The 72,089-nt window shown below is 42.0% G+C and overlaps 1 protein-coding gene and 1 non-coding gene across 2 annotated transcripts; both read right to left on the bottom strand.

The window, feature by feature from the left end:
• Window positions 1-31,082: 31,082 nt before the first annotated feature.
• Window positions 31,083-31,154, bottom strand: TRNAE-UUC (transfer RNA glutamic acid (anticodon UUC)). Its single transcript has one exon. It is a non-coding gene; the product is annotated as a tRNA-Glu (tRNA).
• A 19,979-nt stretch (window positions 31,155-51,133) lies between these two features.
• Window positions 51,134-62,880, bottom strand: LOC142142552 (vomeronasal type-2 receptor 26-like). Its single transcript, XM_075200431.1, has 3 exons — window positions 62,872-62,880; window positions 60,148-60,271; window positions 51,134-52,032 (listed from the first exon to the last, which is right to left on the bottom strand). The coding sequence occupies exons 1-3, from the start codon at window positions 62,878-62,880 to the stop codon at window positions 51,134-51,136; spliced, it is 1,032 nt and encodes a 343-aa protein (XP_075056532.1).
• Between the last annotated feature and the right edge of the window lie 9,209 nt (window positions 62,881-72,089).

The following is a 72,089-nucleotide window of genomic DNA, read 5'->3' as shown; positions in this document are numbered from 1 at the left end:
CCGTTGCCTAGCAACGGGAACGCTTCCAGGTCTGTAGCTGGCCGGGCGGAAGGGGAAGTGACGCGTCTGGTTGCTAGGCAACCAGACGCTCTGTGTGGACGAGCGGGCGCCGAGCGGCGCCTGACAGTATACCCTCCTCCTCCCCTTGTTTGGAGGAATCTCTTGAGTAACTGAGGAGCGTGAAGGTCCGGTTTATCCACCCAAGATCTTTCTTCCGGACCAAATCCCTTCCAGTGCACAAGGAACTGTTGTTGCCCGTAGCGAATGCGGACATCCAGAATCCGGCTGATCTCAAACTCTGTTCCAGAGGAGGTTTGAACAGGAGGAGGTCGAGATGGAGGTACAAAGAACCTGTTAAGCACCAATGGCCGGAGTAGGGACACATGAAAAGTATTATGACATCGTAAAGAAGCCGGTAGCTTTAGTTTAACACACACAGGATTAATAACTTGTGAGATGATGTAAGAACCAATAAAACGTGGAGCCATTTTCATAGATGGTACTTTGAGTTTTAAATCTTTAGTGGAAAGCCATACTTGATCCCCTACCTTCAATAGGGGAGTAGCTCTTCGGTGGCGATCTGCAAAGGTCTTATGGTGCTGTGATGCTTTTTGCAGAGCTGCTTTGGTTGTGGCCCAAATGATAGAGAATTCTCGATAAAGTGAGTCCACCGCTGGAACAGAGGAGGAAGAATTGGGAAATGGATCTGGGATAATAGGATGCATCCCGGTCACAATAAAGAATGGAGAAAACCCGGTAGATTCATGGACATGGTGATTGTGTGAGAATTCTGCCCAGGGAAGGAATTGTGACCATCTGCTTTGATTATCAGCGGTAAAGCAACGGAGAAAAGTCTCTAAATCCTGGTTGATCCACTCGGTCTGACCATTGGTCTGGGGGTGATATCCCGATGAGAATTTTAACTCCGTACCCAGTTTTTTACAGAAAGCCCTCCAGAACCGGGAGATGAATTGCACTTCCCTGTCAGAGATAATTTCCTTAGGGCAGCCATGAAGTCTGAAGATCTCCTTGATAAATGTGTCGGCTAAGTGACTGGCCGAAGGTAGACCTGAAAGAGGAATGAAATGCACCATTTTAGAAAATCGGTCAATGACAACCCAGATGGTATTAAATCCAGAACTGCAGGGAAGGTCAGTAATAAAATCCATGGCTATACTCTCCCAAGGAGCATCAGGCGTGGGTAGGGGTTGGAGCAACCCAGCAGGAACCTTCCTGGAAGTTTTGTGTTGGGCACAAATGGTACATGCTGCAATAAAGTCCCGTATATCAGCACGTATGGTAGGCCACCAGAAACGACAACAGAGAAGGAATGTGGTCTTCTTTATGCCAGCGTGACCCGCGATACAGGACGAATGGGCCCAACGCAATACCTTGAGTCGTAATTGTGGTTCCACAAATGATCGTCCTGTGGGCGGAGCATCCTTCACAGTATTGGTAATAGCAATGATGTTCGAAGGGTCAATAATGCAATGAGGAATCGATGGATTCAGGCGGTCTGTATCATCAAAAGAACGAGATAGAGCGTCTGCCCGCCCATTCTTAGCACCTGGACAGAAGGTAAGAATCATGTTGAAGCGAGCAAAGAATGATGCCCAGCGGGCCTGCCGAGGATTCAGACAGCGAGCTTCCCGAATGAATGTCAAATTTCGGTGATCTGTAAAGATGGTAACCGGAAATAGGGCTCCCTCTAATAAGTGTCGCCATTCCTCCAAAGCTGCTTTAATAGCGAGAAGCTCCTTGTCTCCGATTCCATAATTAATCTCGTTGGGAAGAAATCGTCTGGAGAAGAACCCGCATGGAGAATGGGTACCTGAAGGTGTCTTTTGGAATAACACGGCTCCAATGCCTATTGAAGAGGCGTCTACCTCCACAAAGAAAGGTCGCTGTTGATCCGGCTGAGAGAGAACAGAGGCCGAGGAAAAGGCTTTCTTCAGAGTAGTAAAGGCAGAAACAGCTTCTGGAGACCATATCTTTGGATTGGCAGATCTCCTAGTTAATGCTGTAATTGGAGCAATAATGGAAGAGAAATCTTGAATCAACTGTCGATAATAATTGGCGAATCCAATGAATCTTTGGATACTTTTAAGACCCTGCGGTTGAGGCCAATTCAAGATGGATGACACCTTGGTGGGATCCATCTGTAACCCAGAGCCGGACACAATAAACCCAAGGAAGGACACTTGGAGAACTTCAAAAACACATTTTTCCAATTTGCAATAGAGATGATATTTGCGCAGTCTTCGTAAGACCTCCCTCACTTGTTCTTGATGAGAACGCAAGTCTTTAGAAAACACTAGAATGTCGTCTAGATAAACGACTACGGAGGTGTACAACAGATCTTGAAAGATGTCATTAACGAAATTCTGGAAGATGGTAGGGGCATTGCAAAGACCGAAGGGCATTACCAGGTATTCAAAATGACCATCCCTCGTATTGAAGGTGGTCTTCCACTCGTCACCCTTCTTTATACAAATGAGGTTGTAGGCCCCTCGTAGGTCTAATTTAGTAAACACTTGAGCCCCGCTGATTCTGTCAAATAGATCGGAGATAAGAGGTAACGGGTACCGATTCTTGATGGTAATACGATTCAGGGGTCTATAGTCAATGCATGGGCGCAGAGACCCATCTATTTTCTTGACAAAGAAGAATCCAGCCCCAGCAGGAGAGGTAGACTTGCGAATAAAACCACGTTCCAGATTCTCCTTGATATATTGGGACATTGCCAAGGACTCTGGGCAAGAAAGGGGATAAGTTCGCCCCTTGGGTATAGGTTGATCGGGAAGCAAGGTGATGGAACAATCCCAGGGCCGATGGGGAGGTAATAACTCGGCCTCAGTTTTACTGAATACATCTTGGAAGTCAGTGTATGCAGCTGGAAGGCTAACTTCCGTAATCGTGGACTGAGCAACAACTTGGGAACCAGGAGGCAGACTACTAGGTAGACATCTATGATGACATTCTGTACCCCAACGAGTAACCTGAGCTCGATCCCAATCCATCTGCGGAGAGTGTCTTCGTAGCCATGGAAGCCCCAAGATAATGGGATTGATGGATTTTGGCAACACCAACAACTGAATCATCTCGCTATGGAGGGCTCCTACCATTAACCGAATAGGTGAGGTGATGAAGGAGATGGAGCCACTGCTGACACGGTTCCCATCCACTGCCGTTAATGATAATGATTGAGGCAAGGGGAGAGTTGGAATTTGAAGCCCAGCAATGAGAGTGGCAGAAATGAAGTTCCCGGAGGAGCCGGAATCCACAAAGGCCGTGGTGGAGAAGGGACCTCTAGGGGTGCTCAGGGTGACTGCCATAAGAAGCTCAGGGTGTTTTTTGAGTAGGGAGCAACTGTGGATACTCCTAAACCGGCCTCCCTGCTACCGTTTAGGAGGACGGGTTTCCCGGTCTCTTAGGACAGACCTTGAGAACATGTCCGGAATCGCCACAGTAAAGGCAGAGACGCTGCCTGAAGCGCCTCTTTCTTCTGGGGATAAACGGGAACGTCCTACTTGCATGGGTTCATCCATAGGCAAAACTGGGTTTTGAAATTGAGGAGCCAGACGAGGAACCACCCGCTTAGAGACAGGACATTCCTGGGTGCGTTCTTGATAACGTAGGTCTACTTTAATACATAGCGCAATTAGGGTATCAAGATCAGAGGGAAGATCCCGAGAAATTAGTTCGTCCTTAATACGGTCGATTAGACCTTGCCAAAAAGTTGCGACCAGCGCCTCGTTGTTCCATTTCAGCTCTGACGCTAAGGTCCGGAACTGGATGGCATATTGCCCGACAGATAAGTTGCCTTGACGCAGGTTCAGCAAGCTGGTGGCAGCAGAGGCTACTCTCCCAGGGTCATCGAAGACTCTCCTGAAAGCTTCAATAAAGGAGCCGGTGTTATTAAGAAGAGGGTCTCCATTCTCCCACAAAGGCGAAGCCCAGGCTAGTGCTTGACCATTCAGGAGGGAGATCATAAACGCCACCTTCGTTCGCTCTGAAGGAAATGCTCCTGCATTGCACTCGAACTGGATGGAGCACTGGTTCAAGAAACCCCTGCATTTCTTGGGATCTCCATCGTATTTTTCAGGCGTGGGGATACGCATTATAGAGAAAGAAAGAGAGAAAGTTATATTGTAGGTGCACAACTAATTTCTAGTGATCGCATTTTATTATAAGATATAACTTTTATTAGTGTTGGTTAAAATAGAGCGAAATATATATTAAAAAGAATAAAAATACTCGCTATCTGTATATTCTCTGTTGATGTTTGGACTTATGCTGATCAAAATGGTAGCATAACGGTAATTAGTTTAGCAAATATGCTTATTGTTCATGGCCACTCCTTAATACCATTCCCCTGGTATTAAGCTAAACTGTAGCGCTGCTAATATATGCCAAATGTAATAATTAGCAAATAGGATTTGATAATCTTAGAGGAAATGCATAGTACGGGGAGTGGATTGCTAACTACCTATGAATACCACCGAACTAACTCTGGGTATATCGGGGTATAGTTTAAGCTGCCAGTTTGAGAGAAATCAGATGGACAGATAGCGAGGACGCCGACGCGCGTTTCGCTGTGGTCTGCTTTGTCCAAGGCAAGCTGAGGCAATGATCTGACATCTCTTTTATACACTGAGAAAAGTTCCTACCTGATCATGTGATCGGAACTTTGTCCAATCCAACTGCATTATTTTGGAGGTGTGTGTTCAGCAGATACGCTGTCTTATATTTTAGCTATTAACACTCGTTTTTTATATCTTCTTCTTGGAATGAGTCTCTATCTTTATTTATCACAAGGTATATTGAAATACTCATTTAAAAGGGAAAGAGGAGAAGTTTCACTAGTCTCATCACTTTGGCGATCTCAGTATATTTAAGGGGTCATGTTTCCCCGTGGTTTATTCATAGCTGGATCCAGTCTGGCTATATATCTTTTTAAGAGTATGTCAAGTTTATTACATGTTGTTTTTTTCTCTATTTATCCAGTCTTTCCTTTGGATTATGTTGTATAAGTACATATCTCTCTATATCTCTCTCTCTCTATCTCTCTAAAGACTTGGATACACTAATAACTTCCACACAAAAAGGGAGTAACAATTTAACCTTTGAAGAGAGAAAAACACTAAAAGAAATGAGTGAATGGAATAATGTTGTTATAAAACCCTCAGACAAGGGCGGCAACATTGTGATCTGGCCCATAACAGACTACAAAGGAGAGATATACAAACAATTAAATGATATTAAATGCTATAGAAAACTAAGCAATAATCCCACAAATGTAATTCTAAAGAACTATCAAAATCTAATAAAGGAGGCTTTGGATAATGGTTATATTACTAATAAAGATTATGAATTTTTATGGGTAGAAAACCCTAAAACATCGACATTTTATGTACTCCCCAAAATTCATAAAAATGAGAAAAAACCACCGGGTAGACCAATCATCTCGGGTATTGATAACCTGACTGAAAAAGCCAGTATATACGTGGATAAATATCTAAGAGAATTTGTATATACTCTACCCTCCTATATACGTGACACGCTAGATGTTCTAAGCAAAATTGAAAATATTACAGTAAATGAAAACACTTGGTTATGTACTTGTGATATTGAATCATTATATACTAGCATAGAACATTCCAAGGGTATAAAAGCAGTGAAACAATTCCTAGAAACCAAAGTCAAAAATGATCATAATTACTTTCTTCTATCCCTTTTGGAATTTATCCTGACAAACAACTACTTTACATTTAATAACCAATTCTTCCTACAAGTGAGAGGTACTGCCATGGGGACAACATGTGCCCCAACTTATGCCAACATATACCTGGGTTGGTGGGAACAAAAAATGGTTTTTGTCGAGGAAAATGAAATCTATACACAATATATCTCAGTTTGGCTGAGATATATCGATGATATTTTTATAATTTGGGAGGGACGAAAAGAAACCTTCATAGAATTTGTTAATCATCTCAACAAGAATGAAATCAATCTGAGACTTACCTTTGAAATTAAAATGGATAAAATAAATTTCCTAGACCTAACCATAATCATCAACGACCAAAAAGAACTAATAACAGACAATTTTAGAAAGAATACAGCTACGAACAGTATTCTTCATGCATCTAGTTCACATTTCCCACCTACAATAAAAAGCATACCCAAAGGAGAATTTTTGCGCATAAGACGAAATTGTGGTGATTCAGAAATCTTTGACAAAAGGGCAAATGAACTAAGTGAAAGACTGTTAAAAAGAGGATACAGTAACAAATTGATTGGCAAATCATACAGATCAGCCAAATCAATGAAAAGGGAAGAATTAATCTTCCAGAAAAAGACAAAAAGTGATCAACAAACAGAACAAATTAGATTTATAGGTACCTTTAATAATAAGTGGAAAGAAATAGATCTAATCATACAAAAACACAGCCACATTTTGAAATTGGATCAAGATCTCAATAAAATTCTCAGAGAGAATATAGCTATAAGTTGGAGAAGATCAAAAAACTTAAAAGATATATTAGTTCATAGCCACTTTCAGGAAAAACCCAAACAAATAGGTACTATTCACCACACCACAGGATTTTATCCCTGTGGAAAATGTAAAGCCTGTAAATATACAAAAAAAACTAAAGAATTCACTGATAAATATAATCATTGTCACAAAATAAATACCTTTATAAACTGTGACACACAAGGCGTAATTTACTGTTTGAAATGTACCTGCAACCTGATGTATATAGGCATGACAAATCGAGCTTTTAAGCAGAGACTTTTAGAACACATTGGAAATATTCGCAATGCCGAACAGGATACCAGAAAAATGAAAACAATAACAAGAGTAGCAAAACATTTTCTCAAAATACATAATAGTAATCCCAAAGATCTGACAGCCTTTGGTATGGAAAAGCTAAACCTAGGTATAAGAGGAGGTAATATAAAACAAGAACTTCTCAAAAGAGAAACCAAAATGATTTTTCAGATGGGAACGGTACACCCAGGTGGCTTAAATGATAACAATAACTATATGGTTTTTCTCTGAACAACTAGCTAGTGATACATACAGGAAAATAACTTTACTTCGATGAAATACAACCCTATATGCTTTCAATATAATGTATTAGGGAATGAATATAGAATATAAATAAAAGCTTAAAGAAACCAAAATAGCTCAAAATAAATTACAGATAATATTGATATATAAACAACCAATAAAGAATTCATAAATTTGGACTTCAGAAATTGATTGATTTTATTATAATATATTAATACTTACATTTATCGATGTAAGGTTGGTCTGGTAAGGTCCGGTGTTCCTACTGCTATCTAGAATAAGAATAATTAAATTCACATATTTACATATTTATATAATATATTATATTCACATCACTTTAAAACTTAAATATATAAAATGAAATAAAAAATTAAAAAATAAATAATAAAAGATAAAAAACAAAAACAAAAAAAGATCAATAAAATTATGACTTTCACTTGAAGTAACTGATACACGTAATAACATCCCTCACTATCAACGTATACACAGTATTTTTGACAGCCACTTATAATATGTTTATTTTTACTATAATCCTTAATCACACATTAATCACTCTCCTAACTTTTATTAATTTAGTACACACAAGTTTGTTTAAAGTTAGTCACTCACAGAACCAATTTATAGCAAAAGGACAGGACCAATAACAAATCCTATCAGTCAAAAATATAAGACTGTAATTTAAATAACCTTAAATCAACAAGAAGATCCAAATATAATAAAACGCTGGAATCATATAGCCATAAGGTACCAAACATTTTAAATCTGAAAATCTAATTGATAAAGAAACACTAAATGGGTAAATCAGAATTAACAAAAATTAAATATATCCAAATAAGTACTATGCATAATAAAGAGATATGTACTTATACAACATAATCCAAAGGAAAGACTGGATAAATAGAGAAAAAAACAACATGTAATGAACTTGACATACTCTTAAAAAGATATATAGCCAGACTGGATCCAGCTATGAATAAACCACGGGAAAACATGACCCCTTAAATATACTGAGATCGCCAAAGTGATGAGACTAGTGAAACTTCTCCTCTTTCCCTTTTAAATGAGTATTTCAATATACCTTGTGATAAATAAAGATAGAGACTCATTCCAAGAAGAAGATATAAAAAACGAGTGTTAATAGCTAAAATATAAGACAGCGTATCTGCTGAACACACACCTCCAAAATAATGCAGTTGGATTGGACAAAGTTCCGATCACGTGATCAGGTAGAAACTTTTCTCAGTGTATAAAAGAGATGTCAGATCATTGCCTCAGCTTGCCTTGGACAAAGCAGACCACAGCGAAACGCGCGTCAGCGTCCTCGCTATCTGTCCATCTGATTTCTCTCAAACTGGCAGCTTAAACTATACCCCGATATACCCAGAGTTAGTTCGGTGGTATTCATAGGTAGTTAGCAATCCACTCCCCGTACTATGCATTTCCTCTAAGATTATCAAATCCTATTTGCTAATTATCACATTTGGCATATATTAGCAGCGCTACAGTTTAGCTTAATACCAGGGGAATGGTATTAAGGAGTGGCCATGAACAATAAGCATATTTGCTAAACTAATTATCGTTATGCTACCATTTTGATCAGCATAAGTCCAAACATCAACAGAGAATATACAAACAGATAGCGAGTATTTTTATTCTTTTTAATATATATTTCGCTCTATTTTAACCAACACTAATAAAAGTTATATCTTATAATAAAATGCGATCACTAGAAATTAGTTGTGCACCTACAATATAACTTTCTCTCTTTCTTTCTCTATAATGTTAACATTTAAAGTTTAGGTGGCACACCCAGGTTGATATATAAAAATATAATAATATGACAACATACTCATTGGGGTTATATTTCTAGATGACAAACTAGTGCGATAGAACCTTTTTCTTTTTAGTGGGGATACGCATGCCAGAAGTTGCAGTGGATACAGTAACCACACTAGAGGACGCCCCTGAGGAGGTGGTAATGGCTGGAGTAGCAGGCAGAGAGCCTTGTAAAGCATCGAAGCGTGTAGCGATACCTTGAACACATTGTAGGAGATGTGCTTGGGCTGCTTCTTGCTGTTCTACTCGCTGAGCCAAATGAATGAGAAGGTCCCGGGCTGAGGGTTCACCCGTTCCTTCGGTAGTCATTGCCAGAGTTTACTGTCACGACTAGTGTAGCGTACCTGCTATCGTTGGCTCTACTCGGAGGAAGGTGCGGAGTCTAACGTGCCCCTGGTGTTCACCAGGGACCCCCGCAAGGAGGTATGGACTTAGCTGCAGGAAACACGCAGGTCGCGGTCCTTCCACGAGTCAGATAGCGAAGCACGAGAGGAATGTCAGACAGGCAGGTTCGGCAACGGTGCGGGCAATGCAGGTACACAAGGAGAATCCGAACGGGTAGTGAATCAAGCCGGGTCGATAACGTTCTGACAGCGAGGTACAAAAGGGAGATCCAAAAGGGGTAGTCAAGGCAATCCGGGTCACAATGGTCACAGGCAAACGGCAATAAACTGGAGGAAGGCAAGGGTCAGGAAACATAATCACAGGAAAACTGGAACGCTGGAGGACAGGAAAGGACCTGAACCTCTGGCACAGGAGGTGGGGTCAGAGGGACTTAAATAGTGCTGCTAGCCAATGCCCTCAGCACTAGTAGTGCTGTCATAGCTCCAGCGCCGTAGCGCTAGTCATCCTTTAGCGCCGTAGCGCTATCTTCATGCAGCGTCCCGTTGCCTAGCAACGGGAACGCTTCCAGGTCTGTAGCTGGCCGGCCGGGCGGAAGGGGAAGTGACGCGTCTGGTTGCTAGGCAACCAGACGCTCTGTGCGGACGGGCGGGCGGCCGCCGAGCGGCGCCTGACAACTATCATGGAGTCAGATTGCTGTCACTCACACAATACAGACATGGTATGTCATCATATCCTATGGTTAGCTGCAGATTCAGCACTATCATGGAGTCAGATTGCTGTCACTCACACAATACAGACATGGTATGTCATCACATCCTGTGGTTAGCTGCAGATTGAGCACTATCATGGAGTCAGATCGCTGTCCCTCACACAATACAGACATGGTATGCCATCACATCCTGTGGTTAGCTGCAGATTGAGCACTATCATGGAGTCAGATCGCTGTCCCTCACACAATACAGACATGGTATGTCATCACATCCTGTGGTTAGCTACAGATTCAGCACTATCATGGAGTCAGATCGCTGTCCCTCACACAATACAGACATGGTATGCCATCACATCCTGTGGTTAGCTGCAGATTCAGCACTATCATGGAGTCAGATCGCTGTCCCTCACACAATACAGACATGGTATGTCATCACATCCTGTGGTTAGCTGCAGATTCAGCACTATCATGGAGTCAGATTACTGTCACTCACACAATACAGACATGGTATGTCATCACATCCTGCGGTTAGCTGCAGATTCAGCACTATCATGGAGTCAGATTACTGTCACTCACACAATACAGACATGGTATGTCATCACATCCTGTGGTTAGCTGCAGATTGAGCACTATCATGGAGTCAGATTGCTGTCCCTCACACAATACAGACATGGTATGTCATCACATCCTGCGGTTAGCTGCAGATTCAGCACTATCATGGAGTCAGATCGCTGTCCCTCACACAATACAGACATGGTATGTCATCACATCCTGCGGTTAGCTGCAGATTCAGCACTATCATGGAGTCAGATCGCTGTCCCTCACACAATACAGACATGGTATGTCATCACATCCTGTGGTTAGCTGCAGATTCAGCACTATCATGGAGTCAGATCGCTGTCCCTCACACAATACAGACATGGTATGTCATCACATCCTGTGGTTAGCTGCAGATTCAGCACTATCATGTAGTGAGATCGCTGTCCCTCACACAATACAGACATGGTATGTCATCACATCCTGCGGTTAGCTGCAGATTCAGCACTATCATGGAGTCAGATCGCTGTCCCTCACACAATACAGACATGGTATGTCATCACATCCTGTGGTTAGCTGCAGATTCAGCACTATCATGGAGTCAGATTGCTGTCACTCACACAATACAGACATGGTATGTCATCACATCCTGTGGTTATCTGCAGATTCAGCACTATCATGGAGTCAGATTGCTGTCACTCACACAATACAGACATGGTATGTCATCACATCCTGTGGTTAGATGCAGATTCAGCACTATCATGGAGTCAGATTGCTGTCACTCACACAATACAGACATGGTATGTCATCACATACTGCGGTTAGATGCAGATTCAGCACTATCATGGAGTGAGATTGCTGTCACTCACACAATACAGACATGGTATGTCATCACATCCTGTGGTTAGCTGCAGATTCAGCACTGTCATGGAGTCAGATTGCTGTCACTCACACAATACAGACATGGTATGTCATCACATCCTGTGGTTAGCTGCAGATTCAGCACTATCATGTAGTCAGATTACTGTCACTCACAAAATGGTGGAGCTGCTAATTCACAGATCTGTGTGATCACAGAATACACACAAGCATACTATGCAACTTGAGGTCTGAGCATCTATGTAGCACAAGAGATACTCCCCACATCCATCCTACTCAGTCCTGATTCATGGATGGCAATTTATTTAAGTGTTTGCATATTTGGAGCTCCATGCTGGAGCCTGACTTGTGAATGTAACAGGATTTGGCAGAACAGAACCCCATATTGAGGACTTATTGTTTACATGTGCATAACGAACGTTTGAGCATCAGTACTGTTCTTCATTAACTTGGGATTTAATAAACTGGTTAATTTTAAAATAAAATCCTGTGGTGGACCTTTAACTTTTGCCAAAGTTGGACTTATTTTGGTTTCTTAATATTCTCTTAGCATCTATAACATCTGTGTCTATCTGTATATGCTGATTTGAACACTCATTGCACTAGTTTAAAATACTTTGAATTACTGTTGCCATTCATGTTGCTTGTCATTTTTCCTGTATCAATAAATTGTCTGATATGCTTCTTTTTATTAATATAGTATAGTTTTACTATCAATGTGGGAACATACTGTAATATATGTATATATCACTTGCTGCATTGTTCTTGTGCTTTCTGTGCATTTGGTGTACACTTCTGTGCATATTACTAATAAAAGGCCTCCCCAGTCGTCCTGTCATGTTGGCTTTATGTATCCTTGAATTGATGTTCAAAGTCAGCTTAGGCGTTGTAAGTGAAAGTAGTGGCAAACATTGCTCACGGAAAACCAAACTAAGCAGATACTTCACCAATTAAATGTATATTAAATATATTGTTATTTTGTAGTTTGCTAAAACATCTTTATGAAGTTACTTTGTTGTCTCTCCCTGGGACACTAAGGCCCTAAACTACGAAAAAACGAAACTAAGAAAATGTAATTGTACAAATGTGAGCAGAGAGAGGATGTACATGGGCATGAGATAAAACTCTGTATTGATGATATAATTCATTATGAAGTTGAGCTACTTTTTTGTGCATGAATGAATTAAATGTATGGTTGTCCTAAATTATTGCTAGGGTGAATGACACCAATGTCTATATTTTGTGGGGGCTGGGTGGGATGAATGTGGGGACTATCTTTTGTGCTACATAGCGGCTCAGACCTTCAGTACATATCAAAATACAAAAACAAAATCAGTGCTCATTTGTATTCTCCAGACGTGTTACTCCAACTCCCTGTTCATGTAACCTTCAAATTATACAATAATGGCAATATAAAAAGAGATATCCCAGCATCCAATCTGGCTTAGGTACACATGTTAACTGCTAAATATGAGTAAAAGATATTATGGCAAAATACGTTTATTAATATGCTAATACAGTTAGGACACAAATGATTACACCCAATGTGCTGAGGGGTCAAATCAAACACCAATAAAAAGTCCCAATTTAAAATCCCCAAAATAACTTGCGTACTGGTGCTATGTTCAAAAGTTGCAAAAAGTCAACACAGTATTAATCTTGTAAATATCAAGGATGGAGCCGGAGTTAAAGCGCAAAATACTTAGGCGGGAATTCAATTGACTGTGTTACTGCCGAAAGTAAGGCGTCCTGCAGCCTTAATACGGTAACAGTGCACATTATTCCCGTTACTACGGTAATGTTTAATGCTCAGGGAACCACGGGCAGAAATCTGGGTTGAAATTATTAACGATAATGGTGTGCTGGCCGGTTAGTTTTGACAGTAACGCTGCCAATTGAATTCCACAATTAATGTTCAGGCTCGTCTGCACCGTCTGGGTGTGAAGTCCCGAAAAGGAGAAGGTGCCTTTCTCCGCGTGGATGTGTGGTCCTAAGAGAGATGGTGCCTTCCTATATACAGGTACGCGGCCCCAAGGCGGGGTAGGAAAAACTGTGTCCACTCCATGTCAGTGATTTTGGCTCGCGTTCCACTGTGGAGCACATGTGGTTACTTCTGGTATAAGATATGCTTTCAGTACCCGACGCGTTTCATCCCGTGACTTCCTCAGGAGAGTTGTGTGTTGATTGTCCATGCTAGGTTGTGTTATACAGGCAAAGGGTCCTTCCAGGCCTCCACCTCGGCATTTTATAGTGACATCTGGGCTGCAGAAACGGCTGTATTAATAATTATAAATCCCATACGACAGTTGGCTCTTGTAATATAATAGTTACCACCATGGGATAATAAAAACAAAACATGAAGCATATTAATGGCAGATCCTCATCTAAATGTCTACAGTAACTGGTAGGTATCGGCATTCTGGGATAATGCTAACAAGACATAAGTCACGTGGCAGATCATCATCTAGTTAATATAGTGCTACAGCTGTAGTACAATGGACCATATTAGTATGCACCTGGTTGACATAAGGTAAGTGTGGATCATAAGCGGAATACAAATTATTTTCTCCACTAACTGTGAATCAATTAGACAAGATAATTGTCATCAGATTCAAAACAAAAGACGGGTACTGGACTACATGGGTGAAGGTCAGTGCCACTGATATTAATGAAATCACTGACACGTTATGGTATAATCATGTACACCCTAATCTTCTATATAGTTAGTTGTCACGGTGATCATTATATAGAGTGGTGTACGTACCTAGCTGATCATGATGATGATGATGATAGGGTGTATGAGGTATACCAAATACAGATAACAATTTCTCATCACTAATTGAGGATCAAATACATGATTCAATGGTCATCGGATTAGAAACAGAATAATTAGTGTTGGACTACCTTGATGAGGGTGGGTGACACTGATGTTAATGGGGTGTCTGGCATGTTAAAATATGTTCTTATTATGCCCTAATCTTCTATATAGTCAATTTTTGGTACGGTAACCACTGCCTCTGGCAACGCACGGACCTATTACACTTCATAACGATTGTGGTGCCAGGGCTAAAATTGCTAGTATGTGTCCCCCATAGCCCCAAAACCCCAGCCACACAGATGGAAACCTTTTAGAGAGAGGAGTCAGCCATATTTGTACTCGCAAGTGAAGCCAGTCTGAGTACACCCAGCACCCGCCTCTATCATGTCAGATGCAACGTTATAAAATTTGATAAAATCCCCTATCTTTAAAATGGGGCATATTTTACCAAATTGTAAAAAGACTATAGTTTTCTCAAAGTTGTCACCTCTCAAAGCCATGTAATGAATGAATGATTAATGGAATATAACAAACAGAGATTTGGTGGGTATTTGGGGGGGTTATCATTATAAAGCCACTGGAGATTTGGCCTCATATGATCAGCATTGTATATTGGTCAATAAGATGCTCTTTGTAATGTGTTGGTGGACAACAGTTTTCATAAATATCCTGCGTGTTATTTAGTATTATATATTATTTGAGAAAAACAAATAGTATTGTAATGTGTGTTGGTAAGCACAGTTTTTATTTTGTCAATCATTGGACAAAATTATAAGGATCACAGACAGACATCCCAACATCAAAGGTAGAAAAATCAGGATAAGAATGTGGCCACGCCCCTGAATCACCCAGCCACTCCCCACTTGGGTAAGGACACATCCCAAATACTCTAAGCCCCACCTCCTCTAGACGTGGTGAGTTGAGGTTCTTCTGTGGAAATCTGGATTATTGTGGTATATGGCCTGATCAGATAGTAAAGAAATTCTCTCACCCAGCTGCAAAAATCATTTGAAAAAGCATCTTATTTTCTAACGAAATTAAAAGCAAACTTTAATGATAGTACATAATATACAGGACACTATATGATTAATCCACATGTTTTAAGTGGTGCACATTTATCTGCTCATTGTCAGTTCAAGAGACATATTGCTTGTTTAATCCTAGTTCTCTTTCTAGATGTAACATATATATATATATATATATATATATATTATATTATAAGGGCAAGGTCGTGCCTTTATATTAAGGTTGAATCTAATAAACGGCATTCTGCCATGTTAATTTTGTGAGGGGGGGGGGTGTGGTGTTCGAGAAGCTACATTATAAAAAGTATTATAGCTATTATGCTAGAATTTGTCTTGCCAATGGAGAACCATTCATGGGTTCCGTATGCCAACTTTCAGAAGAAAATAATAATAAATGACAATTTCCTCTTCCTGTTTTGCAAAAAGTCGTTGTTTTACTGTTGTTTTGGGGAGAGCATAACTCAGTGTACAGGGCGTTCTAAGACAATGGGTTTGTTTTGTTAGAAAGCTATTATGGCTGAATGAATTGAAAGTCATATATGGGACGTTTCCCTATCAAATTGATCAGAACTCAGGAAATTGTGTTTATTATGTTGCGGTGATTTGGCAGCAATTTGAGCTGGACGTGTTCAGAGAGAGCTCTGTGGCAGCTTAGAGCAATCCTACTTACTCTGACTTCCCCTACTCATACTGACTCCTTGCAGTGGGAAGACCATTAGAGACCACTTGGGGTTACTCCTTATTTGAATCAGACCTATATTGGCTCTGGCGGAGTACCACAGCCAGTTGAGGTCTAATAACCCAATAATTGACCACGTTGCAAGTATCTGCTGGGTCTGTCCTGGAAGCGGCCCCCCACAAATACCATCTGAACCAGTACAGCCAACAGGATCATAAACCCTCCGGTGCACAACCTATTGGGTACCACACTCACCTGTGGAAGAAAATCCAAGCCTTGTCCCACTTGTAGCCAATCTTCGCACTGGGCGGACACAGCTCCTGCCATCCTAAATCTGGCTCTGTGTTACGGCAAGCCGTGTGGCACAAACTTATAGAACGAGGTCTTCACCTTTAGCAGCCGCCTTTCCCGTAGAGACTGGTTATGCTAACAGGTACTCAGATGTCCCCAGGTCTTAAACTCAAAGTAGTAAAAGTTTATACTCACACAGCTGCGTACAGGAGATGACACACAGAACAAAGGCGGACCAGCGATCTGCAGACTGGACGGAGCACCAGAGGAGGTGTCAGGTATCAGCACGGTCGGGGTCACAGGTGATGGTAGGGAATCCAGGGACAGGCAATGGATCAGGATCACGGCAATGGTTCAGAGTCCGGGTACAGGCAGTATGTCAGGTTCACAGGCAAAGGTTCAGAATCAGGAAACAGGCCAAGGTCAAGGTCACAGGCAAAGGCTCAGAATCCAGGGACAGGCAAAGGGTCATACACAGGTAGTCAAATTCAAGGGTAATACACCAACAAAGGCACATGAGCAGGCTAAGGCACAGGTGTACTGAACTATAACCGACAGGGAGGCTAAGCCAACACTGGCCAATGGGGAAAGGGGAGCAATCAGCCCTAGAGGCTGTCCTAGTGGCCCATACCTGCTGATTAGCGCGCGCGCCCGGCTGCACCTAATGCCGGGACGCGGCGCTATGTCCTACAGCGTCCCGACAGCTGGAGTCTCTTTCAAAGGGCTGTGATCCCTTCTCATCCTTCAATTCATGCACCATCATAAATAGTGACAGGTCCACTTCCTTGAATTGTGCTAAACCTGCTCTAGAAGGTCCTATATACAACTCAGAGCAACAGCATCTGGTCGAGTCCCCGGAAAGCTCGAGTCTCTGCATTCTAACTAAGATTCCAAGACCCACTCTTATCATCATCATAGCAGACCAGACACAACGAGACCTGATCGCCTGCCTGGTGATCCTCTGGATTATGACTGGGGTCAGGATTCATTACACTTCTGTTTAAACTGTTTAAACACTGAACCTGCATGGTCCCGACATTACCCTTTTAAATTAACATTGACACATGTCGCAATGACGTCAAACTGTTCTGACGGACACCTCTCCATTCGGAATAACTTGCGGTCAGCCTGGTGGTCCCATCGGGGATCTGCACTGTTGGTTTTAAGGTAAGTCTGCTTAAATTAAAATCGGGTTTTGCTACATTCGGCTTTTACTTGTAGACTTCCTCCTTGTCGGGGTTACAAGCATCGTTCAACCGTACCCACCCCTATCTACCAACACCCTCTGGGGAGTTTAACATAATCAAACACATTGATTTAAACAGCTCCTCTGAGCCATGTCACACTATTTCTAGGAAATAATTCACAAACATATTTGCAAATTTATTTGCCTAGAAATTATCCTGCAGATGACAAGGCTCTTTCGAGAACTTTATCCAGTTATTCTGATCTGGCTCAATAAGCTGATATATAATAGTCATTGAGTCTCTCTTCTTTTGTATTACATCAATTTCTACTGTATTTCATTAAAAGAGGGGTTTTTATTGAATGCACTATTTGTGATGCACTGCCCTGTGGTCAATTGAAATATAGTTCTCACCCATAATACAAAGTACAGCCTAATCCCCATTCTCTATTTCAACACCTTCAGAGATGGCAGGGAGCATTTCTCCTGAAATGTAAGATTTTGCTGCCATCTAGTGACTTTTGATGAAAGTGCAGTTACACTACCTAATTCATGTGACTCTCAAGAAGTGATAGCTGATTTTGGATGATTTCCTACTTCTACTTCTATGTTCAGTGAGGAGATCCTTATGAAACATATACACAGTTATAACCATTAGTGCTAACTCAGCAAGAGCCTATTATATACATAAATATATGTAAGTTCTCTTGATCACATATTGATCACATATTTATCATGAGATGGGATTGTTACTGGACCTGAGTAGTTTGAACACTCCCAGAAACCAAATGTTCCACCTATAAAGCCTCCATGAAATAAAAATTCTCCTCTAATGGGGGTCAGTGACTTCTGACATCTTACTGCACAATCCTAACCAGGTATGATTTCAAACTCCACTAAAGATGCTACATCAACCTGTGATATCTCAATGGGAAAAGACAAAAAGGGGTCAACTAAGAAACCGTCCTGTACAGCCAGATTTCATTCAGTTTCTTACTAGTGCAGGTACTTTGAGAGTCCCATATATTTGGGCCATACATATGTGTTTTTAAATTGAGAGCTAACTTACCAAAGAGGTACCCCAGAAGCCTCCAAATAGCAATCCAATGTCAGCACTCCCCCTCAGCTACTGACACCAACATGCATCTCAGACAAATTAAGAAATGGAAGTTGCTCAATCAATTTATAGGCTATAGCAGTTGCGTGAAAGGGCGGGGTTATCCTGCAAGGAACAAACACACAGAGATCCCCCAGCACACTGCTATAGCCAGCAACATATCTGCCATTCTTACTGTAGATAAAAATGCAAAAGTCTTAGTTGCACACATTTGTAAATGTATGTTAAAGCCCAAATATATGGGACTCTCATTGTTTAGAGTTAGGACCCTATTAGCAAAAGCACCGTGGAGAGGCGGGTGGCTTTAACATGCATTTGTATGCATGCAGCGACCTAGCACTAGTAAATTAACCCCTTCAGTGGTGGGTATTAAACCTCCCGGCGCTGGAGCCCATTTAAAGATGGCGGCCAGACACTCGGGACCTGGTCGCAACCCTCTTGGCTTTCAACATCATTTGTTATTCAATTGTTAGTGAATTGTTATTCACTGGCTCCCCTTCCCCTACAGAATCCTTTTCAAGCTCCTCACTCTGACTTACAAGGTCCTCGCCAACTCCACTGCTCCCTACATCTCTAACCTTATCTCTATTCACACTCCTTCCCGCCCACTGCGATCGTCCAACGATCGTCGCCTCTCTTCCCCTCTGATTACCTCCTCTCACGCACGTATCCAAGACTTCTCCCGAACAAGCTCCCCCGCTCCATCAGAACTTCCCCTAATCTGTCCTGTTTCAAACGAACATTAAAAACCCACCTTTTCCTTAAAGCCTTTCAGTCTCATGCCTAAACTCCCACCAGTCCGCTACCTCTCTTTCTCATCCCTTCTTCCCTTCTCCCCCTTCCTCGACTCCGTCTCTCCCGTCTCATCCATGTGTCTGTCTGGCTTCCCCTCCCTTTAGATTGTTCGCTCCTTTGAGCAGGGCTCTCCTACCTCCTGTTTCCATCACTTTTAACTGCGCTCTCCAGCTACTCAGCTCACCTCCTCTCAGTCCCTCTGCCCTCTGTCTCCTCTCGCTTCTCTCCGCTCCCCTCAGTGACTCTCAACCTGTCATCCGTGCCCACCCTCTTGGGCCATAGTTACCTGCCTGTACTCACTTTTCCCCTCCCTCCCTCTCTTTCATGCTGTGCCTGAGCCCCCAGAGTTATAGTGCTTACTGTTACTTGTACTGTGCTGTTTCACCTTGTACTGTGCCATTGTTTGTCCTTGTACGGCGCTACGGATACTTTGTGGCGCCCTATAAATAAAAATTAATAATAATAATAATTGCTATCAGGACTAGCAGGATCTCCTGTAGTTATGTATACTGTGTAAACAATAGCCAGGCTGCTGACTACACAATAGAATGTGGAGCAAGACCTGGCTGAATATTGTATTAGGGCAGTAGGCTGCAGCAAATGCAGTCTTAGAATATTATCTTAATTATAACAGTATGAATAACCTCGCTACTAATTATGCACAGTTTGCCATCTACATTATGACATTACCCAACTAATAACTATACTCCAAGTCTGCCATTTAACTTACACTATGGTCCTTGCCCATTGGCCCAGCTAACTCTAGTCCAGATTGGTTGGCTTTGCAGTCTATCCCTTCCACATATAAGCCACCTTGTCCCAGTATTTAGCTATCTAAGCTCCCAATGGAGCTTAGATTACTGGCGGCACGATGTAGCAGCAGTAATGGGCATCAGGAGCAATAACTGGATCACGAACCACGTTGGAACTGGTAAGAGACAGGACTCTAATACCAAGCTCAACAGGATATACGAACACCCCTGAAGCCTCTCCTGCAAGGCTTATTAAAAGGACAAATTTCCCCACAATGGAATGCCCACCCTGCAGGGTTATTCCCAGGTCATCAATGCTGGGATTGGCCATAATGTGTTGATGGGCTTTAAATGGGCAAGGACCAGGATCCTTTCCACATGTATTCCTCCCTGATGTGCTGGTGCCTCACTCTCTGGCAAAGTTCAGGGGAGAACAATAGTGGTGTAAACTGGTTAAGAAGCATCCTGACCCCAATTTTTTTTTTTGATGGACAGAGCGTTCATCAGTAGCCAAGAGCAGGGCTTTCCTAACCTTTTTTACTTATCTGCTCTGTGCCGCAATGCTGCCCTTCTGAATCAAACCAGGGAACTCCGATATATATTTATGGGGAGGGAGGGCTGCAAAATCATTTCCCCCCGGAGATGCTTCATCCAACCCTGGGATAAAAGGGGAGTGCCCGAGACTTGCAGTGAAAGTGGTCCCCAAGACCCATGTATATAAATTGGGAATGTATATAAATAATATTTATATGTTCTATTAGTGACATGTAAGAAACATGTAAAACAGATTATTCAGATAGGCCAATAGTTGCCCTTCCCATACATGTAAGTATGTATAATGCTCACATTGATGCAGATTTGGTTGCCCAAAACATGTCTTGACAATGCAATTGACAGGCCACATTTTGGGATATTAGGAGGACAGATTTTGGCACTGGTAAAGAATACATGTAAAGATGGAGATATGACGGCTGATGATTTACACTATGTGATATAATTAGAGAACCATATAGAAAATCAGTCCCCCAGGGGAAGTTTCGTCCAACCCCGGTGCAAAAAAGGGACTGCACGAAACTTGCAGCAGAGGTGGTCCCCAAAAAGGGTTGTATTCTCTTTGATGACAGATTTAGCACCAGTCAATCGTATGTCCCGAGCCGCTGAGCTACTCACGGCGGCTAAAGTATCCATATTGCGGCTGCATTTGGATGTAATTAAATTAGCAGGCAGAGGTTATTGGGTGGACAGTGGTATGAATGAATAGAGTTAGACATTTTTTTTAAAGTAAATAATTGAAGGTGGCCTGCACCCATACTACAAAAAATCAAAAATTAGACATACAATTCATTGCCAGAGAATTCATTGGTAGCCAAGAGCAGAGCTTTCCTACCTTGCTTTACATATATGCTCTGTGCCGTAATACTGGCCTTCTGAATCAAACCAGGGGGCTCGTAAATATTAATGGAGAGAGCTGAAAAATCATTCCATGTAGCAAGCTTTGTCCAGCCCCGGGGTAAAGGGGCAGTAATTAAACTATTGCTGCCTCCTGAGTGGACATGGGGTGTGAGCTCTTGGCCCCATTTCTCCTATCTCCGTGCTGCCAGTTCCTGCTCATAACCTTTTACTACATTGTGTTAAGTCCTGGGGGCATCCAAGTACCTGTGAGTGCGTCTAACTCTACGGGAAAGACCTTTGCTATAGGTGAAGACTTCTCCTGCTAGTTCTAAAAGCTTATGACAGTCACTAGGGAGCTGTAACATCATAAAGGATTATATTCTGGGACCAGCGGTGTAATAATCTGACCTTGTTGTTAGCTGACTCACATCGCCACTATTTTTGTTTAAGTAAAAACTGTTTATTATGTTTTGAATTGAATCAGAGAAAGTAAATGCAATGATGGCAAAGTTACACAATCCTTCATTAAGACGGGTCGCTGCTGACTTGGGCTAAAATTGGTGAAAATTAGGACAGTTGTGAACGGATCATTAGAAAATAGATTGAAAATGACTGGAAATTATGTTAATGCTATAAATAGTAATATAGGAGCAAAACAGCTCAAAAATATCATTATTTTACCTATTGTTCACAATTTATAATTAAATCCAGACCCAAAACCTTTTGCGCATTTTTGGCAAAACTGGCAGCAATGCCGATACACGAACGTGGATTAGAACCGAAACCGGTTCCAAAACAGAACCACAAGGTTCATCGCACATCTCTAATGTATATGCTAGGGTGTGGGCGCTATCTTGGTCCACAAATTTCTGGGCTTCTGTTAGGAACCCCGCTAGATGGCACAACACAACCCGGAGTCTACTCTACCAGTCAGGTATTCACCTGAGCTCCTGATGGTGGGGACAGACTGGGCTGCAGACTGGCAGAGGGTCGTGAAGTGTGCACCGGCTAGGGAGAACCCAAGCCAGCGGAGTGGAGTCCAAGCAGAGGTCAGAGGCCGGCAGCAGACAACGGTATCAAGGAATAAGCTGAGGTCAGAGGTCACAAGCAGACAGAGAGGTAAGTATTCAAGCCAAAGATCAGGGTCACGAGATTCACAAGCAGGGTCCAAATTCAAGCCAAGGGTCATACACGAGTAAGCAGTAACAGGGTCCAATAGACAGGAACAAGCAGGGAGCAGGCTAGCAGACTGGATACAGAACTATAACCGGCAGTGAGGCTGCAGACCTCACTGCCTTAAATACTACTGGCCACCAATCAGAGCCTAGCTCTGAATCACACACAGCCCCCTGCCTGATTAATGTATCAGGCGTTAATCAGCCCACAGGCTTGTTAAATCAAGCCTGTGGGCTGATGTCTAACTACAACATACTACCTTCTGTGCATGCGCGCCCGGCTTCCTCCATTGCCAGGACGCAGCGCAGGGCACAGAGCTTCCGCAACGGTCGGCCAGGATCCGGAAGTGACGCCCCGGTCGTCATGGCGACGGCCGGGACGTCAGAGGAAGGTAATGAGTGTCGGGGCAGTGCCCGCAGCCGCCGCGACTGTCTAACAGTACCCCCCCCTTGAGGAGGGGTCAAAGAACCCCGACACCCAGGTTTCTTAGGGAATTTTTTGAAAAATTCCTTTAAATGTTTAGCAGCATGAAGCCGTCTTTGTGGAATCCACGACCGCTCTTCCAACCCACGATTCCTCCATTGAACTAGAAAGTGCACCTGCCCCTGCACTCTCTTAGAATCGAGGATCTTATGAATGATGTATTTGTTCGTGTTCCGTACAGAAAAATTCGAAGACTGGAACTGATTCGGGTATAACACAGGTTTAAGCAGAGAACAATGGAAGGTGTTGGGGATCCTCAAGGAACCAGGGATTTTCAATCTGAATGCTACAGCATTAATCTTCTTGATAATGAGGAAAGGACTTAGGCCCTAATTTTTTGCAAGGCTGTCTGAGCCTGATATTGCATGTAGACAGCCACACTTTCTGCCCCACTTTGAAGGAGCAGGTCGTACGGTGGCGGTCCGAATTTTTTTTTGCAAAAAATGAGGCTTGTCTCAATGATGACTGTACTTTTCTCCAGATAACTTTGAGATCCCTGGCCGTGGAACGAATTTCCAGAATACCAGCGGACTTGAGAGAGTATAAGGAATTAGATCTGGGGTGAAAACCAAAATTGCAGTAAAATGGAGAGGTTTTGGTAGATGAGTGACATGAATTATTATACGCAAATTCTGCCCAGGGTAACAGAGAAGACCAGTTATCATGAAATTCCGAGGTGTAACATCGTAGGAACTGTTCTAAGGACTGGTTAACCCTTTCTAATTGCCCATTCGACTGAGGGTGGTAAGCAGACGAGAGGCTTATCTTGATCCCAAGAACTGTACAAAAAGATTTCCAGAATTGTGCCATGAATTGGGAACCGCGGTCGGAAACGATGTCAGTAGGAAGTCCATGAAGCCGGACTATATGCTGGATGAACAGAATGGCCAGATCTCGAGCACCAGGGAGCCTGGGTAGTGGTATAAAATGTGACATCTTGCTGAAGCGGTCAACTACCACCCAGATGGTGTTGTAACCTGCAGAGAGTGGCAGTTCAACTATAAAGTCCATAGACAAATGTGTCCAAGGTTTTGCAGGGATAGACAATGGAAGCAACTGACCTACAGGACGACTCCTGAGAACCTTACTCCTGGCACAACCCTCACAAGAGAGGGCATAACTCTTGACATCAGCGGGCAACGATGGCCACCAGACAGTACGGGAGAGGATCTCCAAAGTCTTCTGTATTCCAGGATGTCCAGCAGTCTTACTATCATGTGCCTCAGCCAGGACTGCTTTCCTTAAATGAACAGGAACGAATAAGCATCCTACCGGAGTGTTATCAGGAGCTAACCTTTGAAATCTTTGCAGGGTGCAGCTCAGGTCTTGGGTTAACCCAGCATGGATCATGGAAGTGGGAATGATGGGTTCAGGACTAGTAACTGGAACATGATGTGCCAGGAAGCTTCTGGACAGAGCATCTGCTCGGACATTCTTAGAACCTGGACGGTAGGTGATCACAAAGTTAAAACGGGTGAAGAACAGCGACCAACGAGCCTGTCTGGGGTTAAGGCGTTTGGCCGACTGTATGTATTGTAGATTCTTGTGATCATTTATAACAGAGATCTGATGTGTAGCGCCTTCTAGCCAATGTCGCCACTCCTCAAAGGCCCATTTGATTGCCAATAGCTCCCGGTTACCCACATCATAGTTGGCTTCTGCTGAGGAAAACTGACGGGAGAAGTAGGCACACGGATGTAGGCGGTGAGTATGGGAATCTTTTTGAGACAAAATGGCACCAGCACCGACGTCGGAGGCTTCAACTTCAAGAACAAACGGTAATTCAGAATCTGGATGTCTAAGGACCTGAGCTGATACAAATGCTTTCTTTAAAGTCTCAAACGCGGTTATTGCCTGGGGTGGCCAGTTCGTTAGATCCATTTCTTTGTGAGTCAAGGTGACAATAGGAGCCACAATCTCAGCAAAATCGCAAATGAATCTTCTATAGTAATTGGCGAAGCCCAGGAACCTCTGCACCGCCTTGAGATTATTCGGTTGTACCCAATCCAGGATAGCTTGGACCTTGGTTGGGTCCATGGAGAATCCCTCAGAGGAGATTACATAACCTAAGAAGGATACTTTCTACACCTCGAATTCACATTTTTCTATTTTAGCGTAGAGGTAGTGTTCTCGCAATTTCTGTAGAACTTGTTTGACATGGCCCTGATGTACAGTTAAGGATTTGGAGTATATGAGGATGTCGTCCAAATAGACGACCAAGAAATGACCCAGGAACTCCCGTAGCACCTCATTAATCAGATCTTGGAACACCGCAGGCGCGTTACTAAGACCAAACGGCATGACCAGATATTCATAGTGGCCCGAAAGTGTATTGAATGCCGTCTTCCACTCATCTCCTTCTCTGATCTGGATGAGGTTATATGCACCTCGAAGATCGATTTTGGTGAAAACCATTGCACCTCTTAATTGGTCGAATAATACGGAGATTATAGGAAGTGGGTAGGTGTTTTTGACTGTGATGAGGTTCAATCCTCTGTAGTCAATACAGGGTCTTAGTCCTCCGTCTTTTTTAGACACAAAAAAACATCCAGCTCCTACCGGAGATTTGGATGGCCTGATGAAGCCTTTCTCCAAATTCTCCTCAATATAATCCTGCATGGACTTGGTCTCGGGGCCCGAGAGAGAATACAAGCGTCCCTTGGGTAACTTGGAGCCAGGTATGAGCTCGATGGCACAGTCGAAGTCACGGTGAGGTGGCAAAGTATCCGCAGCTTTCTTGGAAAACACGTCCCAGAAGTCGTGGTATTGTGAGGGAAGTTGCTCCGGAATAGACTGGACGATTCGCAGAGGCAGGTTCAAGCAAGACTGTGAACAATACGAACTCCACTGAACGATTTCTCCTTTCTCCCAATCCACAACAGGGTTGTGACGAGAAAGCCAGGGATGGCCCAGGACCAACGGAACCGATGAGCAATCAATAAGGAGAAAGGTTATGGACTCCAAATGAAGTGCTCCAATGTTCAAGTATAAAGGCGGAGTCTCCCATTCAACCTTACCTCCAGGCAATGGATTCCCATCTAAGCCACAGACGGTAATAGCGGATTTGAGTCTTACAGGCGGAATCCCAGCGGTGCGGGCGAACCCGATATCAAGGAAATTGCCAGCAGCTCCACTATCAATGAAGGCCGATAAGGCCACGGAACTGGCACCAAAAGTGACTTGTGCGGGAATCAGGACAGCATTATTTTTGGAAACAACTTGCAGGCTTAAGTGTATCTTTCCCAGAGATGCTCCTTTCTCAGGTTTGTAAGGGCAAGAGCAAGAGAAGTGGCCTTTCTTCCCACAATAAAGGCATAGTCCTTGTGACCGTCTCCTGTTTCTTTCGTCAGGAGATAGGTGAAGCGGCCCTGAGGACATAGGCTTCTCAACATCCGTGAGAGCGGGAACAATTGCAGATGAGCAGGAAGATGCCTCCTTCTCTGTTCTCCTCTCCTTGATTCTTCTGTCAATTTTAATAGCAAGTTGCATAAGGCTCTCCAACGAGGCAGGGGAAGGATACTGCACAAGTGAATCCTTAACCTCCTCTGATAGTCCTAGGCGAAACTGACTGTGTAATGCTGGGTCGTTCCACTCACAGTCAGGCGACCATCTGCGGAATTCAGCGCAGTATTCTTCTGCAGAACGTTGAGCTTGCTTTAAAACCCGTAGATGAGCCTCAGCAGAGGCAACTCGGTCTGGATCATCATAAATGAGGCCTAGTGCATTAAAGAAGGCTTCCAACGATTGCATGATAGGGCTAGACTGTGGTAGGGTGAAAGCCCAGGACTGGGGGTCACCCTGCAGGTGGGAGACCCACTCTCTGCTGTTCTGAACCAGAAGACCGAGGTTTCAGCCAAAAGTAGAGTTTGCAGCTTTCTTTAAAATTCCGGAACAGGGCTCTATTTCCGGAGAACCGGTCCGGCAAATTCAACTTGGGTTCATCAACTGAACCAGAACTGAGCAGTGTAGTCCGGGGGACCCCGTCTGGGGAGGACAAATGCTGGGACAGTTCCCAGATCATCTGATAGAGAGTCTCAATATGACCCGCCAGGGCTTGAAGAGGAGACGATTTGATTCTGCTTTCTTCCATACCAACTTCGTCTCCGAAACGTTAGGCCGGTTATAATGTTAGGTACCCCGCTAGCCGGCACAACACAACCCGGAGTCTACTCTACCAGTCAGGTATTCACTGGAGCCCCTGATGGTGGGGACAGACTGGGCTGCAGACTGGCAGAGGGTCGTGAAGTGTGCACCGGCTAGTGAGAACCCAAGCCAGCGGAGTGGAGTCCAAGCAGAGGTCAGAGGCCGGCAGCAGACAAGTGTATCAAGGAATAAGCTGAGGTCAGAGGTCACAAGCAGACAGAGAGGTAAGTATTCAAGCCAAAGGTCAGGGTCACGAGATTCACAAGCGGGGTCCAAATTCAAGCCAAGGGTCATACACGGATAAGCAGTAACAGGGTCCAATAGACAGGAACAAGCAGGGAGCAGGCTAGCAGACTGGATACAGAACTATAACCGGCAGTGAGGCTGCAGACCTCACTGCCTTAAATACTACTGGCCACCAATCAGAGCCTAGCTCTGAATCACACACAGCCCCCTGCCTGATTAATGTATCAGGCGTTAATCAGCCCACAGGCTTGTTAAATCAAGCCCCAGGATGTCTAACTACAACATACTACCTTCTGCGCATGCGCGCCCGGCTTCCTCCGTTGCTGGGACGCAGCGCAGGGCACAGAGCTTCCGACCGTTGCCTTGGCAACGGTCGGCCAGGATCCGGAAGTGACGCCCCGGTCGTCATGGCGACGGCCGGGACGTCAGAGGAAGGTAATGAGTGTCGCATTCAAAGCACGAAGGATGCCAGGAAAAGTGCATCATTACTGGCAGATCAACATCAGTGTTCAGCTGCTGGGGACTTCGGGTGTGAGCCAGGGGTCCTTGGAGATTTTATTTAGAGATTTAATTCTAAACTGTAGTCTTAATTCCCAGGACAGTGACTGTTCCTCCAGCCTCCAGACACACAGTAACACTGGTCCTGTCATCTCTGTATAGATTTGTAGTGATGTACATGGTATAAGGCTGCAGCAAGGCAGCAAAGTGTAGTTACCTCTCTATTAGTTTATATAACTTCATATCACATGACTGCCTCATTTAGAGGCACAGTCCCAGGATTGAAGGATTTGTCCATAGAATTATTTTAGAATGTTGACTAAATGCAGAGAATAATTCCTCTTATTCTGTATAATGCAATTCTTATTATCTATGCTTCACCTCTGGGCAATTTATAAACAACATTATTTTACAAGCAGTTTAATTAATCACATTGGCCAAGATTTATTAAAGGGCAGTCTTGTCAAACCATCACTTTTCTTGTGGTTTGATGTGTAGTTTGCAAACCGTGTACAGTAAAGATAAAAGTCACACATAAGAACCATACAACCCCTTAACCCACCAAAGCTCAAACTACAGTGTTGGTTTTAAGATCTAGGAAGCATAATAAAGTATTATAAATGAGTATCATGGAGCATCATGTAAGAGGCTTCAGTAAAAAAAAAAAAACGCTTGAGAAAATGTACAAACATTCTCTGCCAAATTCGGAAGGGTTTCGAACATTTCACTCGTCCGAAATACAAATGGTCATTTAAAATAAGAGCAAATCTACATGTGCAAGAGCCTTTTACAGGTCACTGTATACGTGTGGCCACACCCACATTCAGTACTTCAACAGTCCAATGAGCGCGTTGCAGCTTGGAAGGTGGGACTGTGCAACACATGTGGTTCACAACTGAAAGGGTCACTTCTAGGCAGAGCCGGACACTTGGCTCACCCCAAACATTCATGCAAAAGTTTTTAACTTTTTCCTGCTATACTGTTCATTGGAGATGCCACACATTTCAGCTGATGGTGAACAAGTGCAATTGGATACAGTGTATGGCATTGATGCGCTAAGTTAATGTATAGAGATTGTAGGTGACTGCAGCACCCATATAATAAGATATAAGTTTTTCCCTATACCACGTGCGTAACAGTCATTCATATTGTATATGTATAGAGTGCATTTGGCAGCTGTTGTGGGAGGATGACGTTGGGTCGCAGTTGCTTTCACTACTCACCAGATCAGATAAATTGTACAATGTGCCGAGTTGCCCAATATCAGATGCAAATTTACAGAGTGAATCTAAATTTTATCAAGTGATCAGTACTGCAATTGGCTGCAATTTGCACAGAAAAAGAACCCGCAAGACAACTACGGAACTTCCACCCACTAGTTGATTCGCTCCCATAGTGGGTCTGAAAGGGATTACATGGCTGCCAAATAGCTGTCTCAAGCCGGGCTTTCTGATTTCATATCCGAAGCTCAGCGCACTTACCTGCTCCCCACTGACTGTCACTCCATCTAGGCCGCCCGCCAACTTCTTTTATTTTAAAAGGTACTTCCTCCCACAGCTCAATGCCTATTCCTTTGGTCAGATATCCCTAGGTGCTGGACCTGGCTCCTTACACCTCTGTGTATCCTCAACCATTCCATTGGTAAATCTTCCGTCCGCAGACTATTTCACCGCCTGTGTTACTCAGCATTCCTGTGTTATCTGCCGTCTGCAGACCATTACACCTCCGTGCATCCTTCACCATTCCAGTGGTAAGTCTGCCATCTGTTTCCAGAAATGTCTCCTTCATGTCCGTCCTCTAGGTACCACTTCTACTTCGTCGGATTCAAAGCTCACGACATTCCCTGACCAGTATTCCTCTTTTCACTATGTTTTCAATAAAATTTGTTCTGAACCATTGGTTAATCTTCCGTCCGCAGACTATTTCACCGCCTGTGTTACTCAGCATTCCTGTGTTATCTGCCGTCTGCAGACCATTACACCTCCGTGCATCCTTCACCATTCCAGTGGTAAGTCTGCCATCTGTTTCCAGAAATGTCTCCTTCATGTCCGTCCTCTGGGTACCACTTCTACTTCGTCGGATTCAAAGCTCACGACATTCCCTGACCAGTATTCCTCTTTTCACTATGTTTTCAATAAAATTTGTTCTGAACTTCTTCCTCCGCATTGATCGTGGGACTGTCCCCTTGACCTGCAGCCTGGTAAAACTCCTCCTTGAGGGTGAGTTTATCCGTTATCTCTACCCGAGACACTGGCCATGTCTGAGTATATCAAAGAAAATCTCCAACGTGGCTTCTGCAGACCTTCTACCTCTCTAGCTAAAGCGAGCTTCTCTAGCTTCAGAAATAGTTGGGAAAACAGCTTCCTTAGAATCTCCATCTGCAGACGCCTTTATGTAAAGATTAAAAATGCTGAAAAATTTCCAACCTCTTCTGTTTTCTCTAATTTAGCTTGAATCTATCAATTGATAATAAATCCCAGAAATTGTGGTGGCAAATTTTCACATTTTTGCCCAGTGAGACCCCAATGGATTTCTAGTCAATGGTCACTCTGCCACCACTACTTCTCACGTCACTCTCTGTTTTTACACTACATCTTCTATGGGTTCAACTCCATGGGATTTCATAAGTAATATTGTATTTCAGTTCACTTCCGTGGTCTCTTAAACCTGTCCTCTGCATGTTGACTAAGGAAAGCGGAGAAATTCAGCGCACAGAAGCAGAAATGAATGGTTTGTAAGCATTTGTGTAGTCTAGTTTCATTCAGAACATCCTGACTGCACCATTAAAAACTTGTGAACTCTCCATGGAAACCCATTCATCCACAAGCTCAAAAGTTGTTTGTTTCACATGCAGAATGTGTTACATATAAAATAGGGTTATCCCTCTCGAAATTTGGAAGATGGATGTTGAAATATGAGGTCAGACCAGTTCTGACCTAATTTTGGATGCAGAAATGTTGGGAGGTATATAAATATTCTGGATTTGACCACATCCCATTTCCATAACCAAATCACAGTTTCTCCTGGGTTTTGGTACTGAGATCAATAGAGCAGGCATTAAACAAGTGGTACTGTTGCTGCCATACAAAAATGCTTCAACTTCCCATACCGGGAGTTGAACCCAGGCCGCCTGGGTGAAAACCAGGAATCCTAACCGCTAGACCATATGGGATTTGCCGTTGCATATTTTGAGATAGCAGCTGAACAAATATATCATACCTTCCTGTAATGTTTCTTATCTCTGTATTTCATATTCAACCAAGTGGTGACATGGAGTGGGTGGAACATGGCCTATGATGACATTAATTTCATCATCACCCCCCTGACCACTCAGTGTTTAGTGACGTGGGCGATGCTTGATGTTATGATTTTCATCATCACGGCACATCCATGACCACTTGCAGATAGGTAAATGCCAATCCAGCAGGATAGGTAACAATGCAATAAATCCATCTGTGACGTCTGGAGGCCTCTTTCCAGGAAGTGCAAAAGGTTCTCATTTCCATATTAATGAGTTGCAAAGAGCTATGGAAAGTATCCCCAGCATTAGAACTTGTGTCTCTATCATCTGCCTCTGCACTGTACTTCAACAAAGCACGGAAACCATAATTGCCCTACTAGATGCTCAGCAGCATGCAGGATGATTAACAGGAAGCAGAAAGGAAAATAAGTTACAGTTTCTCTAACTAATAAAGATAAACAGCACGAGTAATGCATATTTCTGGGTATTTAGTATGTCAGAAATTGCCCTTTAAAGCGATATGAAAAACTTTCCTTTGAGCTGGAGGTGAATCAGCGACCTAAGGATTTCTGTACCAATCTCCTCTACAGTCCTCCGCTCTGCCAGCTGAGCTATCAAAGGATTGTGCCTTGGTTGTTTCCTGATGTCAAGTGCACTACATGTGCCTGAATGGAAAAACAAATAGAATTTAAATTCCCTAAAAACAGAAAAAGTGCCTGTATAGACAAAGAGATCCACATTTTTATTTCTGGTCTACTTACTCATCAAAAGTTGTGAAAATTGTCCTGGTTAATAATTGGTAAAACATCATTAAGAGTTTGATTGTTTTTTGTTCATTTGGAATTAATTAGCTTTAGAAATAGTTGGGAAAGCAGCTTCCTTAGAATTTCCATCTGCAGACGCCTTTACGTCAAGATTTAAAATGTTGGAAAATTTTCAACCTCTTCTGCTTTCTCCAATTTAGCTTGACTCTTTTAATTGATGAAAAATCCCAGAAACTGTGGTGGCAAATTTTCACATTTTTGCCCAGTGAGACCCCAATGGATTTCTAGTTAATGGTCCACTCTGTCACCACTACTTCTCACTGTACTCTCTGTTTTTACACTGCATCCTCTATGGGTTCAGCTCCATGGGATTTCATAAGTAATATTGTATTTCAGTTCATTTCCGTGGTCTCTTAAACCTGTCCTTTGTATGCTGATTGAGGAAAGCAGAGAAATACAGCGCACAGAAGCAGACATTATTGGTTTGTAAGTATTTGTGTAGTCTAGTTTCATTCAGAACATCCCGACTGCACCATTAAAAACTTGTGAACTCTCCATGGAAACCCATTCATCCACAGCTTAAGAGTTGTTTGTTTCACATGAAGGATGTGTTACATATAAAATAGGGTTGTCCCTATCGAAATTTGGAAGATGGATGTTGAAATATGGGGTCAGACCAGTTCTGTCCTAATTTTGGATGCAGAAATGTTAGGAGGTATATAAATCCTCTGAATTTGACCACATCCCATTTCCATAACCAAATCACAGTTTCTCCTGGATTTTGGTACTGAGATCAATAGAGCAGGCATTAAACAAGTGGTACTGTTGCTGCCATACAAAAATGTGTCAACTTCTCATCCCGGGCCGCTTGCGAGAAAACCAGGAATCCTAACCGCTAGACCATATGGGATTTACCATTGCATATTTTGAGATAGCAGCTGAACAAATATATCATACCTTCCTGTAATGTTTCTTAACTCTGTATTTCATATTCAACCAAGCGAGTGACATGAAGTGGGTGGGACATGGCCTATGATGACACTAATTTCATCATCACCCCCCTGACCACTCAGTGTTCAGTGAGGTGGGCGATGCTTGATGTTACGATTTTCATCATCACGGCACATCATCATCATCATCAACATTTATTTATATAGCGCCAGCAAATTCCGTAGCGCTTTACAATTGGGAACAAACATTAATAAGACAATACTGGGTTATACATACAGACAGAGAGGTAAGAGAACCCTGCTCGCAAGCTTACAATCTATAGGACAATGGGAGTTAGAAACACAAGGGCATGTGCTACATCATATCGCACAATGGACCAGTCAGACTGCAAAGGTAAAAGTATTGAGTGGGCTGTGTCAGATATGTGCGTATTCTGGAAATGTTCTTTAGGTGTTTGTAACATCACTGACCACTTGCAGATAGGTAAATGCCAATCCAGCATTATAGGTAACAATGCAAGAAATCCATGTGGGATGTCTGGAGGCCACTTTCCAAGAAGTGGAAAAGGTTCTCATTTCCATTTTATGAGTTGCAAAGAGCTATGGAAAGGCTCCCCAGTATCAGAACTCATGTCTCTATCATCTGCCTCTTCATTGTAATTCAACAAAGCACAGAATTCTGTTACTGCGTTTATGTTACTGCATTAATTGTTTTTGATTTATGATACTGCATCAATGGAACTATAGTTACTTCATTAATTGTTTTATATTTTGTTACTGCATTTTCACACTGCATTTATGTTACTGCATTTATGTTTTTTTATCTAGGTTACTGCATTGATGGATTTAAATTTAATGTACTGCATTAATCGTTTTATATTTATGTCACTGTATTAATGGTTTAATGTTTATCCTACTGCATTTTTGTCACTGCATTTATTTTACTGCTTTAATGGTTTTATATTCATGTCAGTGCATTAAAGTTTTTATATTTATGTCATGGCATTAATGATTTCATAGTTATGTCACTGCATGTTTGTCACTGTAATTATGTTACAGCATTTATAGTTTTTTGTTTATATTAATGCATATTAATTTACATTTATGTGACTACATTAATGGTTTTATAGTTATGTGCCTGCATTAATGGTTTAATGTTTATGTTACTGCATTTTTGTTACTGCAATAATGGTTTTACATTTATGATACCGCATCAATGGAACTATATGTCACTGCATTAATGGTTTTATACTTATATCATTGCATTAATGGTTTTATATTTATGTAAATGTATTAATGGTTTTATATTTATGTTACTGCTTTTCTGTCACTGCATGTTTGTTACTGCATTAACTGATTTTTATGTTACTGCATTTCTGTTACTACATTAATATTACTGCATTAGTGGTTTTATATTTATGTCAATGCATATTTGTCACTGCAATTATGTTACTGCATTTATAGCTTTATATTTAAGTTGCTGGATTAATGGTTTTATATTTATGCTACTGCATTTCTGTCACTGTATTTCTGTTACTGAATTAATTGATTTTGATTTATTTGAATACATTAATGGTTTTATAGTTATGTGACTGCATTAATGGTTTTATTTTTATGTTACTGCATTTTTCAAACTTCATTTATGTTACTGTACTTATGTCTTTTTATTTAGGTTACTGCATTGCTGGATTTATATTTAAGGTACTGTATTAATGGTTTTATGTTTATCTGACTACATTAAAGGTTTTATAGTTATGTAGCTGCATTTTACTCACTGCATTTATATCACTGTATTTATGTTACTTCATTAATGGTTTTATATTTATATCATTGCATTAATGGTTTTATATTTATGTAAATGTATTAATGGTTTTATATTTATGTTACTGCATTTCTGTCACTGCATGTTTGTTACTGCATTAACTGATTTTTATGTTACTGCATTTCTGTTACTACATTAATATTACTGCATTAGTGGTTTTATATTTATGTCAATGCATATTTGTCACTGCAATTATGTTACTGCATTTATAGCTTTACATTTAAGTTGCTGGATTAATGGTTTTATATTTATGTTACTGCATTTCTGTCACTGTATTTCTGTTACTGAATTAATTGATTTTGATACATTAATGGTTTTATAGTTATGTGACTGCATTAATGGTTTTATATTTACTTCAATGCATTTTGATCACTGCAATTATGTTGCTGCATTAGTAGTTTTATATTTATGTCACTGCATGATTAGTTTTATAGTTATTTTTGTGCATTCTGCCACTGCATTTATGTTACTGCATTAATGTTTTTTCTTATGTCACTGCATTTCTGTCACTGTATTTTTTTTTTTACTGCATTAATGGTTTTATTTTTATGTTACTGCATTTCTGTCGCTGCATTTATGTTACTGTATTTATGTTTTTTATTTAGGTTACTGCATTGATGGATTTATATTTAAGGTACTGCATTAGTGGTTTTATATTTATTTCACTTCATTAATGGTTTTATACTTATGTTACTGCATTTCTGCCACTGTATTTTTTTTACTGCATTAGTGGTTTTATGTTTCTGTTAGCGCATTTATGTCACTGCAATAATTGTTCTTTATTTATGATACAGCATCAATGGAACTATAGTCACTGCATTTATGGTTTTATATTTATGTTACTGTATTTTTCCCACTGCATTTATGTTACTGTATTTATGTTATTTATTTTGGTTACTGCATTGGTGGATTTATATTTAAGGTACTACATTAATGGTTTTATATTTATGTTACTGCATTTATGGTTTTATATTAATGTCACAGCATGAATGGTTTTACTGCATTTCTATCACTGCATTTTTGTTGCTGCATTAACGGTTTTAAATTTATATTACTGCATTTCTGTCACTACATTTATATTTCTGCATTAAATGTTTTATTTTTATTTGACTACATTAATGGTTTTATAGTTATGGGACTGCATTAATGGTTTTATATTTATTTCAATGTATTTTGATCCGTGCATTTATATTACTGCATTTATGGTTTTATATGTATGTCACTGCACATTTGTCACTGCAATTATGTTACTGCATTAATAGTTTTATATTTATGTCACTGCATGAATGGTTTTATATATATATATATATCTATCACTTCATGATTAGTTTTATATTTATGATACTGCATTCTGCCACTGCCTTTTTATTACTGCAATAATGGTTTTTCTTTATGCCACTGCATTCCTTCCACTGGATTTTTGTTACTGCATTAATGGTTTTATTTTTATGTTACTGCATTTCTGTCGCTGCATTTATGTCATACTTGCCAACTCTCCCGGAATGTCCGGGAGACTCCCGCATTTTGCGAGAGTCTCCCGGACTCCCGGGCGAGTGTGGCAATCTCCCGAATTCTGCCCACTACACTAGGAAGTGCCCCACTTCCTTGTGAAGTGGGCAGAATTAGATCCCAAACGCCGCGATTCCCGGTGAATCGCGGCAATTGGCCCCGTCCCCACTGTCAAATGACGTGTTTGCATCAATGACGAGATTTTGGCCGTCACACCCCCCTCCACTGGCTGGCTCCCGGAAGGGAGCTGAAGAAAGTCGGCAAGCATGATTTATGTTACTGTATTTATGTTTTTTATTTAGCTTACTGCATTGATGGATTTATATTTAAGATACTGCATTAATGGTTTTATATTTATTTAACTTCATTATTGGTTTTATACTTATGTTACTGCATTTCTGCCACTGTATTTTTGTTACTACATTAATGGTTTTATGTTTATGTTAGTTAATTTATGTCACTGCAATAATGTGTTATGAGCGTTTTGTCGCTATCCAATAATGATTGTCGAATCTCGATTTGTGTTTCCAACGCACAAATATTTATTCTCAAAAAGTAGCAGAATAATCAAGCGAAATAATAATAAGTACAGCCGTTACTTATCGCAGGCGCTCTGGATCCAGTGTACAGTCATTCAGGTCTGCAGTCTGTGGTCAAGGTGACTGAACACTACATGAGAGCTACCGCTTATATGCAAACAGAGATACAGTGAAACAATGCAGATGGTATAGCTTGCTTCTATTGGTCCAGGCTTCAGGAGGGTCCAGGGAGTTGCACATCATAGGCTGATTCAATCTAAGGAATCCAAAGGTGGGGGTCATCTCTCCAGGGGATGAGCTCTGTTCTTCCCGCCACACTCCAATTACAATCAGTCCATTAGCATTTGACAGTTAATATCATATTAAAGGTTTATTCCCTAACATCAATAACTAGAGTATGCAATGTGCGATCTCTTCGCCGAATGCACCGAACAGCTGCTGATGTAAAGGGGATTAATATGATATTAGACATGACACATTTCTTTTAACCTGAACCATATGTATCACTAATATGCATATAACTTATAATATTACACATAAACACTACTATATTTGGACATAAATAACTATGTGTTGCAACTACGATTAATGTGTACTATTTTACAAATGTGCGTGTTTGTGCGAATGTATGTAAAAGCGTAAATGCTGTTGTTGCGGCTGCGTATGCCCTTTCACGCCGTAGCGTGCTCTACGCATCTTTTCAGACAAAGACAACCAAGTTTGCTCGATTTTAATTGAAATGACTTTATCCAATTTGCTGACTTCAACAAATGGTTCTATATTTATGATACGGCATCAATGGAACTATAGTCACTTCATTAATGGTTTTATATTTATGTTACTGCATTTTTCACACTGCATTTATGTTACTGTATTTATGTTTTTTTATTTAGGTTACTGCATTGATGTATTTATATTTAAGGTACTGCATTAATGGTTGTATATTAATGTCACTGCATGAATGGTTTTATATTTATTTCACTTCATTTATGGTTTAATACTTATGTTACTGCATTTTTGCCACTGCATTTTTGATACTGCATTAATGGTTTTATATTTATGACACATTACAATGTGACTGCAGATTTAGAAGAACAAGCCTGCCAGACCTATTATTTGTATTTTAGCAATGACAATTAGCAATGGAGCAATGGAGCTCTCCTGAATGTCATTGGAGATTTTGAAGAACACTGCTACCCCTTCTCTTTCTATTCTACCTATGATGCTGCCCAACTGCACTAGAGACTGCCAAGAACTGTGCTCCCCCTTCTGTGTCCCCCTGTGACATGGCGCTGGATCACCCTGGAGAGCCGTAATTATATAATCCAAAACTCGCCATATCCGAGATCCGACGATGTAACGATGACGTTTTGCCTCGTTTTCAATTTTGAGGGAGCGCGAACGTACCAAGCCGGCTCGGCTGATTACTCGGATCTTCTAAGTTCGAGTGTGTTTGGTTCTCAGGGAACCGAGCCTGAGCATCTCTAATATATATAACGTAAGTGACTGGAATGTGTGATACATTGAGTGTTACAATGAAGCAGTAGGAGAAGTGGCAGTATGACATACACTGGGAGTACACAGAGCCGGATTTAGACCTCATGGGGCCCTAGGCAAGATATTGGTTTGGGCCCCCCCTCTCTGAAACAATCCATAGCACTATATTTTTTTAGCATAGCATATACTCCTATAGTTAAGTAGAAGGTTAAGCTATGAGCACATCACGCTGCTCCTCCTGCATCACCATGCTGCCCCTCATTACTGTCCCTCTCATTACACTGTGCCCTCCTTTATCATTACACTGCATCACACTGTGGTCCCTCATTACTGTCCCTCTCATCACACTGTACCCTCCTTTATCATTACACTACATCACACTGTGGTCCCTCATTACTGTCCCTCTCATCACACTGTACCCTCCTTTATCATTACACTACATCACACTGTGGCCCCTCATTACTGTCCCTCTCATTACACTGTGCCCTCCTTTATCATTACACTGCATCACACTGTGGTCCCTCATTACTGTCCCTCTCATCACACTGTACCCTCCTTTATCATTACACTACATCACACTGTGGTCCCTCATTACTGTCCCTCTCATCACACTGTACCCTCCTTTATCATTACACTACATCACACTGTGGCCCCTCATTACTGTCCCTCTCATTACACTGTGCCCTCCTTTATCATTATACTGCATCACACTGTGGTCCCTCATTACTGTCCCTCTCATCACACTGTGCCCTCCTTTATCATTACACTGCATCACACTGTGGCCCCTCATTACTGTCCCTCTCATCACACTGTGCCCTCCTTTATCATTACACTGCATCACACTGTGGCCCCTCATTACTGTCCCTCTCATCACACTGTGCCCTCCTTTATCATTACACTACATCACACTGTGGTCCCTCATTACTGTCCCTCTCATCACACTGTACCCTCCTTTATCATTACACTACATCACACTGTGGCCCCTCATTACTGTCCCTCTCATCACACTGTGCCCTCCTTTATCATTACACTGCATCACACTGTGGCCCCTCATTACTGTCCCTCTCATCACACTGTGCCCTCCTTTATCATTACACTACATCACACTGTGGTCCCTCATTACTGTCCCTCTCATCACACTGTGCCCTCCTTTATCATTATACTGCATCACACTGTGGCCCCTCATTACTGTCCCTCTCATCACACTGTGCCCTCCTTTATCATTACACTGCATCACACTGTGGCCCCTCATTACTGTCCCTCTCATCACACTGTGCCCTCCTTTATCATTACACTGCATCACACTGTGGCCCCTCATTACTGTCCCTCTCATCACACTGTGCCCTCCTTTATCATTACACTGCATCACACTGTGGTCCCTCATTACTGTCCCTCTCATCACACTGTGCTCTCCTTTATCATTACACTGCATCACACTGTGGTCCCTCATTACTGTCCCTCTCATCACACTGTACCCTCCTTTATCATTACACTACATCACACTGTGGCCCCTCATTACTGTCCCTCCCATCACACTGTACCCTCCTTTATCATTACACTACATCACACTGTGGTCCCTCATTACTGTCCCTCTCATCACACTGTACCCTCCTTTATCATTACACTACATCACACTGTGGCCCCTCATTACTGTCCCTCTCATCACACTGTGCCCTCCTTTATCATTACACTACATCACACTGCAGTCCCTCATTACTGTCCCTCTCATCACACTGTGCCCTCCTTTATCATTACACTACATCACACTGTGGTCCCTCATTACTGTCCCTCTCATCACACTGTACCCTCCTTTATCATTACACTACATCACACTGTGGCCCCTCATTACTGTCCCTCTCATTACACTGTGCCCTCCTTTATCATTATACTGCATCACACTGTGGTCCCTCATTACTGTCCCTCTCATCACACTGTGCCCTCCTTTATCATTACACTGCATCACACTGTGGCCCCTCATTACTGTCCCTCTCATCACACTGTGCCCTCCTTTATCATTACACTGCATCACACTGTGGCCCCTCATTACTGTCCCTCTCATCACACTGTGCCCTCCTTTATCATTACACTACATCACACTGTGGTCCCTCATTACTGTCCCTCTCATCACACTGTACCCTCCTTTATCATTACACTACATCACACTGTGGCCCCTCATTACTGTCCCTCTCATCACACTGTGCCCTCCTTTATCATTACACTGCATCACACTGTGGCCCCTCATTACTGTCCCTCTCATCACACTGTGCCCTCCTTTATCATTACACTGCATCACACTGTGGCCCCTCATTACTGTCCCTCTCATCACACTGTGCCCTCCTTTATCATTACACTACATCACACTGTGGTCCCTCATTACTGTCCCTCTCATCACACTGTACCCTCCTTTATCATTACACTACATCACACTGTGGCCCCTCATTACTGTCCCTCTCATCACACTGTGCCCTCCTTTATCATTACACTACATCACACTGTGGTCCCTCATTACTGTCCCTCTCATCACACTGTGCCCTCCTTTATCATTATACTGCATCACACTGTGGCCCCTCATTACTGTCCCTCTCATCACACTGTGCCCTCCTTTATCATTACACTGCATCACACTGTGGCCCCTCATTACTGTCCCTCTCATCACACTGTGCCCTCCTTTATCATTACACTGCATCACACTGTGGCCCCTCATTACTGTCCCTCTCATCACACTGTGCCCTCCTTTATCATTACACTGCATCACACTGTGGCCCCTCATTACTGTCCCTCTCATCACACTGTGCCCTCCTTTATCATTACACTGCATCACACTGTGGCCCCTCATTACTGTCCCTCTCATCACACTGTGCCCTCCTTTATCATTACACTACATCACACTGTGGTCCCTCATTACTGTCCCTCTCATCACACTGTACCCTCCTTTATCATTACACTACATCACACTGTGGCCCCTCATTACTGTCCCTCTCATCACACTGTGCCCTCCTTTATCATTACACTACATCACACTGTGGTCCCTCATTACTGTCCCTCTCATCACACTGTGCCCTCCTTTATCATTATACTGCATCACACTGTGGCCCCTCATTACTGTCCCTCTCATCACACTGTGCCCTCCTTTATCATTACACTGCATCACACTGTGGCCCCTCATTACTGTCCCTCTCATCACACTGTGCCCTCCTTTATCATTACACTGCATCACACTGTGGCCCCTCATTACTGTCCCTCTCATCACACTGTGCCCTCCTTTATCATTACACTGCATCACACTGTGGTCCCTCATTACTGTCCCTCTCATCACACTGTGCTCTCCTTTATCATTACACTGCATCACACTGTGGTCCCTCATTACTGTCCCTCTCATCACACTGTACCCTCCTTTATCATTACACTACATCACACTGTGGCCCCTCATTACTGTCCCTCCCATCACACTGTACCCTCCTTTATCATTACACTACATCACACTGTGGTCCCTCATTACTGTCCCTCTCATCACACTGTGCCCTCCTTTATCATTACACTACATCACACTGTGCTCTCCTTTATCATTACACTACATCACACTGTGGTCCCTCATTACTGTCCCTCTCATCACACTGTGCTCTCCTTTATCATTACACTACATCACACTGTGGTCCCTCATTACTGTCCCTCTCATCACACTGTACCCTCCTTTATCATTACACTACATCACACTGTGGCCCCTCATTACTGTCCCTCTCATTACACTGTGCCCTCCTTTATCATTACACTGCATCACACTGTGGTCCCTCATTACTGTCCCTCTCATCACACTGTACCCTCCTTTATCATTACACTACATCACACTGTGGTCCCTCATTACTGTCCCTCTCATCACACTGTACCCTCCTTTATCATTACACTACATCACACTGTGGCCCCTCATTACTGTCCCTCTCATTACACTGTGCCCTCCTTTATCATTATACTGCATCACACTGTGGTCCCTCATTACTGTCCCTCTCATCACACTGTGCCCTCCTTTATCATTACACTGCATCACACTGTGGCCCCTCATTACTGTCCCTCTCATCACACTGTGCCCTCCTTTATCATTACACTGCATCACACTGTGGCCCCTCATTACTGTCCCTCTCATCACACTGTGCCCTCCTTTATCATTACACTACATCACACTGTGGTCCCTCATTACTGTCCCTCTCATCACACTGTACCCTCCTTTATCATTACACTACATCACACTGTGGCCCCTCATTACTGTCCCTCTCATCACACTGTGCCCTCCTTTATCATTACACTGCATCACACTGTGGCCCCTCATTACTGTCCCTCTCATCACACTGTGCCCTCCTTTATCATTACACTACATCACACTGTGGTCCCTCATTACTGTCCCTCTCATCACACTGTGCCCTCCTTTATCATTATACTGCATCACACTGTGGCCCCTCATTACTGTCCCTCTCATCACACTGTGCCCTCCTTTATCATTACACTGCATCACACTGTGGCCCCTCATTACTGTCCCTCTCATCACACTGTGCCCTCCTTTATCATTACACTGCATCACACTGTGGCCCCTCATTACTGTCCCTCTCATCACACTGTGCCCTCCTTTATCATTACACTGCATCACACTGTGGTCCCTCATTACTGTCCCTCTCATCACACTGTGCTCTCCTTTATCATTACACTGCATCACACTGTGGTCCCTCATTACTGTCCCTCTCATCACACTGTACCCTCCTTTATCATTACACTACATCACACTGTGGCCCCTCATTACTGTCCCTCCCATCACACTGTACCCTCCTTTATCATTACACTACATCACACTGTGGTCCCTCATTACTGTCCCTCTCATCACACTGTACCCTCCTTTATCATTACACTACATCACACTGTGGCCCCTCATTACTGTCCCTCTCATCACACTGTGCCCTCCTTTATCATTACACTACATCACACTGCAGTCCCTCATTACTGTCCCTCTCATCACACTGTGCCCTCCTTTATCATTACACTACATCACACTGTGGTCCCTCATTACTGTCCCTCTCATCACACTGTACCCTCCTTTATCATTACACTACATCACACTGTGGCCCCTCATTACTGTCCCTCTCATTACACTGTGCCCTCCTTTATCATTATACTGCATCACACTGTGGTCCCTCATTACTGTCCCTCTCATCACACTGTGCCCTCCTTTATCATTACACTGCATCACACTGTGGCCCCTCATTACTGTCCCTCTCATCACACTGTGCCCTCCTTTATCATTACACTGCATCACACTGTGGCCCCTCATTACTGTCCCTCTCATCACACTGTGCCCTCCTTTATCATTACACTACATCACACTGTGGTCCCTCATTACTGTCCCTCTCATCACACTGTACCCTCCTTTATCATTACACTACATCACACTGTGGCCCCTCATTACTGTCCCTCTCATCACACTGTGCCCTCCTTTATCATTACACTGCATCACACTGTGGCCCCTCATTACTGTCCCTCTCATCACACTGTGCCCTCCTTTATCATTACACTGCATCACACTGTGGCCCCTCATTACTGTCCCTCTCATCACACTGTGCCCTCCTTTATCATTACACTACATCACACTGTGGTCCCTCATTACTGTCCCTCTCATCACACTGTACCCTCCTTTATCATTACACTACATCACACTGTGGCCCCTCATTACTGTCCCTCTCATCACACTGTGCCCTCCTTTATCATTACACTACATCACACTGTGGTCCCTCATTACTGTCCCTCTCATCACACTGTGCCCTCCTTTATCATTATACTGCATCACACTGTGGCCCCTCATTACTGTCCCTCTCATCACACTGTGCCCTCCTTTATCATTACACTGCATCACACTGTGGCCCCTCATTACTGTCCCTCTCATCACACTGTGCCCTCCTTTATCATTACACTGCATCACACTGTGGCCCCTCATTACTGTCCCTCTCATCACACTGTGCCCTCCTTTATCATTACACTGCATCACACTGTGGCCCCTCATTACTGTCCCTCTCATCACACTGTGCCCTCCTTTATCATTACACTGCATCACACTGTGGCCCCTCATTACTGTCCCTCTCATCACACTGTGCCCTCCTTTATCATTACACTACATCACACTGTGGTCCCTCATTACTGTCCCTCTCATCACACTGTACCCTCCTTTATCATTACACTACATCACACTGTGGCCCCTCATTACTGTCCCTCTCATCACACTGTGCCCTCCTTTATCATTACACTACATCACACTGTGGTCCCTCATTACTGTCCCTCTCATCACACTGTGCCCTCCTTTATCATTATACTGCATCACACTGTGGCCCCTCATTACTGTCCCTCTCATCACACTGTGCCCTCCTTTATCATTACACTGCATCACACTGTGGCCCCTCATTACTGTCCCTCTCATCACACTGTGCCCTCCTTTATCATTACACTGCATCACACTGTGGCCCCTCATTACTGTCCCTCTCATCACACTGTGCCCTCCTTTATCATTACACTGCATCACACTGTGGTCCCTCATTACTGTCCCTCTCATCACACTGTGCTCTCCTTTATCATTACACTGCATCACACTGTGGTCCCTCATTACTGTCCCTCTCATCACACTGTACCCTCCTTTATCATTACACTACATCACACTGTGGCCCCTCATTACTGTCCCTCCCATCACACTGTACCCTCCTTTATCATTACACTACATCACACTGTGGTCCCTCATTACTGTCCCTCTCATCACACTGTGCCCTCCTTTATCATTACACTACATCACACTGTGCTCTCCTTTATCATTACACTACATCACACTGTGGTCCCTCATTACTGTCCCTCTCATCACACTGTACCCTCCTTTATCATTACACTGCATCACACTGCGGCCCCTCATTACTGTCCCTCTCATCACACTGTGCCCTCCTTTATCATTACACTACATCACACTGTGGTCCCTCATTACTGTCCCTCTCATCACACTGTGCCCTCCTTTATCATTACACTGCATCACACTGTGGTCCCTCATTACTGTCCCTCTCATCACACTGTACCCTCCTTTATCATTACACTACATCACACTGTGGCCCCTCATTACTGTCCCTCTCATTACACTGTGCCCTCCTTTATCATTATACTGCATCACACTGTGGTCCCTCATTACTGTCCCTCTCATCACACTGTGCCCTCCTTTATCATTACACTGCATCACACTGTGGCCCCTCATTACTGTCCCTCTCATCACACTGTGCCCTCCTTTATCATTACACTACATCACACTGTGGTCCCTCATTACTGTCCCTCTCATCACACTGTGCCCTCCTTTATCATTACACTGCATCACACTGCAGCCCCTCATTACTGTCCCTCTCATCACACTGTGCCCTCCTTTATCATTATACTGCATCACACTGTGGTCCCTCATTACTGTCCCTCTCATCACACTGTGCCCTCCTTTATCATTACACTGCATCACACTGTGGCCCCTCATTACTGTCCCTCTCATCACACTGTGCCCTCCTTTATCATTACACTGCATCACACTGTGCTCTCCTTTATCATTACACTACATCACACTGTGGCCCCTCATTATTGTCCCTCTCATCACACTGTGCCCTCCTTTATCATTACACTACATCACACTGTGGCCCCTCATTATTGTCCCTCTCATCACACTGTGCCCTCCTTTATCATTACACTGCATCACACTGTGGCCCCTCATTACTGTCCCTCTCATCACACTGTGCCCTCCTTTATCATTACACTGCATCACACTGTGGCCCCTCATTACTGTCCCTCTCATCACACTGTACCCTCCTTTATCATTACACTACATCACACTGTGGTCCCTCATTACTGTCCCTCTCATCACACTGTGCCCTCCTTTATCATTACACTACATCACACTGTGGCCCCTCATTATTGTCCCTCTCATCACACTGTGCCCTCCTTTATCATTACACTGCATCACACTGTGGCCCCTCATTACTGTCCCTCTCATCACACTGTGCCCTCCTTTATCATTACACTGCATCACACTGTGCTCTCCTTTATCATTACACTACATCACACTGTGGTCCCAGCAGTTAAAGAATAATGTCCATGGACCCCATATTTTGTCAAAGGATCTAGCAGAATTTTGAATTATACTAATCATATACTCCCTACGAGGAATATTAAGCTCAGTGGTCAAAGTGGAAGTTTAGAAGTGGTGGTATGAAAAATGTAATGGGAATGTAAACAAGTGAATGGAATTTTATTATTTTACAATGAAGGCAGTATGAGAAGTAGCGGTATGGCATAGTACCATATACACCCCACTTCCACCACTGCTTACCTTTCAATTCACACAAATTGTACTTTATCTTTAACTAAACTTAGGTATTATTCATAATTAACATGTCAAGAAACTGCAGTTCAGGGTTAGCAACCCCAGTAATAAAAAAAACAGCAGTCTCCTATCACTACCACGTCACAGACCGTCCGCCACTACAGTTACTGACTGCAGCCCTCTACCTACAGAAACATGAAAAAGTGCTGGAATGTAATAATCATGTGAATATGTCAGTCTTCTGCATGAATCCCATAGTGCAACATTTAAACAAGTCAGACCTCCTCATAATATAACTCCCACCAGATTCAGGATAGTTGGCAGACTGTGCTGCTCTCTCCCAGAGCCGGATTTAGACCTCATGGGGCCTTAGGCAAGATACTGATTTGGGGCCCCCATCCTGAAAATATCCATAGCACTATAGTTTTTTAGCATAAGCTATACCCCTATTCAGGGGGCTGGCTGGCAGACTTTAGCCCGGGGGGGCAAGCACATAGCACTGTCCCAAAAGTAGCGGCCCATTTTTAAAGGGTGGTCTCTGGGGACCGCTGGGCCCTAGGCAATTGCCTAGGTTGCCTAGTGGTAAATCCAGCCCTGCTCTCTCCTACCTATTCTCGTCACTTTCATCACTTGTGGCTGCTGTGTCTTTAGATCAGCTGCTGCTTGTCTGGATCGTGGAATGTTGGAGACCCTATTTGGAAAAAAAAATGGGTACATGAAATTTAGTGAACTCCAACCAGCCCCAGTGTTAAATCAATATAGCACCCACATTTTATAAGTAGGCCTCCCTCCAACCAAAACATTAAATTAATAGTGTTACCATTTAAAAATAAACTGGTTTCCCTACCACAAACAGCCGCTCACACACACATAATATAAATACACTGGCCCCTCACACACACACAAAATATACACACAGTGGCCCCTCACACACACATAATACATACACACACAGAGGCCCCTCACACACTCATAATACACACACACAGTGGCCCCTCATACACACATAATACACACACAGTGGACCCTCACTCACACACACACATAATACACACACACAGTGGCCCCTCACACACACATTATACACACACACAATGGCCCCTCACACACACATAATACACACACAGTGGCCCCTCACACACATATAATACACACACACAGTGGCCCCTCACACACATATAATACACACACACAGTGGCCCCACACACACACACACACACACACAACACTCACACACACACATAATACACACACACACACACACACACACACACACACACACACACACAATATAGCAATATACTACAACCCTCCCAACTTACCTTTTTCCATCCACGAGCTGTGCACTCTTCCCTCTCTTCACACATGGGACGGCACCTGTCATGTGGGGCACGTCCCATGTGACACAGAGCAGGCCACACAGAGGAGGGAGGGAGGAGACCAGACACCACACTAGCCCCTCCCCTGTCTCGCTGCACCCCCCGAGTTGCGTGGTGAAGGGGGGTGCAGCGAGTCGGGTGAGGGGCCGCATATTTTTTTTCTTGCCCCCCCATCTGGGCCCCCAGAGAGCCGCTGGGCCCTAGGAAGGTCACTAGGTTGCCTAGTGGTAAATCCGGTCATGGGTGTACATGTCATATATTCATTATTCCCCCTGACGGAGTTTGTTATTGCATGGCTTGTGCCGAGAGGATGAGCTACCTGACTCTGTACAATCGCCAGTGCTGGTACTGGGAAATATTGCTCCAGTTAGAGAGATAGAAGAAAAAGACAAGTAAGAAAAGAAAAGAGAATATACAGCTTATCTCTGTCAGGACAGTGAAATCTAACACACCTCTGGGAAGACTCAGACATGCCGACTGCAGAGACAGGGCTATAAGTGAATGACAAATTCAAGCTGAATAGGGTCACAGGAAAATATCATATCATTTTCTCCAATATCATACTTACCAGGATCATGTGTGGTATGCAGATGAAGGGGAACTTATGACCTGTTGTGTGAAGGTAAAATCATGTATGTACGCCATACTGGTAAAAAGTTAACACATGGTAACAAAAACCTGACTTAGAGTCATAAAACCTTAATTTGCATTAACACAGACCTTTCAATTCGACATTACAGGAAGGGGAGTTGTGGACCCTGTAGCTGGTTTTAAAACTGCACTGTGACTCTAAGTTTTTGTTAACTTTTGGGAGTCAATCTGATATTGAAGAGTGTCCCATTTTCCTGCTTCTCCCAGCACCAGAAACTTGATTATACGTGAGTTATCAATTCTGTTTTTTCCTTTTTATTTTATAAGAAGCCATTGCATTATATTTGTATTTCATTTTATTAACTGTTTTATCTTAAGCATTGAGGATGTATTTCCCATATTAAATTACACTTAATAAGTTCAAGTCTCTGTCGTGTTCTTACAAATTCACGCTACAGTTTGGTCAAAACACTACACAATTGAAAACCGCGGAGAACATTGTGGTCAATGTTACCTCTGATTAAAGTAAATTGTGATAGATTAGTAGGGAGAACTGAAGACTTCCTAAATAAGAGTATCAGCTCTTATTTAAAAAATCTTAGTTGTGGCATAATTGATATGGAAAAGCTAGTGTGTGGCATAGGTAGGGAAGGATTTAATCATTTTAGACAGAACAGGTGGTTGTTTTTGATTAACCCTTTGTCACACACACATCACGCAGGCTCAGGTGAGTGCTGTTCATGACAAGCTTGTGTATGAATAAGTTATATACTGCTAAATACAAACCAGCATTATACTACAGAAGAGCTTACGAGTGTGGGATTGCAGATGGCCACTTGAGGTCAGCAAAGCCTTAGCAATAGGTGAACACCTGAATCAATTGCATCCATTGACTTCCGGAATGATTGCAGAACTGTGTAATGCAGGGGTATAAACCTTTTCAGGGGTTATCTTCTCAGAACAGAATGTTTGGGGTTAATTACATGTCAAAACCTGAGATAAAAGTACTGCTGTTATAAATGGATCTTTCCTGATGGGGTTTGGGATGGCAATCATGGTGGTGCCTCTTTTGCAAACAAGGATGAACCAAAGTGATAATAATAAAAAGTCCAACTATATAGTACTGTAGGGGGTAGTCAGGACCACCCAAAGCTGCAGAAGGCGCCTGTCTGAATATTTGCAGTGGAAGTGTAATTGCTGCCCTGGATAGCAGGATGGGATAAGTAAGTATGGGATCCAGTGATGTCTATTGTGGGATGTATGACTAGCAGAGCCAGTGATGGCAGTCCTTTGTCGCTGATTATCTGCTCTTCCTATCTGATGATTGCTGGTATAATGTAATGCTGATTTACACATGTGTGTGAGTCTGTCACAAACCACTTTTTAAATTCTCCACTCCCAGCTCAGTGCAGTGAGTATTGAGGTCACGGGGGGGACGGGAGATTTAAAAATACTCTAACAGCCACCTCTGGTACCACACGGATGGATTGAACTTTTTAATGAGTGTAGTGAAGGGCTAATAATGTTAGTGTGAGCCCCCCGCAGGCACAAAACACTAACCAGCCACCGTGTATCCCACAAATATGGCTAATTCATCTCCAGCTCGCAAAAAAAAATCTGTAAACATAGAAAAGTCAGCCATATTGTGCTTCTCCCGTGAAGCCACTAACTGTACACCCAGCACAGACCTCTACTTGACATGCACAACGTTATGAAATCCCCGACCTTCAAAATAGGGCAATTTTTTAACCAAATTCTGAAAAAACAAGCATTACTCAAAAAACTCATTCTCCAAAAATAAAGCATTGAAGCAATAACATTTCAAGAAAATGATGTTGTAAAATAACCTGTATATTCAGTTATAATTGCCCCCCAACAAACAGAGGAACGGTGTCATTTTGTAAACCAGGAAGTGGAGAAAATCGGCAAAAATTTATAATTTAAACTAGTCCTATGATCCTGTAATCTATCCTTAAGCAATTAAGAAAGTGTCATCAGCTGGAGAGTTGAATCAGCAATCATCCAATCAGAAGCCACAAGCTAATGGTGCCACTTGTCATCATCATTATCATGTATTTGCCCCTACCCTCTAGCAGTCGTAAAGATACAGCTCCTGACAGACATGTATGTGTATCCGTGCTGGTCTGACCTACTAGCAATTTCGCGTACATGCCCTTACTGTGCTTGGCCTTTGTTACACTGTCTCTTCCCTCACCCATTTTGCCTCTCCAATTATAGGGAGGAGAAAAATTTAGATGCAACAAAGTTTGAATGTGCACATGTACATGTGTTCTCTATGTTGGCATGCACAGTGCAATTTTATGTGTTTTACACTGCGCAGACAGGTGTACACCCCTCTCTGCATCCGGCCCTTTATGTGCAGATTCACTGAATATACCATTAGAATTATACAATGTAGGTTTTTAAATTATTATTTTAATGTTTTATAGTACATGGGTATATTATAAAGTTATTATTTTTTAACATAGAAACTATTTTATTTCTCAAGAAGATGTCTTTTTGTGTTTAGTTCTGGTCTCCATAAGATTATATAACATTTTGGGAAAAATATACAGCTTAAAAGTCCAGCACTTGAAGTTAGTATTGCAAAGATCTCCACAGCCACCATGTATTTCCCTTTGGTGCTCAGATAAGCTGGGATCATTGTAATCCAGACACTGCAGAAGACCAACATGCTGAAGGTGATGTATTTGGCCTCATTAAAACTATCCGGTAAGGTCCTGGCCAAAAAAGCTGTAATAAAACTACTGGCTGAGAGGACTCCCATATAACCCAGAACAGAGTAGAACCCAGCAACTGAACCTTCATTACACTGAACAATGATCTTTCCATGATAAGAATAAGTGTCCATCTCCTGGAAGGGTGGAGAGATAGTCAACCAACTCATACAGATTAACACTTGAACTGATGAACACAACAACACTACACAATTAGACAGTTTGGTGCTGACCCAGCGGTTCCATGAACATCCGGGTTTGGTGGCTTTAAAAGCGATGTAAACCATGATAGTTTTGCCCAAGACACAAGAGATGGCTACTGTGAAGAGGACTCCAAAAGAAACCTGACGCAGCATGCAGGAGACATCCACAGGACGTCCAAGGAACAAGAACACAGAGAGGAAGCTCAGCATGATGGAGACCAGGAGGAGGAAGCTCAGGTTCTTGTTATTGGCTTTCACAATAGCTGTGTCTTGGTGCAAAATAAAACTTATAAGTGTCAGAAAAATTAAAAAACAAAACACAATAGATGCTATTAAAATAAAGACAACTATTGTGTCATTTGTGTAGGACAGAAATTCCAGCACTTTTGGAACACACTGATCCTTCTTCTCATTGGGCCATTCATGGTCTCCACATTTTAGGCAGTTTTCACTGTCTGGAAGAAGAAAACAACACACAGAACAGCTGTAGGTTACTGAGATTACTAACATGTACTTATATTAACTTACAACATTAAGCAACATGAATTACAAAGTAAGAAACACATCAAACTGTTGAAAAAAGTAAAAACAAGTCAAATATTTAAGAGAGAAATATATTTATTTACTTCTAGTTGTTTCTGATGTGTCACTGATTACAGCCAGGAACATCCTATGAGAGGCAACTTGTAAGTGGTTTATAGCTCATAGTTTGTGTCATTTGCAAATAATATATCTACTATATTGTTCTATTATTTCCCTAAATGCTGAATTTTTTTCCCCAATGACAATCTGATCGCTGAGTTAATTGTTTTATGGTCATCGGTGAGGTTCTTCTGTCCCTCAGATAGACACATTCTGGGATAGTAACAGATGTAGTCAGTTTTTATTTCTGCAATTCTATTGTTAGGAAAAGGCACCGGAACTGTGGATTCCATCCGACCTATCTGGTTTGACACTACCTGTAGTGGAGTTTAACATGGAGAAGGTCTTTGTTAGGGACCCCAGCAAGTAAGAATGGTCTTTGATGCTAGCGTATCGCCTCCATATAGGTACCAAACAAAGCTGGCAGGTAGGATACCTCAGGGCGGGAGTTCTTATGCCCGAAAATCCAATATGGTGCCCAGCTGGAACTTGGAGAGCTGGGGACACTGATGTTCTGTTCACCCAGCCAGGGCCGTCTTTCCCATTGGGCACGCTGCGCAGGTGCCCGGGAGCCCTGCAGACCAGGGGAGCCCTCCGGAGGCAGAAAAAAAAAAACCTGCAAAAAAAGAAGAAAATACTTACAGTGCTGTCAGCTGGCGATCCAGCTCCCTCCCTGGTCTCCTCCTCCGTCGCGCTCCGCAATGGATGTCAGGCGGGCGTGATGACGTCACGCCCGACATGCACTGCCAGCGTCGCACGGGTGAAGGGTGATAAAATATGTGTAATGTGTGTCTAAGTCCAAAACACCATTTTAGTTTGTGGAGCTGCAAAGCTGGTGCTTGTAGAACTATTTATACTGTACAGGGTTTTCACACGCTGTCATGGAAAACCTGTACAGTATAAATAGCCTTTGATTTGCGTGTTACTCCATAGAGGAACAAAGTTCGTTCTTCCATTATGGCTTTTTTTTTACAAGCATGTTCCAATAGATTTATTATGGGATCCTTGGGACTGAATCACAGAAGATTTCTCAAGCCATTTTGGAATATTTTAAGATCTTTTTGACAGAAGCAAGAAGATGATTTCATGGACATTTGGAATAATATGGGGTCCTTTTGACTGAAGAAAAGATGATGTTTGTCATGGACATTTGGAATATAATTTATTTTGGACTTGGAATGTTTATTTTTTGGACAGTTACTGGACCTTTGGGAATATTTTGGATTTGTTTGGGTATGGTGTCAAGCATTATTGGGTTGCAAGCTTACAAGTTTCTACCCTATACAGATGAACACATCTCATTGCAGAATGACTACAAGCCAGTGATGACTGCATAGTTAGAGTGTATAGTTCTAAGTGTATAGTTACAAGTGTAAAATATTTAAATAGGATAATTCGGAGTTATACCGGAGTTATACCAGAGTTAAACAGGAGAAGAACATTCTGTCTATTATCACAGCTACACAAGGACAACAGTCAGTATTCACCTGAAACTCCATATTCTACTCCTGATGTTTTCATCTCTCCCTGACTACAAGCTTCACACCACAAGAATACTGTTTTGGCCTCTGCTCTTATTTTCTACTGAGCTCATGAAAGTTTATTTTATCTGTCAGTTTATTTTCCCTGCAAGATCCCCTCTGTTTAATCCGCTGCTGTACTACTTGCTCAGCCACTCCCTACCCATGCTACAGCTATATCAGTCCCCTATTTCATCATTGTACTTTCAATTCTACTCAAGGCTTTGTCTGCTATCACAAGTAGGAAGAAATTATACTGACTTTAACCACTCTTCTCACTCATGACTCTGCAAGAACTCAGCTACTCAATCACCTGTTCTTTATTACTCTCCATTCAACACTTCCACCCACTCCCCCACATGGCTCCCCACATGAATACTCTATACTATCCAGACATCCATGAATAAACTACATCTACTGCAGCTTCACTCTGCACTACTTCTCTGATTACACAGGACATTGCAATTAGGTAATTCTTTTAATTCCCTCAGTTTTTTCTATTTAACTCATAAATCCCATTTTTCTTTCTCTCTTTTTATGGCATTATTTTTAGGACTATATCATCCCTCACCCATCCTGCAACACACACCTCTGTCTACATTGCCCCCTTCATTACGTCACTCACCTCTTGTTAACACTCTTTTCCTATTTAAATTCAATAACTTTAACAGCTTCACCCTGTTGCCAGAAACTAAAAGAACACAATCATCTTTCCTACATTTCTTCCTCCCTGCTTCTATTAGCTGGTGATATATCACCTAATCCAGGTCCTCCTCATTTCTCCCACACGCATATATCTGAACATTACAGAAATCCAGCAAACCTCAAACACATCACCTATCTCCCCTCTCTTCCAAAGTCCTTCAATTTGCCCTTTGGAATGCACGCTCTGTTTGTAACAAACTTACCTCCGTACACGATCTCTTCCTCTCAAACAACCTAAACCTTCTAGCTATAACAGAAACATGGCTCATGCAATCAGACACTGCCTCACCTGTTGCCCTTTCACATGGTGGTCTCCATTTCACCCACACCCCCAGACCAGGAGGCAGACAAGGAGTTGGGGTTGGACTACTTCTCACCCACAGTGCACGTTCACAGTTCTCCAGATCTTCTGAAGTACATGCTGTTAGGATTTTTTACCCATTCGCTATGCGTGTTTGTCACACGCCGGTCCCATGGCTAGGTGCCGGCGCTGTGACTTTCCCTTTAAGAACCATGATTGTGCTTGCTTCTGCTTCAGAGACATTACTTTCACACAGGTGTTCCTTGCTACCTTGATCTGGACCTCCTCCCGAATCTCATTGGTCCTGGAGCACTATTTTAACCTCCCATGATTATAAACTCATTGCCTGTTCTTCGTGTTACTCACGCTGCATTGGGATCTGGCTGTATACCTTGACCTTCCGTTTGTCCGTTACCTGCTCGCTGGGCTATACTTGCTGCCGAAGTTACCTGTCATCTTGGATTCCTGGTCGGCTCAGCTGAAACTCCTTTCCGCTGTTCATCTGCAACCTGAAACTCCTCTCCGCTGTTCATCTGCACGCTGACTGCTATTGTGAGTTGTTTGCTACACCTGTGCCTAATCTGTTGTCTCAAGTTTACCTCTATCTGGCTGGCTATATCGCTACGTCTCGCTGATAGAGCTACTATCAAGTTACCTGTCATCTGTAGTTCCACATCTGGCACGGTTTATCCTCACTCTGCTGTTAACCTGTTTGCTGGACTGTTATTGTGAACTGCTTGCTGTGTCTGTGGCTATTACTTCAGCTCAAGTTACGTGCCTCTGTTAAGCTGCCTCATACTACAGTGAACTTACCTTTGCATCTAACACTGGAATACCTGTTACCTGTAGTTCCATGCACGGTTCAGATACTCCTCACTTCGCTGCTACTTCTAGGCAACATTCTGCTGCATGTGTCTGTGTTCATCCAAGTCCTTGGATGTTGTTTAATGCTTACTGCTCTGCTAGATAAGAATCACTGCGATACCAGTAACCACCTGCTATGTTGAATCATCCCTATTCTCGGATCAGCCAAGTTTTATATACTACTCTGTTTGGACTTTAGCTGTACCAGTGATTCACATTCATCTGCTGTGTGTTTCTCTATTGGATCCAAGTGTTCTTATTTATCACCTCTGCGTTGAACTGTTGTATTATTCATCTCATGCTGTTGCCAAGGGTTACCAACTATGAAGTAGCATATGTGATTTGTCTCTGCAATGTGACCAACTGCCGTGTGTTCATCTCTGCCGATATATATATATATTCTCTCATTCCTGTTGTACCATCAGTCAATACACTACTTTGCAGCACTACTATCCTCTCCTGTGTTATTATTATTCAGTGATGCTTATGAGCCGTGAACTTTTAAACCTGTGAATATCATTGTGTTCTACCTTCACCATCCTCTACTAATACTAGTCTAGGAAACCTCCTATCCGTTGGACTCCGCACTCCTGGGCAAAGTTCCCTATAGTAGAGGCAAAGGATCTACTAAAATCGTTCAGAGCCGTGACAGTGTTGCTGTCATCTATCGCCGCCCTGGACCACACCAACAATTTCTTGAACACTTCTCTGCATGACTCCTCACTTCTTATCCTCTGACATCCCCACAATCATCATGGGTGATTTCAACATCCCTAGTTCAAATTCACGTTCCAGTGCTGCTTCCAAACTACTCTCTCTAACATCCTCACTTGAATCCGCTACCCATCAGGATGGCCACTGTCTTGATCTTGTTTTCTCTAGACTATGCTCAGTTTCTAATTTCCTTAACACTCCTTTCCCCCTTTCGGATCATCACCTTATTAGCTACTCGCTCACCCCCAGTTCTTTACTCCCCAGTGTCAAACTTTTCCAAGCCAACTCACAACCGCAGGAATATCAACTCTATTGATCTTCAACAATTTTCCACCTCTCTCCAACACCCTCTCTCCTCAATTACTACATTCTCCTCCCCTGATCGGGCAGTACCTCATTTTCACCAAACCCTAGCAACTGTCCTTGATCAAGTGGCTCCAGCGACACTACATACTCCATGTAGACTTCGTTGCCAACCGTGACACACTAAAGTAACACAAACTCTACAAAAACTTAAACGTAAAGCAGAACATCACTGGCATAAATCTTGTACCTCTAATGATTTCATCACATATACTGGTATCTACCACTCCTATAGAAATTCTCTGGACACTGCAAAATAAACATACTTCCAATCTCTTATCTTTGCTCAGGCTTCTAACCCCAAATGCCTTTTTAACACATTTAAATCTCTTCTTAATCCTCCCACCCAAAATCCTCCGACTACCATCAGTGCCCAAGATCTTGCTTCCTATTTCAAGGACAAAATAGATAAGATCAGATTTGAAATGGTATCATCTCCCTCGACAAGCAATCAGCTCAATTCCTTTGTAGCACCCTCTGACACTCTCTCTTCATTTGATCCCACAAGTTTCTACTCTCTTCTCATCTTCCTGTCCTCTGATCCCATTCCCTCACAAATTAGTAGGTCCCTGTCTCCTGTGCTCATTCCCCCTCTAACTAAAATCTGTAATCTATCTCTTTCTATTGGTATTTTTCCATCACTATTCAAGCATGCAGTGATTACTCCCATTTAAAAAAAAAAAAATTCTCAAATTACCGCGCCATCTCTCAGCTTCCATGCCCCCTCCAAGCTTCTTGAGAGAATTGCTTACACTCGCCTCACACACTTTCTTACAGCAAACAACCTACTGGATTCTCTTCAGTCAGGATTTCGCTCTCAACACTAAGCTGACCAAGGCTGTCAATGATTTGATCACAGCAAAAAGTAAAAGCCATTACTCTTTTCTAATTCTCCTGGATCTCTCTGCTGCATTTGACATTGTTGACCACTCTCCCCTCATACAAACGCTACAATCCCTAGGTCTTAAAGGTACTGTCCTATCCTGGTTCTCATCCTACCTATCTAATAACTCTTTCAGTGTTAATTGCACTGGATACACCTCTGCTCCTCTTCCTTTATCAGTTGGAGTACAAAAAAGGCTCAGTCCTAGGTCCTCTGTTGTTCTCTATCTACACCCCTTCTCTTGAAAAACTAATAAGCTCCTTTCGATTTCAGTATCATCTCTAAGCGGATGATACACAAATCTACCTATCCTATCCTGATATTTCACCATCTGTGTTGTCTCGCGTTACTGACTGTCTTTCTGCCATTTCATCTTGGATGTCTTCTCACCAACTCAAACTCAATATTTCAAAAACTGAATTAATAATATTCCCTCCCAAAAACAGAAGCTTCCTGTCTGACATTTCTATTTCTGTTGATAACATGACTATAAATCCCACCCTGCAAGCTCGCTGCCTAGGTGTAATCCTTGACTCACAACTATCATTTATTCCCCACATTTACTCTATATCTAAATCATGGTACATACATCTAAAGAACATTTCCAGAATACGCACATATCTCAAACAAGACACTGCAAAAATCTTAATTCATGCACTAATCATCTCCCGCATCAACTATTGCAATTCCCTCCTTACTGGTCTTCCCAAAGTCAGACTTGAACCCCTACAATCTATTTTTCATGCAGCAGCTGATTGATTTTCCTTGCAAACCGTTCCTCCTCTGCTGAGCCACTGTGTCAGTCTCTACATTGGTTGCCTGTATTTCAACTAATCCAATCTAAAATTCTTCTACTAACATTCAAGGCCGTCACAAAATTGCACCGACATACATCTCCTCACTTGTCTCAAAATATCTCCCAACTCAACACCTCTGTTCTGCACAAGATCTGCGTCTCTCTTCCACTCTTATCACATCCTCCCATTCCCGGTTACAGGACTTTTTTCGGGCTGCACCCACTTTGTGGAATTCCCTCCCTCACACAATAAGACTTTCCTCTAGTCTTCAAACCTTCAAGCATTCTCTGAAAACCTACCTCTTCAGACAAGCTTATGATATTCCTCAACCACCATTTTAGGTGGTTGAGGAATATCAGAAGCTAACACAAGACAACAGCCCTCTAACCAACATTCCTGTGTGACTGATCACACAGCCCACTCAATACTTTTACCTTTGCATATTAGCTGGTACAGTGCACAATATGATGTAGCACGTGCGCTTGTGTTTCAAACTCTCATTGTCCCATAGATTGTAAGCTTGCGAGCAGGGTTCTCTTACCTCTCTGTCTGTATGTATTACCCAATATTGTTTTATTAATGTTTGTTCCCAATGGTAAAGCGCTACGGAATTTACTGGCGCTATATAAATAAATGTTGGTGATGATGATGATGGTAAACATTTGGGGTTTTATTATTTTTAATTCATATTTGGTTAAAACGAGGAAGTTGTGTTTTGTTTAAGGGGTTGTATTATTTTTATTAAACTAATGTGGTGTGAAAGAGGGTGTTGTGCTTTATTTAACATTTTACTTAGTGATACTACAGGTCACAGCGGGCCCTGGGTGTCAGGGCATAGTGGCACTTGTGTCGTCGGCCGGCTGTAATACTTGCCGACCAGCCAACTAACTTACACTAGCCCCATAGCAGGAGCAAGAGATATGGCAGGATTGTAGGGTTACTTCCATGGCTGTAGAGCTTGCTAAGGCCAAGGCTGCATGAACTCGAGTTTGGTAGACTGCCTACTGCCACAAGCCCCTTCCCCACCCAGATCACTCACCTTCATCGTAGGCAGTAGTAGGTCCCCATTTCGTTGGTGAGAGCATGGAAAAGGGCTGTTTTGATGCCCATAATCTGCCGGATCTGAGTATGCACATAGTGGTTTGGAGTACAATACGTTCAAATCGGCAGATACGTGCTCTAATGAATAAAGCCTGTATAGTTTTATTAGAAAGGGAGATTCTATTATTGAGTTGTAGTATTTTTTCTCAACATAGACCACCCCTGGTCTTACTCTCCAAACTTCATCATGATTCATTCTCTCACACACACTTTTAGGTTTCCATCTGACTGGTGTCTCACTTCTTCTCTGATTACACCTCTCACTCCAATTTCAAAGATTCCTCCCATCATTTTCCCCTCTTCTGCCTGACCAGACCTTCTTCCAATTTTCAGCTTTTAGAGCACTCTTATAAAATCCACGTCTTCACCATAGCTTCTGCCACCCCTCACCTGATACAACCAGCTACCAGTTCCCAGTCCTCCTTTCCAGAAAGGGCACCAGATAGATATGTCAGACCTTGACTTTGTTCTGCACATGTATACAGAACAGAGGTTAAACTAGAAATAGAGCGTTGCCTGGCCAGAATTATATAGCAGAACATAAAGGCGGACATGCATCTTATATAGTTTTTTTAATCAAATATTTATTTGCATTGGATATTCACTTCAGTTGAATGTAAGAGACATGTATGTCTATGTGTCATTCAACAAGATAAAACATATGTATTTATATATCATACCAGTCACATTGGATATTTCCCCTTCTGAACACTGGACACAGTTATAACAGCAGGAATGTATAGAAGAACTCGGGACTTTTCTGGTCCCTGGGATACAGTTTTCTGAACACTGAGACTTCGGAAGCTAGAAATAAATAAAATATCCATGTAATCTTATTTCTGTGATTCCTAAAATTGAATGTATGATACATTATATAATCCACCTATTTCTAAAATAGTGGGACGTCTTACTCTGTTATACAGACACGCTGCCCCTCTCATGTCCTGTCACTGCTCCGACACTGAGTACTGTAGCAGAGGAACACTAAGACATCATCATCTAGACACAGGTCCATCTAGTTCAACCTTTCATAAGGTCTAATTGCATCAATACAGAGGTAGGACAAACAATTCCTCTAATGGGACAATTACCAATTTATCTGGAAGGGAGCGGTCTGTCCCTTTTTTGACCCCCGAAGTTTGATTCATATAAATTTACTGAATAAATCAGTCTCATAATGTCGTCTGCTAGTTATAGCTACAGATACCATTTCTTGTAAGAAAGTCATCCAAATTAATTCTTAATTTGATTTGTAAATTTGTCCCCATATGATAAGGAAATCAACAACTTAAGTAAAGGACTCCTTCCTATGCTCATGGTGATATTTGTTTCCATTTGCAAATAATGACCCTTCGTCCTCTGTATGGTCCTTAGTAGGAAAAGTTTATTATACAAATATATTGATCCATATTACTATTCCATCTGTATTAATGAGGTTTCCTGCCGCTGAAGTATAAATCTCCTGTGTTTAACTTGCAGTGAGGTACCCAAAACTGTTCCCCATATGTAAGATGTGGTCTAACTAGTGACTTATACAATGGTAATACTATGTTTATATAACTTACATTTTTCCCTCTTTATGTATCTTAGGATTTAAACGTTTCTGTCCCTTAGTATTCCTATGTCCTTCCCAGGCCCGGCGCTCCCATTAGGCAAGGTTAGGCACTTGCCTAGGGCGCCGTGGACCCTAGCACCGGCCCTGGTCCTTCCCCATCTCAGTTATCCCTGTGATATCATTTATTTCTAATGGACTGTTCATCTTTCTGAGCTCCTGCACACTAGGGATCGTTCTTGGACAAATGAGTCATTGTCAGTCTCCTCTTTCTTAGTGTCATTTTACTGATAAGTTGCAATGTGTGAATCATATTTTAATGTGTATTATAATAAATAAAGCACCCCCTACTGTGAAGTATAAGAATGATATAAGTCTCCTCAGTATTCCATGAACTCAGCCTGTATGCTCCCAGAACTCTGAGGTCACTTCTTATACCCATATAGTTCACATTTTGTTTAGATCTTACATATGTAGTGTATACATTTTTAAGCTAAAAATCTTCACCCTCTTGGCCAATTTTAACTTCATGGCACTTGTGCATGAGGAAAGAGGTAATGGGGAGACACCATCATTGTATTGTCTACCCTCCCCGACCTCCAGCACTGTGTTATCTCTCCTCTTATGCTATATACTGTATTTCTCCATGTATAAAACGCACCTTTTTGAAAAAATTTAGGGTCTAAAAACGGGGTGCGTCTTATACAGTGGAAGTGGGGGATCCAGAGAAGGGGGGGGAAGGTGTGATTGGCAGGTCCGTTCCACTAAAGTGTGCTGAGGGGCTTGCTGCCAGCGGCTGCACACTCTCCCTGCAGGTCCATTCGGCAGATACAGGCAGGGACAGTGTACTGGCCGGCTGCTCTGATCACAATCAGAACAGCCGGGAAACACACTCTCCCTGCCTGTCTCTGCGGAACGGACCTGCTGGGAGAGTGTGCTTGCCGGCTGCTCACTCGGAGTCATAAATCAATACACCAGGGTAGGGAGAGATGGCTCCAGCGGTGCAGAGGGTTGGCTGTCTTACCGGACTATAAAGGTACCGACTTTCCATAGCACAGAGCAGCACAACCTCTGTCTCTTCCCTCCGGCGACCTGTGCCAACTGATTGCAATCAGAGCAGCTGGCAAGCCTCCCTGCCTGTCTCTGCCGAATGGACCTGCAGGGAGAGTGTGCTGGCCGGCTGCTGCTCAATCTCAGCACACTTCAATTGAACCAAATAAAACTTTTTAACAGCAAATATATATATTTTTTTTAAATTTTGGATAAAAAATGTAGGTGCGTCGTATACAATGGAGCGTCCTATACACGGGGAAATACGGTAATAATATACCGACCGGTGCTGTCTGGATCTTCCTTCTGCTCTCGTGTTCCATGACAATAGTTCCTGATCTGTACACATCTGAGCCCCATTTCTGTATCTAGGCTTAATAAACATGTGTTTTTCAATGTGATTAATTCAATACTGTATATAGTCTTGCTGTTGTTATTAACTAATGATGAGGCCTAATAAACTTCACCCGGTCACCTGACCATCAATCCGCTTGGATAGAATCAAGAAAACCAATTAGCTATAACTTTTTAGTAGTTTAAATTCAGAAATAAGAAAGGAAATCAACTTTTATTATTATTAACATTCATCTCTTATTTTGTTTTAAAATATCTCCGAACTCTTCCCCTTTGCTCTGCACAAGATCTATGTCTTTCCGTCACACTCATTACCAGCTCCCATTCCCAGTTACTGGAATGGGAGCTGCTACACCCACTTTGCGGAATTCCGTCCCTCATACAACAAGAGTTTCCTCGGCCTTCAAGCGTTCCATGAAAGATCATCTATTCAGGCAGCATCTAATACCTGATCCATCCTCTTATCCTCCTCAGGTTAGTCTACTCCCTAGGATGTTGTCCTTGCCAGCAGCAGATCTTGTCATGCCAAGAATTCTTGGCAAGAGTACATATGTACAAAACAATATCTGTGGTTAGGTTACCAGGTGCTGGTTACATCACAAACAATCAGAACACCCCACTGCATTTAGGATATTTGCTGTAAAGGACACAACTAGTGTAACAAAAGACAGCTTTTCAGCAGGTTTAATCTACCATTTTAATGGCCAAATTCCCCAGGAGGTTCAGCTGGAGACTATAAGCTTGATTACGGTTTTGTTTTCTAGGAGCTCTCACCATCCCTTAAATGTGAATACTCCTTCCATAATCTTATATATCTCTATAATAAGAATATATATCCAAGAGATGGAGCCAACCAGACCCAGTCCCATGGAGAATATAGTGATGGGGCTAGAATAGGCAGCTGATGATCATATACATAATCAGACCCAGGAAAGCTCTAGATGTTAATCAGAATCTTTTAGTCATTAGTTTTTATTTTGTTCTTTTTTAGGAAAAGAGACAACAGTCAGACACATGGTGCCTACAGGATTTGGTTGCTAGTTGATATGTAAGGTTCTCTACATCTTGGGCCAGGCATTGGGACATTCATTGGAAGCAACAGGAAGAGACAAACCACACAAAGTTGATTATAGACGTCTCCATTACATCCCTACAAAACATGACAGAAATTTTTAAAGAAATAAAAGAGCATTTGTCAAACAAAATAAATATATTATTTTCTAACCTCATTGTTTCTATTCTTCCACCCAATGTTATACAATTTAATAGAAAAGCTCTGATGATCTTGGCTTGTAATACCAACATGATGAGAAATCATGGATCCATCTTCTGCAACTTTCCAATTCACAATTTTGTACGGTACATCAAAATCTCCATTTTTATCAAAAAACGGTTCACCATTAGGACTCCTCTCATTATTCATATAATGATGTACCTGTGGAATACAAAACAATGTTTCTAGGAATTTCACTGTGTTCCAAAAAGACAAAATAACTAACGCACCAGTATTTATATCACTAAGTATATTCTCATCCCCTCTCTCATTGTCTCTCTGTAATCACACCAGGAGGTGCCATCATTGTGACTAACAGATATAATTATCACTTGTGCAAGAAAAGACTGTTTTATGCTTGTAATGCACTTTAAGAGTAATTAAGATTTAAACTTTATTGTATTATATATTAAAGTCAAAAAGCAATATTATTATACTTATTTAAAATTCCTAGTAAAGTAGAAAATAAAGTAATACTTGAATAGAGAAAGAATAAAGAGTCATTTAAAATGTGCCAGTGACTATCTTCTTTTTCCATTTCCCACATACACATAGCACTAATCTACTACACCTGTAGCCGCCATCAAGAATGTGACGACTAGTGATGTAGTAGAAGATTACTCCCCTGTAACACCAACAGCCACACCTCAATCATTAAAACACGACCCTTACACTGTTCTCAGTAAGGAGGTGCAAGGTTAGCAAAGACATATGTTACTGGGAGGAGATGGGAAGTTCCCAATCTATATTGACTGCAAGGTAAATCCCAGCTACTGACATTCAATATTTGTTTATTGAAACCACGGGATCGATGCAATTATGTCTCAGTGGCAATTTATTGGCCATGCCAAGCTCAATGCAGAACTACAGCATTACTAGATACTGGTGCAGAAGTATCACTGTTTCATTGCACAGGGACAGAACATACATAACAGGCACATTGGGTTGATGCGGAAAGGTTGGGGAGATAGCAGACAAGGGCAAACAAGATTCACCGAAGACTTCAATTTGGCAATGGTCCGATATTCACAGCACAGGTGTTAGTATTCCAGTCAATAATTTGCACCAGCAAACCATTCACATTGAAATGTGTTTGGATGATCTGTGATCTTCACGGTGTCTTTAGTGAAGCCTATTGAGAGAGATTTGGCTAAATAGTCCCCAATGTATATTTCTCCTTCACCACATCAAGTTAATTTCAAACAATACTTGATACAAGCTGGTCTAAAAGCCATATCAGAGACTGCAAGCTTTACTAGAAGGTGGAGTTTTCAGACCCACAGTTAGTCCTTTCAACTCTGAGGTCTACCCAGATAAAAAAACAAGATGGTCCCTATTGTATGTCACTGGATTATAGGGGACGTAACAGGGTAGCACCACCATTAGCAGCAGCTGTTCCAAATATGGTTACTGTGGTAGGAAAAACTACCAAAATAGCTGGAGAGTGGCTTGCAGTGGTGGATTTAGCCAATGCTTTTTTTTCATTCCTATAGCACCTGAGAGTCAAGTTTAATTTGCTTTCATTGGGATGGACAGCAAAATACTTTGACAGTAGTGAGAATAAAAATAAAACATATTTACAGAAAATCAGACATCCAAAAGATTTTAGCTAGGTAAATTGTAAAGAAGATGTCCAATGACTTGATTGGCTAAGTTGGTTAAACCATGCTAGTTGGTTTTCTGGGTGCAGAGGTTGGTTTTGTGATATTATTTATAGTATGTTTTATGTATCCATTGTATTAATCACTATTTATGTAATTTTTAAGATTGTAACCAGTTGTTTTATAAAATGTTGTGAAAAATCAGTTAAGGATTTGTATTTCAGGGTAAATTATCAATAATGTGCATAAGTCAGAGAGTGGAATGTGGTGAAATGGGTTAGCAGGATTGTGACTTATGTTATGTAGATAAAATACATACAATCATCACTGCAATAGAGCATAAATAGATGTGTATATGTCCTGCAAAGATCTGCTTTTAACTAATCTCAGGGAGGGGAAGTGTGCTTGGGGTGTTGGATTCAGAGTTTATCAGGTAGCTAATACCCAAATAGTTTCAGCTTCAACTGGAACATTGAGAAGGCTGTGTCCAGCAGATATCCTGATTTATTTTACTGAATGCTATTTAGCAACAAGCTCCTGAGGTCAAGACATTTCTCAACAATTCCATTGTATTCAGCATGAATGTATCTATTGATTTTATATATATCTATTATAATAAAAAATTGTATTATCCTTTTTACAATTATTATTGGCTCTCAACCATGGCAATCTCACACCAGAACATAAGAGGTAGGGACTGATTCATTAAGGAAAGTAAAGCAAAAAATCTGAATATTTTTGCACCTTGGCAAAACCATTTTGCATTGGAAGGGGGGGGGGGAGGTAAATTTAAAATGTGATGGCAGATTTATAGTTGGGGTAAGGAATATTCTAGATCAACTTTAAACCTCAGTGTAAAAATAAAGCTGTCAAGTATCTATGTGCTACATGAAAAAACATCCAGTATTTATCTTATGTGAAAAAATAATAAACTAATTTGCACCCCTTGCATTGTAACATGGTTTGTCCAGGAGAAAACTTACTTATTTTTTTGCATTACTTTCTTTAATGAATCAGCCCCTTAATGTCCTTATTGTGTCAATGTTACAAAACAGTGCTCTCTCACTCGCCCCTGTTGCACCTTTTACCAGGTCTGTACTAACTTCTTCTTAGTCTGTTCCATCCCCTGCTTGGGTGACTCAGAGGCAGTTGTGCTCCAACACCAAGAATATCGGTCCAGGGGGAAGAAGATTGTGGAAATCTAAATGAGTTGTGTGCTTCACTTTTTGTGTGAGTGTCACTGTTTGTTTATTTCACTAAATGCACTGTTTACAAAAACCTGGTTTGCTTAGTTATTTTTATATGTATTGTAATCATTAAATTGTAACCCAATCCAAACGTTACTTACAAGAAAAGTAAATAGAAATAACATATGCCATGAAAGTGACATAGTTTTGTGATCCTGCAGGACCATAATAGGTGTCGTTTTCATACTGGCCAGTAACCTCAGGCTTTTCCACCCATGGAACCCCACTCAGAATGACAATATCTCACACATAGCTTTAAAGTCGCACATCATATCCATAAAACTGCTGCTTTATAGGCACAATGGACTCCTCACCGAGTAACAGACTGATGGATGTGCACCAGGAACGCCCATGCACCCCCTCCAGCACACGACTAGAGGTCGGCTTTGACTATTCTTCTACAATCCCCCCTATTGTCTGGAATGACCCAGATATACAGAAATGTAACACTGCCAAGAGTTTGATCAGCGGTGGTATTATTTTGGGGATGTTGTGCAGCGGTGGTAGTCATATTTCTCAGAAAGATGAAACCCCGACGCGAAAAGCTCGATTGCGAAAATCCCAACCCAGAAATATTCCAGACATAAAAATGGGTGATGTGAACAAAAGCTAGACAAACCGACATACATAATTCCAACAGATCCCTGAAGAAGCCGTAGTGCGAAACGCGTTGGTTTGAGCAAGCTCTTGCCCTCCACGGGCACCACACACAAACTCGAGACCGCAGCTTTGGGAAGCGAACGGATTCATCTCACGCATGCGCATGCACAACTCTACTGACCGCGATACCGCCTGCGACTTCCGGGTTTGCATCATCGCACTCCAGCGGGACGGCACAAGCGTGCTCATCGCATCAGCTTTCTTGACACAAAGCAGGGTTCTTTGAGAGGACACTACCAGCCCATCAAAGTGAGGGTAAGTCCTCTACCACCAGCTCATCTCAGGCGTTCTCCATTGGAATCTATTGTCGGCTGACAAACCTAAAGGAGAATTCACATTTGCCACATCTGCATAGGATTGACTGTGTTGTTATCTCTGCTATTTAGTGGACTTTATTAGCCCTATCAGAGAACCGTGTCTTTGTGGCCAACATGGACTTCATTTACAATATATAATTTTTTGCCTGCTTTCATGTTATACACATTGTTTACGTGCCTTGTTTATTTTAAATTGTCAGTGTGATTCACACTGCAGGGTTGCCACCCACTTATACTGCCTATCAAATCTGTTTACTATTTTTCTTATCTGTACCATCTGTCCCAAGCGCCAAGGGAGTGTCATACATTAAGATTTATTTTCCAATCTAGGGTTGAGCTATCCCTACTTTTCCCTCAACTCCCATGTGGCTGCTCGTCCACTGACTTATTACAAATAGGGAGCGCTGAATATAAACCCTCTATTATCATAATTCCAACACCTTGAAAATACCTACACATGAAAGGCTGATCCATAATAATCCTGACATGTTAATAATCTTCGTAATGATTTAACTCCCCTTACAATCCACCGACCGTTTCTATTAAAATTATTATTACCATTTATTTATATAGCGCCACTAATTCTGCAGCGCTGTACAGAGAACTCATTCACATCAGTCCCTGCCCCATTGGGCCCATACAAATTTCTGAAAATCTTTATTTAAAATTTGTATTTCTGTTTTAAGAAGTATTATTGGTAGCATCTGAATGAGATATTGTATTTGTGGAAAGCTTATCATCTTAATAAGATCTTCCTAAATAAGATATTGGTACATTTTTCCAAGATGAAAAATCTCATATTATTCTATTAATGATTATCAATTATAATATTATCAAGCTGTGTGTTTCCGGCGGGTTTAAAAAGTGGAGATGTTGCCTATAGCAACCAGATGCTAGCTGTCATGTTGCAGGATGTAGTAAATAAGTGATAACTAGAATCTGATTGGTTGCAATAACTTCTCGACTTTTTCAAACCCGCAGTATAGTAAATATAGCCCTTGGTCTGTATATGACAACAATCATTTGAGGATATCAAGAACACAAAATAAATGGGAACGTTGGCACCGGCGGTGGAACAGTATTCTTGGTGAAAAGAAATTAGGTGTCTTCAACTTACATTAAAGAGCTGACTACAACAGGAGCCCAACTGGAAAAAGTAACTGCAAACATTCCGAGGACACTGCCACAAAGAGTGCAAAAATCCAGAGAAACAGCCTGTCAGGGATAAGCCCCTCTAGCTTCTCCATTCTCAAGGTGCTCCAGTTTCTTCCCACACTCCAAACAACATGGTTTTGCCAAACATACTAGTAGGTGAATTGGTTGCTATCAAATTGACCCTAGTCTCTCTCTATCTGTGTGTGTGTCTCTTAGGAAATTTAGACTGTAAGCTCCAATGGGGCAGGGACTGATGTGAATGAGTTCTCTGTACAGTGCTGCAGAATTAGTGGTGTTCGGTGGCGCACGCAGGGGGGGTTTCTGAGTCTCTAGAAACCCCCCCTGCGCTAACTAAGTTGCACCTGTCCTATACAGCAGCCGCGGCGCTGTAAAAAAAGCATCCACGGCGGTGCTGTATTGTATACAGCACCGCCGCAGACGCTTCTTAGACAGCGCCGCGGCTGCTGTATAGGACAGCGCTGGCTAAACGGAGCTGCTGCGCATGCGCAGCAGCTCTCTCTCTCGTGGGTTTTTTTTTGTTTTTTTTTCAGTCGGCGGGGGGAAACCCCCCCGACAATCCTCCGTGCGCCGCTGGTGTTATATAAATAAATGATGATGATGATGAATATATCACCTATATGTTTTTAGGAAACCGCTTCTGAACCCCTTAATCAGTCACAAACCGCCCTCTGCGCACATGTGACTTGGAAGCTTACTGTAAGGGAACACACAGGATTCCAGCCTAAACCTCACACTTACCTCTCTAAATCTACAGATTTCGCTGATCCCTATTCCGACAGGTGTATACTCCACACCTCTCAGTAACTGCCACCAGCTACGTATAAGGCCCGTAGCAAACCTATGACTTAATCACCCAATTACACACACTCTGTGCTCTGGTAGCTAAACAGCTAACCCTTCACACACTGGTTTCTAAATAGTTAATCCAGCCAAGCAATCTGTCTCTTCTAAACAAGCAATGGATTCATTTAAAGCAATAAGGACAGAACTATTACATTTTAGATTTAATATGCAAAAAGTACAATCCATACAGATAATAAAAAAACAATTAGATACAAATTTGACATACAAATAAAAAATTTAAAACAGTTATAAAAACAGATGGGATGAAAGTACAGAGTATCACTTACATATAATAATCTGTATGCCTGGGGGAAGGCAGAAAAGATGGACAGTCCTTCAATTAGATTGATCCCCAAGAAACTGACAATTTGTCCCTTCACAACACAGGTTTTTAAGCACAATGAACTGGGACGGCATTCACAGGGCAGTGTGGATGCTAATGTGGGGGAGGAAATGTCCCCTGGGTGTCACCTAGGGTTTGTTCAAAACGATTCCTAAAGTTTCGACCTTTGGTAACTTCTCTCAGATATATCCCAGAGACATAACTTCCCCTGCAATAAACCGGTCATAACTTCCGGGCACATTTAAATAGCAAATATGATGGGATTACAACAATATCAGATCTCATCCCGAAATACATGTAACTATGGTTGTTCCCTGTATAGTTGGCATCTATGTTTTCAAACCCTATTTCATATTTCTTTATACTTGCATAAAGAGTTTTTAGATTTTACCTGGATCTCCAAGATTCTCACATTGGCTCTCTAATTTACACCTAGTGGTTAGTTTGTAAGGAAGTCAATTAGGAAGTGGAATACATGATCAAAAACAATGGATGTCTGTGATCTGCATATCTTAAGCATCTCTCCTCACAAAGGGTTTCCTCAACCTAATAACCTCCTACTGGGCTAATTGTTTCCTTTTTAGAACATTTGGACAAACATTTATCTGAGGGGAAAATCAGATTAACTTCTATGTATCAATGCAATGTTGTATTTGGGCCCTGACATTTAATATTCTATTTAATTATATCAGATTTATGCTCTCATCCTGACACAGCTAAGGCAGAGAGAAAATTTGGACCTCATGATTTATTTGAGAGGCATAGCCTATAAAGGCTGACACGTGGCCTGAAGACGAGCTCCCTGGGCCGGTGACATTGTACCAGTTGCTGGTATTTGAGGGGATGATGTATGTTGTCCCCCAGAATCACCTGTTGTGTGAAATCATCATCATCATCATCATCATTTATTTATATAGCGCCAACATATTCCGTAGCGCTTTACAATTGGGGACAAACGTAATAAACTAATAAACAAACTGGGTAAAACAGACAAAGAGGTGAGTAGGCCGCTGCTCGCAAGCTTACAATCTATGCGGCTATATGTGGGAAGGATGGTGGGAAAGAAACTCAATATTTCTCTTATACATTGATGATTTCTTGGGCTACTTTGAAATTTCATAATATATACAAAAAATACTTACAGCTAGCACAACTTCCATAGTTTAGTATAGAAAATATCATGTTCCATGTACAAAAAATAAATGAATATTTAAATTCTATTCAGTTTAATCGAGTGTAGTTCTATAAATGGTTTGGTAAAAATATGAAACTTTTAAACAAAACCACTATGATAATATATGAAATTACTTATAGGAGATTATAACACATAAACCCAACCCCCAGCAATGCTAATGTGTGCAGCGGATTATAAAGGATCCCAAAACATGAAACAACAAATAACAACAACAATAATATATGTAAATGCTTATAACAGATCAGAAACATTTTTTAATCCACAAACTTACTGTGTAAATGCTAAAGAAAAATAAAATGTTCTTTTTGTTTGCTGCTACTGAGATGCTTATGTGAAAGTTTCACCTACCTCTTTAAGAAGGAATGTAAGTGTCTTTATTATAGAATTATACAGCACAATAATAGTCCCCCCCAATGGTCTTATAAAGTGTTGTTTGATGAGCTGAGTGGAGTAATGTGTGCAAGTGTATTTACAATCATTCCATTATATTGTGAGCGGCAGTGCCGTGTTTGGTCATCACTATCATCCTGTCACACTCCGCTCCCCGGGTACATCCACCCGGGCCTCTAAACACTGACTGCCGCTTTATACTTTGGTTCTTACTGCAGACTATTAGTCATGGTCTGCATCTGTGATTACTTTACCTGTGTGTTGGTCAGTTCTGCCATTGGTCAGTCTCCCTTTATAAGGTTCCTCCTGTCGAAGTCAGCAAATTGGATAAAGTCATTTCAATTAATATCAAGCAAACTTGGTTGTCTTTGTCTGTAATTATGCGTAGAGCACGCTGCGGCGTGGAGAAGCGTATCCAGCCGCGACACGTGGCAATAACAGGTTTTACACTTTTACACACATTCACACGAACATACACATTTGTAATTAGTACACATTAATGGTAGTTGCAACACATAGTTATTTATGTCGAAATATAGCAGAGTTTATGTTCAATGTTAAAAGTTATATACATGTTAGTGAAATCAAAGGTTCAGGTTGCAGATAATATGTCATGTTTAG

This window comes from Mixophyes fleayi, chromosome 3 (genome assembly GCF_038048845.1).
Source record: "Mixophyes fleayi isolate aMixFle1 chromosome 3, aMixFle1.hap1, whole genome shotgun sequence".
Taxonomy (NCBI): domain Eukaryota; kingdom Metazoa; phylum Chordata; class Amphibia; order Anura; family Limnodynastidae; genus Mixophyes; species Mixophyes fleayi.
This window is presented reverse-complemented; position numbering and strand designations above follow the sequence as displayed.

Coding starts and splice junctions, on each gene's coding strand:
- LOC142142552 (XM_075200431.1), bottom strand. Junction 52,033..60,147: donor GGAAATATCCAATGTGACTG/GTATGATATATA, acceptor TTCTTCTTCCAG/ACAGTGAAAACTGCCTAAAA.